Source organism: Rhinoraja longicauda, chromosome 24 (assembly GCF_053455715.1).
Source record: "Rhinoraja longicauda isolate Sanriku21f chromosome 24, sRhiLon1.1, whole genome shotgun sequence".
NCBI lineage: Eukaryota > Metazoa > Chordata > Chondrichthyes > Rajiformes > Arhynchobatidae > Rhinoraja > Rhinoraja longicauda.
In genome coordinates this window covers 1,433,849-1,505,937 of record NC_135976.1, presented here as the reverse complement: position 1 = coordinate 1,505,937, position 72,089 = coordinate 1,433,849, and the positions used below count along the sequence as shown (strand labels likewise).

At 47.2% G+C, this 72,089-nt stretch overlaps 1 pseudogene; it reads left to right on the top strand.

Annotated features, from left to right (window-relative positions):
- Positions 1-36,441: 36,441 nt before the first annotated feature.
- On the top strand, positions 36,442-63,984 carry LOC144605530 (uncharacterized; annotated as a pseudogene).
- The last annotated feature ends 8,105 nt before the right edge of the window (positions 63,985-72,089 follow it).

Sequence of the window (72,089 nt, the reverse complement as noted above, 5' to 3'; positions counted from 1 at the left end):
ATCGAGGACCCTTGTGAATCGGTCACACTTACTATACAGCACAGGGTTTTTTTATGAGGGTAAATATGTGAATATTGTTTCAGCTATTGGTGTGGTGGTTTAGCACATGTGCTGAAGAGATCCTAGCAGGAACAGAGAATATTGATCAGAGTAATCAGATGCTGGAACAAGAGTAAGTATGTAGACTAGAGAATCCAAATAACTTCTCATTTTTCTGTTTATCTGACGGTTGGGGATGATTTAAGTGTCTTCAGCATTTTTCTTTCTAACTGTAATCTCCAGAAGCAATGTACCAAGTGAAGATTTAGAAAAGAAACACAGGTTAAAAACAGGTTTCACCCACCAGTCCTCCCTGCAGAGATATGACATGTCAGTGGTCTGATGCCTGATCTATAATGCACAATGTAGGGAGCATTGACGAGCTGTTTTCCAGAAGTTTCTCTTTGATGCCTGTGTTCAGTGGAGAACAGAGTTTTTTTTTTCAGATGTTTGAGAAACTTCTGAGGATTCCCACATCTGTCACTCAGGAGCATCTAAGCTGAGAGCCAGCCTGGAATAAATTTAGCATTAAACACCGAAAGTGAATCTCTATCAGCACACTGGGCAGAAACTTTGTCCAATTAAATCTTTTTCTTCATTCACCTTGTTAACTTCCCGATCCTTAAAATTATCATTTGTTCTGGGGTGCAGACCCTCAAGGTGTGACTCTACCTGGGGTGCAGTACCTGAAGGTGTGACTCTACCTGGGGTGCAGTACCTCAAGGTGTGAGTCTACCTGGGGTACAGTACCTGAAGGTGTGACTCTACCTGGGGTGCAGTACCTGAAGGTGTGACTCTACCTGGGGTACAGTCCCTGAAGGTGTGACTCTACCTGGGGTACAGTACCTCAAGGTGTGACTCTACCTGGGGGTACAGTCCCTGAAGGTACAGACACTATCTGGGGTACAGTCCCTGAAGGTGTAACTTTACATGGGGTACAGTCCCTGAAGGTACAGACACTACCTGGGGTACAGTACCTCAAGGTGTGATTCTACCTGGGGTGCAGTCCCTGAAGGTGTGACTCTATCTGGGGTGCAGTACCTGAAAGTGTGACTCTACCTGGGGTGCAGTACCTGAAGGTGTGACTCTACCTGGGGTGAAGTCCCTGAACGATGTCTTTCCCGCATCGTTGGTAGTCCCTTGGAACTGAGGATGACTTGTCTGTGCTGGAGATGGAGGTAACTAATGGACCCGTGGCTGGGTGGTTAATGTGGTGCTAAACTCCTTCCACCGCTTTACCAGGCTTGGCTTGTACATCCAACACATACCGTTCATAGAAACATAGAAACATAGAAAATAGGAGGTAGACACAAAATGCTGGAGTAACTCAGCGGGTCAGGCAGCATCTGTGGAGAGAAGGAATGGGTGACGTTTCAGGTTGAAACCCTTCATCAATCTGAAGAAGGGTCTCGATCCGAAACGTCAGCATTTTGTGTCTGCCTTTGATTTAAACTAGCCTCTGCAGTTTTCTTTCCTACATAGAAAATAGGCCATTCGACCCTTCGGCCATGCACCGTCATTCAATATGATCGTGGCTGATCATCCAAATTCAATTCCCCCTGTTTCGGCTTTATCCCCATGTCCCTTGATTCCCTTAGCCCTAAGAGCTAAATCTAACGCTTGCTTGAAAATATCCAGGGAATTGGCTTCCTGTGGCAGAAAATTCCACAGATTCACAACTCTCTGGGTGAAAACGTTTTTCTTCATCTCAATCCTAAATGGCATGCCCCTTATTCTTAAACTGTGACCCCTGGTTCTGGACTTCCCCAACATCGGAAATATTTTTCCTGCATCTAACCTGTTTCCAAGTACCAATCTGAACCTCAGTACCAATCAGTGCCAACCTAGACCTTAGTGCCAATCAGTACCAATCTGAACCTCAGTATCAATCAGTATCAATCTGGTACCAACTCAGTCCAAAGAAGGATCCTGACCGGAATTGTCACCTATCCATGTCCTCCATGGATGCTGCCTGACCAGCTGAGCTCTCCATCACTTTGTGTTTTTCTCAAGATTCCAGCATCTAGTGTCTCCATGTCTCCACTCTGAATGGACGTGGAGTGGATGTGGAGTGTACGTGGAATGTACGTGTGATGTACGTGGAGTGTGGAGTGTACGTGGAGTGTGGAGTGTACGTGGAGTGTGGAGTGTACGTGGAGTGTACGTGGAGTGTATGTGGAGTGTGGAGTGTACGTGGAGCGTACGTGGTGTGTACGTGGAGTGTACGTGGAGTGTACGTGGAGTGTGGAGTGTACGTGGAGTGTACGTGGTGTGTACGTGGAGTGTACGTGGAGTGTACGTGGAGTGTACGTGGAGTGTGGAGTGTACGTGGAGTGTACGTGGTGTGTACGTGGAGTGTGGAGTGTACGTGGAGTGTGGAGTGTACGTGGAGTGTGGAGTGTACGTGGAGTGTGGAGTGTACGTGGAGTGTACGTGGAGTGTACGTGGAGTGTGGAGTGTACGTGGAGTGTACGTGGTGTGTACGTGGAGTGTACGTGGAGTGTACGTGGAGTGTACGTGGAGTGTGGAGTGTACGTGGAGTGTACGTGGTGTGTACGTGGAGTGTACGTGGAGTGTACGTGGAGTGTACGTGGAGTGTGGAGTGTACGTGGAGTGTACGTGGTGTGTACGTGGAGTGTGGAGTGTACGTGGAGTGTACGTGGAGTGTACGTGGAGTGTGGAGTGTACGTGGAGTGTACGTGGAGTGTACGTGGAGTGTACGTGGAGTGTACGTGGAGTGTGGAGTGTACGTGGAGTGTACGTGGTGTGTACGTGGAGTGTACGTGGTGTGTACGTGGAGTGTACGTGGAGTGTACGAGGAGTGTGGGTGGAGTGTACGTGGAGTGTGGAGTGTACGTGGAGTGTACGTGGTGTGTACGTGGTGTGTACGTGGAGTGTACGTGGAGTGTGGAGTGTACGTGGAGTGTACGTGGAGTGTACGTGGAGTGTATATGGAGTGTATATGGAGTGTACGTGGAGTGTACGTGGAGTGTACGTGGAGTGTACGTGGAGTGTATATGGAGTGTGGAGTGTACGTGGAGTGTACGTGGACATTGCCAATGAAGATGCTGCAATATTTGGCCGTGTTTTTACAACATTGAATCTTGTCTTGTGACTAGCTGGTTATCGCCTACCATGGTACAACTAGAAGTGTAGTGTGTGCCTCACGAGTCTGGCACGGGGAAGTGAGGCAGGGTCAGCCAACGGTCTAAACGCAGGTGAGTAACACCTCAATGTTGGGGACGTTGGTGTACGAGCGGCTGCTGTTGTTATGTGGCTTCACTCAGACACAGGGTTATGGTGGAAGGGAGTTATTCCGGCTGGAGGTTGCTGAACTGTGATCTGGGATGAATTTCCTGTCAGCCTATTCATCAGCATCCTTCGAAAGGGACACGTATTTATTATAAGAAAGGAAACAATCGCTGGCCAGAGAGCTGCAAATGTTCTTTCAAAGTCAGCATTGAACTGAAGAGCCACAGGTCCTCCTCCTGACCAGGTTGGTGTTGTAGCACATTATCAATGTGTGTGATCAGCCTTGGCTCAGAGCAGCACTCTGGCCTTTGGGTCAGGAGGGCATCGGTCCCCAGAAACCCGCGCTGGCTGGTTGTCCAACAAGCTCGTGCTACGTGGCAGATCTGCTGAAGTGTAGAGTAGCCGTCGTTTGGACAAGATGCCAAGTCCAAGCCTTGTCACTGTCAGAGCAACATGACCAATCTCACAGCAAGGTGCCGAGGAACAATTGAAGACTGCTCCTCACATCTCACTTGGTGTCATCAATAAACCAATGATCAAGTTAACGTTGTGTACAGCAGATTGCTGTGCAGAAACCAGCAGCATTTTTTCCTATGCTACAACAGTGACCACTGTAGTGTGCCTGAGACTGTGATAGGTGCTACCAATGAAAATGTATTCTTTTCTTCTACCCAGTCTGAAGAAGGGTCTCGACCTGAAACATCACCCATTCCTTCTATCCAGAGATGCTGCCTGTTCCATTGAGTTAGTCCAGCATTTTGTGTCCATCTTCAGTTTAAAGCAGCATCTGCAGTTCCTTCCTACACATTTTATCTGCTCCACTACAAAACCTGCTGAGGCATGCCTACTGTGAAGAAGTTCTCTTCCTCTCTCTGACAAGAGTTCTGCAGCATCCTCTCTCGCTGCTCCCCCTCTGTGATTCCTCCTGCTATCCCACTCTACCACCACGTTTTAACTGCCACGTGTGTTGTCTTGGTGTTTGCCTGCACCTCCAACTTCTACCTCAAGAAACCTGTTTTATATCCTGCAGAACTTTCCAGAGGTGATCAGCACCACTAAATGTTCATTCCAGGCCTTGCATTGTTAGGCCTCGTTGCTTCAGGTGCCTGCCCTCATATCACAGTTCCTTGGATCATCCCTCAGCTTCTATCTCATTGAGTGTTCTTCTCATCCCTAAGGGTGCAGAGCTGGATACAATTATGACACTCGAACAGATACTCGGATAGGGAGGGTTTCCAATAATGAAACAGCTGAAACTTAGTGTGAAGAAGCTCCTGACCCAAATGTTGCCTGTCCATTTCCTTCACAGATGCTGCCTGGCCCACTGGGTTACTCCAGCATTTTGTGTTTAACTGAAACGTAAAGATTGGCCAATGTTGAGATTGCAGTGAATGGCTTCTATTCCCTTGTCAGCCCTGTCCAGTTCTGATCTGGCAGATGTCCTGCAGGATGTTACATAGCTGACTCAACAGATTGTTAAAATGACTCAATACATCAGCAAAAAGCATCTGGAAAAGGTCCAGCTAAGATCCAAATTTTTCACTGTATCACAAGAACTTTAAGAAACAAACAGCAAATGTTATTGTTCCTTTCAATCAGGTACCTGACGGGGAATACAGGGTGATATTAATGGCTGAGGACCAGGCTCCTGATTGTTATTTAATGAGGTTCTCAGATATCTTCTGGTTCTTATTGAAACCACATTGTGGCCAAGTGATAGACTTATGTCTATAAACAGCTCCTCGTTGTCTCTGTGAAACACTCTGATGAACTACTCTGAAATGTAATAGTTGTTGCCGTGTAGATAAGCGGCCAACTCTTGTGCAGGGAGCGAGCTCCCACAACACCAGAGATGAATGATCAGTTAAATGTGTTTGGTGGTGTTGGTTGATGATGGAATGTTGGCCAGAATGCCGGGAGTGTGCCTTATACTACATACTCTGCACACACAGAGTGCTCCACGTCTGGAAAACATTTCCACATCGAGGAGCAGAGGCAACGACTCTGGAATCGTTTAAGAAACAATTTAATGTTACAATAGTCGAGAGGTGGGGGGGGGGGGGGAGTGTTAGGATTAAGTAAGTTGGGCCAGATGACCCAATTGTCTGGTGTTCACCATGCCAAGGGACCTTCACAGCCTGCCTGCAATATCAACAGAGGTACATGGAGCAAAGTTTCATCCAAACAACAACATAAAACTCCCTGAGCACCACACTGGGACAGGCAGATTTGGGAGTTTGTCTTGTGAAGTAATGCACAGTCATCTGGCCTAGAGCGGTAAGGGCCTGGAGTTGAGACAAGCCCATGGAAAGTAAATGTTTTTTTAGGAATGGATTGGGGATAATTAATTGTTGTGATCCAGAGTAACTGAGCTTGGATAGCATCTTGACCCTGTGAAGAAATCTCCAGGAGATTCTCCTTACCTCTGGCTCATTCTGTTCCAAATGTCAGTCTGATTCCAATTGCAGGGCCAGATGGAATAACAGCTTACAATAACCTTAATCCATCACCAGGAACTCAGGGACAACTGGCAGCTACTGTTGAGAATGGTAACAGCTTCTGCCGAAAGAGTGAATGGTGTATTGCCAGATTCATGCCTGTGGCTGGGCTGAGGTGCAGTAACAAGCATTTCCTGGAGGGACCGTGATGCTCAGGAAATTGGGGGCATGGAACTTGCTGCTGGGAATTTCATCTGGTGACCCTGAGCAAGGTTGTGCAGAGTTCGTGGACGGCCTTGTTCTGGGATCACCCATCACAGCACACTCATAAGGCAGCAGTCATACTGGCAGAACATTGGACGAGAGAGGTGCTTGGTGAGTCTACTCTCGCTGTGTACCCTTGTGTGCCACATCTCACACTCATTCCCCCAGTCTCCAGCCCAACCCCTGATTGCAACCCCAGCCACACAACCCTCCGGACCGCTATGGTAGTCAGCATCAGGGTGTCAGGGGTAAAGGGGAGAAGGCGGGAGAATGGGGTTGAGAGGGAAAAGTAGATCAGCCATGATTGAGCATAGGCATGGAACGGCAGAGTGGTCTTGATTGACCGAATGGCGTAATTCTGCTCCTAGAACTTACGAACATGAACTTTACTGGCACCGATGCTTACAAGATGTATACGGCATGTTGGTGAAGCCACACCTGGAGAATCTTGGGCACCCTTCTATAGGAAAGTTGCTGGAAAGACTGCAGGGAAAGTTTACGAGGATGTGCCAGAACTTGGGGCTTGATCTGTAAAGAGGGGTTGAATAGGCTAGAACATGACCATCTGAAGCATAATAGGCTGAGGGAGATCTTATAGAGGTGCATAAAATGAGGAGAATGGATAGGGTAAATGTGCAGAGTCGTTTACCCATGCAACCAGGAACCAGTTTATCAGGAACCAGAGGACACAGATCTCAGGTGAGAAGAGAAGGATTTTCTCAGAACCTGAGGAGAAATATTTCCTCAGAGGGTGTTGGATGTACCTCTTGAGGAGGTAATTGAGGCAGGTATTATAAAGCAGTTCAAGGACACGGGTAGGCACATGGGTGGGAAAGGTTTAGAGGGGTATGGACCAATCATGGGTAAAACGGAACTAGCTCAGATGGAGCATCTTGCTCAGGATTGACGAGTTGGGCTGAAGGACCTGATTCCATGCAATCTTGCTGTCCGGCTGCAGGGATGGGGGTCTCAGTGAGCAGATGTCTAGTGCCCTACAATCACTGACCCCCACTTCCTCACTGAACTGCTGATGCCCAGCTGTAACTTGTCTATTCACCAGCCGCCCATTGAGCCCGGATATCTAGGCAGGGTCATCATTGAATATCCCAAACCTGGGATCATTAATGGTGGATGAGATCTGCCCATTGCAAAGCCAGCTGTACAAATTGCCTGACCATTATAACTCTTTATCACCTGAATAGCCAAAGCCAACAATGGACCGTTGTGAGCTCCACCTTTCCTTGATCATCATTGTATTTTGCATATCTTTCACTCATTTGTTCTGTCGTGAACTCCCAAAGTACAGACTTCATGTTACCTGCCCCACCAGAGGGGAGAGGACACTTGATCACTGCTACTCTTCAATACTGAACGCATATCGCTCTGTTTCTCGGGGGGCTCTGGGTCTCTCCGATCATTGTTCAGTTCACCTTATTCCGACCTACAGGCAGACACTAAAATCTGCTAAACCTGTGGTCAGAACAACGAAAAGGTGGACAAGTGAGGGCATTGAAAAACTACAGTCCTGCTTTGACTGCACTGATTGGAATGTGTTCAGGGAAGCAACCACAAGCCTCGATGAGTATACACACACTGTGACAACCTATGTCAGCTTTTGTGAGGACAGTTGCATTCCCACTACGACCCGGATCTGGTTCAACAACAACAAGCCCTGGTTCACAGCAGATCACAGACAGCCCTGCCAGTCTAAAGATGAGGCCTACAGGAGCGGGGATACAGACCTCTACAGGCAGGCCAAGTACAAGCTGAGAAGAGGAATCAGAGCTGCCAAGGAAAGGTACTCTGGGAAGCTGACTCTTCTTCAGTTTGGAAGGGCTTGCAAGAAATCACCAGCTACCAGCTCCTTGGACAATCGTCAGCTGACCAACGAGCTGAACGAGTTTTACTGCACGTTCGAGAAACAGAAACATAATCCTGGGACCCCTTGCCCCCCTCCCCAAGCAGCAATTCACACCCACTCACAGACTGACTCCAGTTTGCAAAGACTGGACCCTTCCCCACCCATTCCTCCCCAAGGAGCAATTTACACCCACTCACAGACTGACTCCAGTTTGCAAAGACTGGACCCTTCCCCACCCATTCCTCCCCAAGCAGCAATTCACACCCATTCACAGACTTACTACAGTTTGCAAAGACTGGCCCCTTCCCTCCCCACCCCTCTGCAATCACCAATTTGCACATACTCACAGCCTCGTTCACTGCCCAACATCAGTCTGGCCACTTGTCCATCTCCAACAATAGAAATTGTGGAGGTGGAGACGCTATTCATGAAACAGAAAAGCCGGAAATCTCCAGGACCGGACAATGTTTCCCCCTCTACCCTCAAGCTCTGTGCCGAACAACTGGCACCGATCTCCACAGACATTTTCAACCAGTCCCTGCAAACCTGCACCGTCCCTGCCTGCTTCAAGGTCTCCACTATTCAAGGTGCCATCGCAACAACCTGGAGCTCAATGCTCTCAAGACAGTGGAACTAATTGTAGACTTTCAAAGAGACCTCCCTCCCCTCCCCCCACTCACCATCAACAACACCACAGTCACATCTGTGGAGTCATTTAAGTTCCTTGGAACCATCATCTCCAGGGACCTTAAATGGGGGGCCACCATCGACTCCACAGTCAAAAAGGCCCAACAGAGGATGTACTTCCTGCGGCAACTGAAGAAACACAATCTGCCACAGGCAATGATGGTCCAATTCTATACTGCGATCATTGAGTCCGTCCTCACCTTCCCCATCATGGTCTGGTTTGGCTCAGCCACCAAGCACGACATCCGGAGGCTGCAACGGATTGTTCGATCAGCTGACAAGGTTGTTGGCTGCAACCTTCCCCCCATCAACGAACTGTACACTGCAAGGGCCAGGAAGCGAGCGGGCAAGATCATCTCTGACCCCTGGCCACAGAATCTTTGAAGCACTTCCGTCTGGAAGGCGACTTTGGGCTGTTAAAGCAGCCACAGCCAGACATAAAAGCAACTTTTTTTCCATGAGTAGTAGTTCTACTCAATAACCAAAGTCTGTAGTCTCTTTTTTGCTCTGGTTTATTTTCACCCACTTGTTTAGACCGTAATGTTGTATCCTTATTGTTTTGATGTAGTTATGCTTTATTCTTAATTGTTAACTGTATGTTTGTGTTGCCATTTGTGAGCGGAGCACCAAGGCACATACTTGACCAATAAACTTATTCATTCATTCATTCATTCATTCATTCATTCATTCATGTACCATCTATAATCACACGTTTCCTTTTCCCCTGACTCTCAGTCTGAAGAAGGGTCTCGATTCAAAACATCACCTATTCCTTTTCTCTGGAGATGCTGTCTGACCCACTGAGTTACCCCAGCTTTTTGTGTCTATCTTCTGTGTAAACCAGTATCTGCAGTTCCTTCCTACCCATTCCATACCCTGCTGGCAGGTCTTTCATCCCCCCTGAGAAAGAACAGTTGCTTTAATTTCCTTGAATCTAGGTCACTTCTGTAAAAACACAACCCATTAAACAACAGCAGGTTACAAATGTATCATAAAATAAAAGACTAATTTCTTCTGATTTCTTTAACTTAAAAGAATCACTGGTCTCGATTAAAAGAAAATCAAAGAAAATGGTAATTGGAAAAGAAAGAGTATTCTACAGGGGTATGGTAGTGTGATGGTTATGTGCCAGACTAGTAATTGGGAATGTGCAAATTCAAATCCCAACACAACATTTTGGGAATTTGAATCCAGATTTAAATATCTGAAAATAAGAAGCTACTTTGGTTTGAAGTGACCATGAAACTGCTGGATTGTCGTAAAAATTCCAATGGTTTATTAACTGACACGGACTGGAAAGATAAAGGTAGCAAAATTACCCCAAGCTAGAAATAATTAATACAATTGATGAGGGGCAATTGACTAACATTCTGCTGTCAGATGTACGATTGTGGCAATGCAGAGGCTTTTACAGGCTTTTGGATAGGCACTTGCAGGGGATGGAGGGATCACGTGCAGGCAGAGGAGATTAACAGCATTATGTGCAGCACAGACAATGTGGGCCCAAGTAATGACATATTACTTTTATTGGCCTTCTTGAGTTTAGTTTAGAGATACAGCAACAGGGAACAGGCCCTTCGGCCCACCGAGTCCACACCGTTCATCGATCACCCGTTCACACTACTTCCAACTTTCCACTCCCTCCACACATAGAGAATTTACAGAAGCCAATTAACCTTCAAACCGACGCGTCTTTTGGATGTGACAGGAAACTGGAGCACCTGGAGGAAACCCATGCAGTCACAGGGAGAACGGACAAACTCCACACAGACAGCACCTGAGGTCAAGAGTGTACTAGAGTCATAGAGTCATAGAGTGATACTGTGTGGAAACAGGCCATTCGGCCAAACTTGCCCACACCGGCCAGCAATGTTCCAGCTACACTAGTCCCACTTGGCTGTGCTTGGTCCATATCCCTCCAAACCTGTCCTATCCATGTACCTGTCTAACTGTTTCTTAAACAATGGGATAGTCCCTGCCTCAACTTCCTCCTCTGCCAGCTTGTTCCATACACCCACCAACCTTTACCCCTCGGATTCCTATTAAATCTTTTCCTCTTCACCTTGAACCAACAGTATGTCCTTTTTGACCACCTTATCTTCCTGCGACTCGACCTTCAAGGAACCATGCACCTGTACTCCTAGATCCCTCTGCTCTACAACACTACCCAGAGGCCTACCATTCACTGTATACTTCCTGCCCTTGTTCAATGTCCCAAAATGCAACACCTCACACTTCTCTGTATTAAATTCCATCAACCATTCCTCTGCCCACCTGGCCAATCGATCCTGATTCTGCTGCAATCGTTCACAACCATCTTCACTTTCTGCAAAACCATCCACTTTTGTATCATCCGCAAACTTGCTAATCTTGCCCTGTCTGTTCTCATCCAAATCATTGATGTAGATGACAAACAGTAACGGGCCCAGCACCGAACCCTGAGGCACACCACTAGTCACGGGCCTCCAGTCCGAGAAGCAACCTTCAACCATCACCCTCTGCTTCCTTCCATGGAGCCAATTTGTTATCCATTCAGCTGTCTCTCCCCATGCAATCTAACCTTCCACAGCAGCCTACCATGTGGAACCTTGTCAAATGCCTTACTGAAATCAATGAACAAAACATCTACAGCTCTGCCCTCATCGACCTTTTTGGTCACGTCTTCAAAAAAATCAATCAGATTTGTGAGACACGACCTCCCACATACAAAATCATGCTGACTTTACCAGCTGTGCCAATGTCATGAGGGGCACCGATAAAGTGAAGGCTCACAGTGGATACAATCATAACTTTCAAAAGACATTTGCATTAATTTATGGATAGGATGGGCAATGGGCCAAATGTAGGCAAATGGGACTAGCCCTATATGCCAACTTGGTCAGTATGGACAAGTTGAGCAGAAGGGCCTGCATCAGTCTGACTGTCCCTGATTACATTTTATCTCTGTTTGCTTTGTTGTTCCCTTCTCCTAGCTAACAATGATCTATTTTACATTTTCCTTGATCTCCACCACCTTTGATGTCTTGTTCTCACACCTCACGTGTGGCTGCGCCTAACGGCTGCGGCTCTCTGGCAGTCTGTTTGTCTTTTTTTCCTTTTTTTTTTGTTTGTGTCGGTGTTGGGATGGTTTTTGTTTCTGTTTTTGGCTCTGTATGTGTGGGGGGTGGGGCGGGGGAACCTTCTTTTATTAGGTCTCTTCCCCGGGGCGCAGCTCGGCCGCGGGGCCTTCCATCGCCCGCGGGGCCTTCCATCGCCCGGCTCGGCCGCTGGACTTAACATCGCCGGCGCGGCTCGGCCGCGGGACCTAACAGTGCCCGGCGCGGCTTGGCCGCGGGGCCTTCCATCGCCTGGTACGGCTGCGGGACGGTTCAGGGCTCGGTGCGGCTCGGCCACGGGGCCTTCCAGCGCCCGGTGCGGCTCGGCCGCGGAACGGTTCAGCGCCCGGCGCGGCGCCTTTCATCGCCCGGCGCGGCTCGGCTGCGGGACTTAACATCGCCGGCGCGTCTCGGCCGCGGGACGTTTCAGTGCCCGGTGCGGCTCGGCCGCGGGACTTAGCAGCGGCCGTGGGGCCTTCCATCGCCCGGCGCTGCTCGGCTGCTGGACTTAACATCGCCGGCGCGGCTCGGCCGCGGGACGTTTCGGTGCCCGGTGCGGCTCGGCCGCGGGGGCTGTGCGTGTCGGTCGCCTCGGTAGAGGTCGAGCTGCCTGTCCGTGGGCGCGGGGGGAAGAGAGTGGAAGTTTTGTTGCCTTCCATCACAATGAGGAGGTGTTTGGAGTCACTGTGATGGATGTTTGTGTTGGGGTCGTGTGTCCTGTGTTCTTTTCTTTTTTGCTGTGACTTGTGACTGCTGAAATTTCGTTCGGTATTTATACCGAATGACAATAAAGTTCTGTTATACTGTTATACTCTTCCTTATCTCTGTATCTCTCCCTCCTCCTGCCCGGCTCTCAGTCTGAAGAAGGGTCTCGACCCAAAACATCACCCATTCCTTCCATCCAGAGATGCTGCCTGTCCCGCTGAGTTACTCCAGCTTTCTGTGTCTATCCTCGGTTTAAACCAGCGTCTATAGTTCCTGCCTCCACCTATCACTTGCCAGCTGCGACCTATCCCACCTCTTTTCCAGCTTTCTACCCACCACTCTGAACAAGGGACCCGAACTGAACTGCCATCTGCTCATTCCCTTCACAGATGCTGCCTGACGTGCTGTGTTCTTCCAGCACCTTGTGCTTTTGAACAAAAAAGGGGTTACTTGATGCCAAGTTTTGATGTCAGTTGGGTTACAAATAAGGAAAGGAAGGGGAGTTGGCGAGTTTACATTTGGCGTGTTCAGTAATTATCAGTGGTGATTCAGGTACAGCTCTGTCATGTCGAATGAAACCACACTGGAATTCAGCTCAGACTCGGCCCATCCACGCCAACAGACCAGTGCTGTGCTGAGGGAAGGCTGCTCTGTCTGAAGTGCTCTTGTTTGATATTTGACACACTAATTGGATGATTGGAGAAAGATGCTTGTATTTAGCAGCCAGAAGTTTGGTGCCCTGTTATTTCAGTGTTGTACTTCACAGAATCACTCAGTATTCAGCTGTGTAAAACCGTCAGTGGCCTGTCATCAGTAGCAAAGTAAACAGAGAGTTTACAGCTCGATTCCTTCCTTCTCTGCCACCATCTGGTTTCCATTGGGGAAAGTTGCACGTTAAATTATCTGTGAGTCACACTGAAGGTCACCGACCACCTGGGTAAATATGGATTGATCAGCTGGACACTGTGCAGTCTGCCTCAGATTCCCACAGCAACCAAGTCTCCATTGTACACTCCGCTCTGAGGGGCAGTGAGGAGGACAGGAATCTCCTCAGGCTAGCACTTCCTGTAGCAGATACAACACGTAGTTGTGGATCAATGGATTTATTTTACTGCCAGAATGCTGGTTGCAGAATGTTGCTGTGTGGAGCATAGTGTTTCTGCACTAAAGTGCCAGCCCATTCCTGTATGTGGGCGTGCATGCACAATTGTGTGTATGTGTGAGTGTGAGTGTGAGTGTGCATGTGCATGTTTGTGTGTGCTTGTATGTGTACACAGCATGCACATGTGCATATATATGTAGGAAAGAAAACTGCAGATGCTGGTTTAAATCCAAGGTAGACACAAAATACTGGAGTATATATATGTGCATATATGTATGCATGTGTGTAAGTGCCTGTGTCTGTATGCACGTGGGTGTAATGTGTGTGCACATGTGTATGCATGTGCCTGTGTGCACGTGTGTGTGTGCATGCATGTATGTATGTGTGCATGTGCTTGTGTGCACGTGTGTATGTGTGTGTGCATGCATGTGTGTGTGTGCATGCATGTATGTGTGTGTGCATGTGCCTGTGTGCATGTGTGTGTGCACGTGTGTGTGTGTGCATGCATGTATGTGTGTGTGCATGTGCCTGTGTGCACGTGTGTGTGTGTGTGCATGCATGTATGTTTGTGTGCTTGTGCCTGTGTGTACATGTGTGTGTGCACGTGTGTGTTCTTTTGTGCCTGTCTGACTGGTGCCCTGACTGGGAACAGTGTGAGACTCTCTCCACCGTGGACATGAGGAGACATGTAGGTCACGTGTCAGTGTGCTCACAAAATGGGAGAGGCTAGTGTAAGTTCAAGAAAGAATCTCCACACCTGTGCTGGTTAAACAACCCATTATAACTCGTTTTAGGCACAGACCTGATCTATTGTCAATTCCCAATTACCCGTGAAGAGGTGGTGATGAGCTGTCATATCCGCCCTCATAACAAGGGTGCTCCTGGTTGGAGCAGTGAAGAGTTGTGGCCCAATAACATTTAAAGAATTCAATTTTATTCGCTATCAGGATAGTATGTGCCTTGCAACAGAAGTTACAGGTTTGGCATTCACCTGCTCTTTCCGTCCTGAATAATTGAGATCACTGTCTTGGTGGGTTGTGCCAGGGCACCTGTAGAATATCATCACTATTGTCATGTCATTGAAGGTTTAGAGATGTGGATTACGTCATTTTCTATCAGAAAGGAACCATTCACTGGGGCATGCTATTAAACTCTATAATGAAAGCAGTATTTAGTAAACCGAGGGGTCTCTCATATTTCAGTTCATAACTCATTAGTGCTCAGCTGAGAATTTTTATGTCAAGGTGCTGTAGTGTAGATTTTAATACAATCGGGTGTTTTTCCAATGGCATTAGAGTCACACACCACACCACACCAAAGGACACAAACTGAATGCAGTTACTCAACAAGCAAATGGGAAAAGAGGTGTGTAGGAAGGAACTGCAGATGCTGCTTTAAACCGTAGATAGACACAAATAGCTGGAGTAACTTAGCAGGACAGGCAGCTTCTCTGGAGAGAAGGAATGGGTGGCGTTTTGTGTTGAGACCCTTCTTCAGACTCAATGGGTGACGTTTTGAGTCGAGACCCTTCTCTCCAAAGATGCTGCCTTTCCCGTTGAGTTACTCCAGATTTTTGTGTCTATCTTCGGGGAAATTGGGAGAATGTTTTCTATATATTCAGCTGCTATGATCTGGAATGCATTCCAACAAGGTGGTGAAAAAGAGTTGCTGCCTTACAGCGCCAGAGACTAGGGTACAATCCTGCCTATGGTTGCTGTCTGTGTAGCGTTTGTACGTTCTCCCTGTGATCGTGTGGTTTTATCCGGGTGCTCCGGTTTCCTCCCACTTTCCAGAGATGTGCGGGTTTGTACATTAATTGCCCTCTGTAAATTGTACCTTGTGTGTAGGATAGAACTAGTGTATGGGTGATCGCTGGTGGGCACGGACTCGGTGGGCTGAAGGGCCTGTTTCTGCACTGTATCTCGAAAGTAAAGTCTCCTGGACTATTCAGGAGTAGAAATACGTTATTTTTATTTCACTCGCGTTGCACATACCAATCAATCAGTGGAGAGCTCGACTTAGAAATAGATTTTTGCTTGCTTGAGCTAAATTTACATCTATAGTCACTGCTGAATTCCATGGGATTGAATTTCAGAATACACCGCATAGCTGCAGCACTTAAGAGTTAAAAGCAAAGTAGTGAATGGCTTGTTGTCTGCTGAAGATTGCAGCATCTGTAGTCACCTGTGTCTTCATTCACTATGTAAGGGTGATTCGCACAAGTGATTGAGAACAAATCTCTGCAGTACAATTCTCCTGGTAAAATTAAACTTGTGCTCACCACAAATCACCTTATGTCTCAGGTTTCTGCGGACTGAGGTCCTCGTGCCTGGTGCTTGGTTTATTAATGACTGAGGACTGTAAAGGAACATCAAAGCTTTCATGGCCAGACCTGCCTCTGCGCTAACCTCACCTGGGAACATTTGGCTCTGCCACCGAACAACACATACGGACAGCTGACCCATTTCTTCCCAATTAAGGATCAATGTACCCAGGCTTTACAAAAATATGCAGCTGAGCGTTAAAACTGAAGTACATTAGATATTAGAAAGGTTCCAATTGTGTTGATTTACGGTAAGTAAATAAAAATTAGCATCATGACTTTTCCATCCCTTTCAGAACATCATAAAACAGAAAAAAGACACAAAGTGCCAGAGTAGCTGAGCGGGTCAGGCAGCATTTCTGGAGCACATGGACAGGCGATGTTTCCAGTCGGGACCCTTCTTTGGACAGATTGCATTTGGGCCTGACCCACTCAGTTACTCCAGCACTTTGTGTCTTTTTTGGTAAACCAACATCTGCAGTTCCTTGTGTCTCGATTACAAAACACAAGGTGGATAATGAGTTGTCTCTTCCTCACTGTAGGAGGTGCAGCAGGACGATGAGTACAGCATGGAGCTACAAATATGATGATCGGGTAAAAGGACACAAAGTGCTGGAGTAACTCAACGGCTCAGGCAGCATCTCTGGAGAACATGGATAGTTGACATTTCAGGTTGCGGCCCTTCTTCAGACTGATCAGGTAATGTTCACTGAGGAGTAAATCTTGGCAAATGGCGCGTCGCTTTAAACCAATTGCTTTTTTCACCTTTTCTCTGTTTCTTGTGATTGTTCCCTGCATCACGGCTCCCACTGAAGGTCTGATTCCTTTCACCGTAAACATCCACAACTATGCTGGAGGGCAAATCCCAGATTCTCAGAGCCCCATTTAAGATCCCCAGGAGATGTTGATCTGTGGGGTGAGAGTGCTGAGTGGGCTGGCAGCAATTGGAAATGGAACAGAAAGCTCTTGGAACTCAGAGAACAGATTAAGGTTAACAGGAGGACAACACTTTAGAAGGTGCATGATATTGGGTGCTGATTTTTTTCTCCACGCTAAAATTGTAGCAAATTGTTGATTTGTAACAATAATGAAATGCAGATGCTGGTTTATTTGACCAAGACATTGACACAAAATGCTGGAGCAACTCAGGGGGTCAGTCGGAAGAAGGGTCCCATGCAGAAACGTCACCAACACTATTGTTAGCTTTACCCAACCTGGACAACTATTTGCAAAAGAATGTAAGTATAAAACTGAATGCTGTTCCATATGTGATCAGTTTCCCATCTAATGACAGTAATAGGTCGTTTATTGTTTCAATTTAATCTCCACTTCCTTTGAACCTCTATGCAACCAATCTTCTCGCTGGACTCTGGAAGTGTTGAAACACGAATCTCCTGCAGAATCTCACCCACTTCACATCTTCAATTCCTCAAATCTCAATGTGGGCTGAGGGGATTTTCCAGTCTCCACAGCTCCATTGCTCTATCCTCCTGCAATCTATCTTTCAATATTCATTTGCAGCATTAGCCTCGTGTATGGTCAGCCCTAGTTGTCCTTGCGAACCCAACTGAGAGTGACCTTTTTGAACTACTTAGTCATTGAGTCCTGCAGTGTCGAAACAGTCCCTTTGGCCCAGATTGCCCATGCCGACCAGCATGCCCCATCTACATTAGTCCCACCTGCCCATGCCTGGCCCATAGCCCACTAAACCTGACCTATCCATGTACCCATCCAAATATCTCTTAAATGTTATGATAGTACCTACCTCAAATACCTCCTTCAGCAGCCTGTTCCACATACCCAGTACTCTTTGTGTAAAAAAGTTATCCCTTAGGTTCCTATTAAATATTTCCCCCCTCACCTTAACCCCACGTCCTCTGGTCCTCGATTCTCCTACTCTGGGTAAAACTACTCTGTGCATTCATCTGATCTATTCCTCTCATGATCTTGTACAGTCGCCCCTCATCCTCCTGCGCTCCATGGAATAGATTCAAAGCCTGCTCAACCTCCCCCTATACTCAGCCCCTCGAGTCCTGAGAACATCCTCTTAAATCTTCTCTGCACCATTTTCAGCTTGACAACATCTTTCCTAAAACATAATGATCAAAACTGAACAGAATACTCTAAATGTGGCCTCACCAACGTCTTATACAACTGTAACATGACCTCTCAACGTCTATACTCAATACTCTGACTAATGAAGGCCAATTTGCCAAAAGCCTTTGTGACCACCCTATCTACCTATGATGCCAATTTCAAGGAACTATATACCTGTATTCCTAGATCCCTCTGATCGACACCACTCCCCAAAGCCTTACGATTCGCTGTGTAGGTCCTGCCCTTGTTAGACTTCCCAAAATGTAACATCTCACATTTCTCCGTATTAAATTCCATCAACCATTCCTCAGCCCACCTGGCCAACTGATCAAGATCCTGCTGAATTTTTTGACAACCATCTTCACTATCTTCAATGCTACCCACATTTGTGCCATCTGCAAACTTACTAATCATAAACTAAACCAGAACTAAAAATCCTTGTAGGTTCTCATCCAAATCTTCTGGGTGAGGAGTTCCGAGATTTAGACCCAGTAAAGATGGGGGATTGGCGATGTTCTTCCTGGTCAGGATGCTGTGTTAGTTGGAGGGAAGCCTGCAAGTGGTGCTGTTTCTATGTATCTGCTGCCCTTCGGTGGCAGATGCAAGTTTGCAAGTTTGCAAGGTGTTGCTGGAGTAGACTTAGTGAGTGATTGCATTGTATCTTGTTGATGGTATACAGGGCAATCTTGGTGAATTAGTGGTGAATGGAGTAAAATATTAGGATGACAAATTTGACGCCAGATTTCTAATAGCCTTGAGCTTTCCTAGTGTTGCTGGAAATACCCCTATTCACGTAAGTGGAGTGTGGTCCATCATACACTGAGCTTTGTACTCAGTAGAAAGCCTTTGGGGAGTCAGGATGTGAATCATTTCCCCGGGACTACGGCCCTTTGGGCTACTTTTAGTCGCCACACTATTCCTGTTGCTGCTGCTGAAACATGGTGCCCTGATCATCCCCTCTGCATTACGCCATGCTCAGGCTCTCAGCTATTCCCATGAACTTTGTTGTAAAAACAAAAGAAATCTCTTGAGAAAACTCTGTCCTTGGTCTGTTTTAAAAGCAAGTCTACTTTTGTATGCACTGTTGGGAAGGTTTAGAAGACTGTCAAGGGGTGTAAATGTTTGGAGATACAAGAAATTACAGATGCTGGAATTTTGAACAAAGCACTGTAAACAAAATACTGGAGGAACTCAGCGGGTCAGGCAGCGTCTGTGAATGGAATGGTTAGACCATGTTTCAGGTCGGGACCTTCTTCAGACTTAGCCGAAACATAGTCTGTCCACAGATGTTGCCTGACCCACTGAGTTCCTCCAGCACCTGTATTTAAACTTTTCATTGGTTACTTCTGCATTCCAGTTTCTCTGCCATTAGCTACCAGAGATAAAATTTGATTTTAATGACCAGAAAGATCATGGTGATGTGTGGCAGGATTTATCAGGTGGTGACAGGACTCATCAGATGGCAATAGCTGGGATAGTCCCTGCCTCAACTACCTCTGCTGGCAGCTTGTTCCATACACCTACCACCCTTTGTGTGAAAAAGTTACCCCCCAGATTCCTATGAAATCTTTTCCTCTTCACCTTGAACCAACAGTATGTTCTTTGGTTCTCGATTCCCCTAATCTGGGCAAGAGATTCTGTACATTTACCCGATCTATTCCTCTCATGATTTTGTACACCTCTATAAGATCTCCCCTCATCCTCCTGCGCTCCATGGAATAGAGACCCAGCCTACTCAACCTCTCCCTATAGCTCACACCCTCTGGTCCTAGCGACATCCTCGTAAATCTTTTCTGAACTCTTTCAATCTTGACAATATCTTTCCTATAACATGGTGCCCAGAACTGAACACAATATTCTAAATGCAGTCTCACCAACGTCTTGTACAACAGCAACTTCTATACTCAGTACTCTGACCGATGAAGGCCAATGTGCCAAAAGCCTTTTGGACCACCTTAGCTACCTGCATCTCGACCTTCAAGGAACCATGAACCTGCACTCCTGGATCCTCTGTCTACTCCTGACAGAGAAAGTCTCCAATAGAGGTTTTTGATTGAAAGATACAGGGTGGAAACAGGCCCTTCATCTCACTGAGTCCACGCCGACCATCAATCACCTGTTCACACTAGTTCTATGTTATTTCACTTTCGCATCCACTCGCTAAAAACTGGGGGCAATTTACAAAGGGCCAATTAACCTACAAACCTGCATGGCTTTGGGATGTGAAGGTTAGATCGCATGGGTTCCAAGAAGAGATAGCTGAATGGATAACAAATTGGCTTCATCCCTCTGCTCTACAACACTCCCCAGAGACCTACCATTCACTGTGTACATCCTGCCCTTGTTAGATGTCCCAAAATGCAACACCGCACACTTCTCTGTTTTTAATTCCATCAACCATCCCTCCACCCACCTGGCCAATCGATCCAGATCCTGCTGCAATCTTTCACTATCTGCAAAACCACCCACTTTTGTATCATTAGCAAGCTTGCTAATCTTCCCCTGAATGTTCTTATCCAAGTCATTAATGTAGATGACAAACAGTAACGGGCCCAGCACTGAACCCTGAGGCACACCACTAGCCACATGCCTCCAGTCCGAGAAGCAACCTTCCACCATCACCCTCTGCTTCCTTCCATGAAGCCTATTTGTTAGCAATGGCCTGTTTCCTTTATAATCATTACATTTTTGCATACCTTTCATTCATTGTTCTTTATCTCTCCACATCACCGTCTATGTCTCTCCATTCCCTTATCCCTAACCTGTCTGAAGAAGGATCTCGACCCGAAACGTCACCCATTCCTTCCCAGAGATGCTACCTGTCCCCGCTGAGTTACTCCAGCTTTTTGTGTCTATCTTCGGTTTAAACCAGCATTTGCAATTTATCTTACACAAATGTTACATCATGTTCAGTACTTGTTCTATCCCACAGTGTCCAACCCTGAACGTTCGGGTCTTCCCACCACTAAACTGAATCCTTTGCTCTACGTTTAACAAGCAGATCTCCTGTTGGCTTTGACCTGGTCCCTATAATCTCTCACTTGACCACAAAACCTTTCATATTCTCTGCCGGATTATGGGAAAAATTGAGGGAGGTGGAGTTAATTGCAATTTCCAATGTAGTGGACTGAACGACATGCCAAAAGCCTTGAAGGCTGCTTCTAAAAATCCCTGGTCAAACCACCTTGTAAATCAACACTAGACCATTACACTTCAGTTCTAATTAATCCCAACATGTTTCACGATCTCATCCCTTATCTATTATCATTATTTTCTCCATTGCTGCATAAAATGACCAGGCCTACTAATGCTTGAGTTATTTTTAAAGTGCTGTTGTTGCTGGAAAATAGATAAATAGACTCCCTTACGTAAAATTAAGGAAGTTAGTAAGAGAGTCTGAAGAAGGGTCTCGACCCGAAACGCCACCCATCCCCCTCTCCAGACCACTTCTTCAGACTGATGGCATAGGGGGGAGAATGCTGGAATAGAGAGGTGGGAGCAGTGATAGGTGGATACAGGGTAGGGGAGAGGGGGGATTGGCAGATGGTGGGGTCAGCTTGACCAGATCACTACTTGTTCTGATTATAACAAGGTTTAGAGTAGCCAAGATTTCTGGTCAGCTGTAAATGATCACTATGGTAAAGAATACTTCAGATAGGTACTCAGGGACTAAATGTCTCTGGAATCAAATGCCATGTCTACTGGCAACATCCCAGATGAAGGAAAGTTACGTTGCGGAACGGAGTCCCAGGTGGGTAGCAGGTGCAGGGCAGGTGGCACCTGGTCAGGGTAGATGGCACCTGGTGCAGGACAACTGGCACCTGGTCAGCACATTTAGCACCTGGTCAGGGCAGTTGGCACCTGGTCAGACCTACAGGCACCTGGTCTAGGCAGGTCACATCTGGTCTAGGCAGTTAGCACCTGGTTAGGTTAGTTGCACCTGGTCAGGGCAGGTGGCATCTGGTCGGGGCAGTTGACACCTGGCCAGACCTACAGGTACCTGGTCAGGATAGTTGGCACCTGGTCAGGGATTTGGCACCTGTTCAGGGCATTTGGCATCTGGTGCAGGGCAGTTGACACCTGGTCAGGGCATTTGGCAGCTGGCCAGGACGGTTGGCACCTAGTCAGGGCAGGTGGCACCTGGTGCAGGACAGTTGACTCCTGGTCTGACCAACTGACACCTGGTCGGAATTTGGCATCTGGTCAGGGCATTTGACACCTGCTGCAGGGCAGTTGGCACCTGGTCAGACCAACTAGCACCTGGTCAGACCAACTATCACCTGGTCAGACCAACTAGCACCTGGTGCAGGACAACTAGCACATGGTCAGACCAACTAGCACCTGGTCAGACCAACTAGCACCTGGTCAGACCAACTAGCACCTGGTCAGACCAACTAGCACCTGGTCAGACCAACTAGCACGTGGTCAGACCAACTAGCACCTGGTCCAGGCCTCTCTGTATGGGCTCAACATGTCCTCGAAATTATTGGAACAAATTGAGGATTCTTGCAGGATTCTGTCGAAAAATAGGAATCACAATGCTTTCTTTTATTTTGCGCCTCTAACATCAGTGTAGAAATCCCCCCAAAATATCAAAATCAGAAGGGGTGGGAGCAAGAATATTTAAAGAAAAAACAAGGCAATATTTCCATCTGAAATTATCCACATTCATATTCTGTGGAGTGTGTCACAGAACAGTGAAGATGGACATACAATTATGCTCACTTGTTGTATATTAATATAGATTCTTGACATCTTTCATAGACCCCAGGCTGTCATCTTTTTGTCTGCCTTAATTGAAAATTAATGGTTAGTGTGTTGCCATGGTAATAAAGTCATTGGTCGCAAATAGTGCTCACATTTCATGAAGGCACCAGTGGCATTGTTTGTCCTGCCTGACCTTGGAAGTCCAGCGAAATTGAAGGAGAAATGGGGGTTGAATATTGCCAATCCAAGCAAGACATGAAAAAAAACTTATTGCGTGTTGTGTATAGAAAAATAAAATGAATGTGTCAAGGCAGAGAGAAGGAGAATTATACTTGAGTACAAAGCAGAAAAGTTTCATCTTTTCATTTGATTCTGTCTGTAGAGTCTGAGAGATTGGAGTTATGATGTTGCATTAGTGTGTATTATACCTCCATAATACAAACGGCAACACAAGGAACAAGTGTTGCACAACAGATGATAGGAGCTGATTGCTGCTTTGTCCCAGTGAAAGAGTTATCTGAACTAGGGCATCAATTTGGGTCGGACAAAAGGGACAAGGATTTAAAAATACAACAGTGAGATGTGGCCGAACAAAAGCATCAGAGAGTTAAGAAAATAAGAATGAGAGCCGGAGAACCGGTTTGCTGAAGGGAGGTGGGAGGAAAGGGCTGTCAGTGAGTAAAATGTGTGTGCCACACACACTCTCATACACACACGCACACACACGCACACACACACACATGCACACACACACGCACACACACACACATGCACACACACACACACACACACGCACATGCATGCACACACACACGCATGCACACACCCAGACATGTACACATGCACATGCACAAGCACACACACACACACACACACATGCACACATGCACACTCACACACACACGTGCATGCACACACACACATGCATGCACACTCCCAGACACGCACACACGCATACACACACGCACACTCGCACCCACACACACATGGACACATGCACACAGACGCACACTCACACACATATGCACACGTACACACACATGTGCATGCACACATACACGTACGCACACTCCCAGACATGCACACACACACACACACACACACACACACGCACGCACACACGCACGCACACACGCACACACACGCGCACACACACACACACACACACACACATATGCACACTCACACACATATGCACACGCACACACACATGTACGTGCACATACACACACATGGACACACACCCAGACATCCACGCACCCACACACACACACACATGCGCTCACACATACACTCACACACACACACACTCACACATAAATGCACATATGCAGACACGCATAAATACACACATTTATGTATGCACACACATGTACGCAAACAGATACACGCCCGCATACACACACGTTTACAGTTTAGCATAAAAACACACATGCAGATATATGCACAGGGGCAGGTCAGTAACCCCGTGACAAAGACAATGAGTCCACACACGTGCACACACAGAGACAATGCACTGCCACACACTCCAGCCACACGCATGCACACAGCTCTGACTGACCAGTGAACTGAAGCAGACTGCAAGTATCACCACTTCAGACTGACATTTTTACTTATTTCATAAATGCACAAACGCAGCAAACTCAAGATCTCCCCGGACTTGGACTGAATATTTTTGTGAGTCCATCAGAAAAATCAATGCTTGGTTGATTTTAGATTTAGTGTAAATTAACTGACAAAGAGGGATTCATCTGGAGACAGAGGGCTGAAGTTACAACACTTAGCTGAGAGATTTGGGTCTGAGTGCAAAGGGAGGGAAGGGGAGGCAGGAATTGGACAAAGAAAATGCCTGAGCATTGGGGCCGAGGACTGGAGGATTCCGTCAGCACAAAGCCAGGAGTCGGCCTCCTGTGGATCGCAGTGGTTATGTGTTGCTTGTTATGCTGCGGACAGCAGAAGGAATTAAAACCACCAAACATCAGCGTGATTGGGGATCAACAGCAGGGGATGTGGCACTAAGCTGTGCTAATAACCCGTGTTACCTCTCCCCAAACATCCGGGCGTAGCTGTTCAAATACAAATCCTCCTGTTTCATTTCAGGGGCTACCCTGCAAGACACCCCTTAACCCTAGTGTTTGGTCATCCTCTTTACAGCCCAGAAACACAACGAGCGTCTGGCCATTGCCACGCACCTTTTCCTATTGGTTTTTCATCCATAAGGTGGCAATTCTAACTAGGTTAACAATGGATGTAGTGAGTCGGACTTGGGATTGCTGGCAGGATCTTCCTCTATGAATCACCACATTGACAGGGTGTTCTTCCCAAGCCACTGATCTTTCATGGGGCAGTGAACTTATGGAAGCAGAAGCTGAATCCTATTTGTTGGGGAATAATGAACTAAAACCATTAGAGGCAGGAGTAAGTAATTTGGATCCTCAGCCTGCTTCATCAATCAATAAAGTCACTGTGTTCTGATCTTGGTCCTGAAAATTCTCAATAATCTTTGGCTCTTCCAAAGACTAAAGATTTATTTATATATATATATATTATCTATATACTAAAACTCTCGTTTATTTGTTTGTTTGTTCCTGAACTACAGCCAAAACGGTACACGATAGCGCGACAATTTTAGGCCCACCTTACTCACCGTCGTCCCATTGGTGCTAATGGAAGAAGTTTCATTGAAATTGGCGTTATATTTTAAAAGTTATTCACATTTTAAAGTTTAAATCTATCTAGGGAGGGAGGGGGTGGAGGGGGGTTGAGGGGGATGGAGTGGGAGGGGGAGAGGAAAGGGGGAAGGGGTAGGAGAGAGTGCTGCACCAATGCAGGAGAGGTTTGGGCCCAATGGGTCCATGTGGTCTACTATATTACTAAAACTCTCATCTTCTATGTTTGTTTGTTTGTGAATATATTTATTCCCGAAATACAGCCAAAACGTTACACGATAGCGCAACAATTTTAGGCCCACCTTACTCACCATTGGCCTGCGCTTCAAATGGTTGTTATATTTTAAAAGTTCTTCACTTTTTAAACTTTAATAAATTGCTCCCGCTGCCTGCGCAGTAATACCTCCGTATTCGACGTCACAACGGGAGCTCAACGGGTCCGCGCCTGCGCAGTTGTGGCCCGTTGATCTATGTAGTTACGTGTTCATCTTGTGTCACAACAATAAGATGGACGCCGGATCCACGCATGTGCAGTTGGAGGGTTGCCATTTTGAGATCGCCATTTGATTTCTCTCTACCACCTCCCCCCACATGGGGTCCTGATTGGTTCCAGCCGCTCCCCCCCCACAAGGGTCGATTGATTGGCTCCGACCTCCCGCTCGACGCCCGATTGGTCGCTGTTCCGGGTCACATGTGGGGGGAGCACCTTCGCCGCTCTGATTGGTCGCTGGCTCTTCCCGCTCAAAGCGCGCTGGTTGTCCGCCAGGGCTTCTTCCCGCTCGAAGCAACGGCCGTCACCATCGAGCCGCTGCTGCTGCTGCTGTTGAATGAGGGACAGTCGCCATAGAGCCGCCATCGCCTCAAGGGCGGTTATGGGGGGATCGAGTGCGTGAGTGGGTGATTGGAGGGGAAGGGGGGAGGGGGAGTGGGGGAGGGGAGGGTGCTATACCAATGCAGGAGAGGTTTGGGGAATTTTAAGGGGGTTGAGGGGGGATGGAGAGGGTGAGTGGGTGGGGTAAGGGGGAGGGGAAGGGTGTAGTGGGGGAGGGGAGGGTGCTACACCAATGTAGGAGAGGTTTGGACCTCTATAAACTCAAGATACACTATACACAAGAAGCTGGAGAAACTCAGTGGGGCAGGCAGCATCTCTGGAGAGAAGGAATGGGTGACATTTCGGGTTGAGACCATTCTTCAGTCTGGAGAAAGGTCTCGAGCCGAAACATCACCCATTCATCTCTCTAGAGATGTTGCCTGTCCCGCTGAGTTACTCCAGCCTTTTGTGTCTATCTTTGATTTAAACCAGCATCTGCAGTTGCTTCCTACACATATATATATAAATTCCTTCACAATTGACTAAGTTTAGACTTTAGACTTTAGACTTTAGAGATACAGCGCAGAAACCAAGTGCGGTCAACCAGCAATCACCCTGTGCACTAGCCCTAGCCCTAGCCCACACACTAGGGACAATTTACAATTAACAGAAGCCATTTAACCAAGAAACCTGCACATCTTTGGAGTGTGGGAAGAAACCAGACGATCCCACAGAAAACCCACGTGGTCACAGGGAGAACGTATAAGCTCTGTACGGTTCGCACCCGTAGTCAGGATCAAACCCAGATTTCTGGCAGCACCTTACACCTTATGTGTCACTGTTACCACCGGATGACCACATCTGACCTGCTCCAAGAGCCACAGTAATTAGATGGCCCATTCAATAAAGTGTCGTGTGGGCAGTGACTCCCAGCATCTCAGACTCAGCAATGATACTGCCACTGAAGATCAAGAGTAGGTGGTGAGTCTCAGAGGCAACTGGCATGCAAGGCCCGATCCGATAAACCCGACAGTTTAATTAATTTGATGTAACTTTCCTTTATGTCAGCGTCCACTTCTTGTGTGAAGCTGATCCTCCCTCTGTGCATATTGATTGCTGCTATCCTGCAAGGTTCTGAGACTGGCTTCACCACAGCTACGGTACTGAACCTGCCAACTTGCAAAGACATGCATCACCATGGGTGAGTGGAGATCAGGACATCCCCTGCAGTGACAATTAATGGCTCCGTACAGAGGAGTGAAGAGATAATAATGAGACCCGAGGGACTCTGTGAAGTGAGCAAGAGCCATTACTAGCATGCTGATGTCTCACTTCCAGAACCTGGAGAAGTCCGCCCTGCCTCAACACTGTGCCTGGGTTATTGCGTCTAAAGTGCCTTGCCTTGACTCTCAATGTGACAAGGAAGATTAACCCACAACTGAAGAGTAGACAATAATGTAGAGGATGGTGGCATTTCCATCCTGGCTTCAAAGGCAAAAAGGTCCTTCAGCTGCCCAACATGCACCTTGCAAGAACCTGCTTCACACGGGGAGCTGTGCCATGTAATTGTGTTCTATTGTTGTTCACTCATGACATGTGGACATCAGTGGCAAGGCTAGTATTTATTATCTAACAGGCCCTTGCCCATTAACTGGTTATTAAAGAACAACAACATTAGAACAGAGGGAGCCTGTAGATAGTTGTAGGTCAGTTGTAGGTCAGAAAGATTTGTTTTATGCCATCATTGTCACCATTACATTTCATTTTCTATCGGCTGTATGAATCCTATCAGATATGAATTTATGTGACCTATCAATCGTTTAGATCTTGACATATTTGTCCAGTAGCGTAACCACTGTGTTACAACTGGAATGTGAGGAATATTTAACAGTATAACAGTATTTAACTTTTTGCACTAATAATTTCCAAAGATTCAAATATTTTAAAAATTACTTTTTTTCCATACTATGTATCAAAAAGGTTATTGCTGATGCTGGATATCTGAATCAGTGTGTTCTGGTGGGAGATTATTGGGGTGAAACATTATTATTTTTAATGGTTTAGCATATGATGGTTAATGTGGGCAGTGCACTGAAGGGCCTAATTCCATGTTGTATAACACAAACCTTAACAATATACATATATATTTCTCTCTCTCCATCTCTCTCCATCTCTCTCCATCTCTCTCCATCTCTCTATCTATCTATCTATCTATCTATCTATCTATCTATCTATCTATCTATCTATCTATCTATCTATCTATCTATCTATCTATCTATCTATCTATCTATCTATCTATCTATCTATCTATCTATCTATCTATCTATCTATCTATCTATCTATCTATCTATCTATCTATCTATCTATCTATCTATCTATCTTTCAATCTCTCAATGCTACTATGATGATTGAGTATTTCCCTCATCGTTGTCAATTCTTTATTTGCTGAAGTTCCTAGGGACAAGCTGAGCTTTCTGAATGAGGTCTGGTTGCCAGGGAGAATGGTTGAGAACTTTCCTGTGCAACCTCCAAGGTCTTGGTAGCCTCCCATCTTTGCAAGGTGAAGTTGCAGAATCTCCCTGAAATCTGGCTCACAACAGAAAGGAGGAAATCAGGTGCCTTTAATGAGCCTGGTTCTATATTTTACTTGGAGGTTGGCTCTTCAATTCTCTTTGAATTTGTCTTGGAATACATTCCACTGAATCATGATATCTAGCAGCAAGATGGATGGACAAAGGCTGTAGATCCTTGGGAACACCATCAACTACAAGTTTCTTTCCATGTTGAACTAAGCTGACGGGAGCTTTAATCCTTGTCACTGGCTCGAACAATAGTTCCAATAGTTCCAATAGCTCCAATAGAAACATAGAAACATAGAAAATAGGTGCAGGAGTAGGCCATTCGGCCCTTCGAGCCTGCACTGCCATTCAATATGACCATGGCTGATCATCCAACTCAGTATCCCGTACCTGCCTTCTCTCCATGCCCCCTGATCCCTTTAGCCACAAGGGCCACATCTAACTCCCTCTTAAATATAGCCAATGAACTGGCCTCAACTACCTTCTGTGGCAGAGAATTCCACAGATTCACCACTCTCTGTGTGAAAAAAAACTTTCTCATCTCGGTCCTAAAAGACTTCCCCCTTATTCTTAAACTGTGACCCCTTGTTCTGGACCTCCCCAACATCGAGAACAATCTTCCTGCATCTAGCCTGTCCAACCCCTTAAGAATTTTGTAAGTTTCTATAAGATCCCCCCTCAATCTTCTAAATTCCAGCGAGTACAAACCGAGTCTATCCAGTCTTTCTTCATATGAAAGTTCTGCCATCCCAGGAATCAATCTGGTGAACCTTCTCTGTACTCCCTCTATGGCAAGAATGTCTTTCCTCAGATTAGGAGACCAAAACTGTACGCAATACTCCAGGTGTGGTCTCATCAATGCCCTGTACAACTGCAGCAGAACCTCCCTGCTCCTAAACACAAATCCCCTCGCTATGAATGCCAACATACCATTCGCTTTCTTCACTGCAGAGATTCTTCAGGGCACCTCTCTGTCTCGGCAGCACATTCACAAAGGCAGTTGGAAACAGACAACAAGCACTATATTTGTCAAGGGCAACTGCATAAAGGACATTGAATTTAAAAAGTGAAGAATGAAGATAGGTCCCAACATGAAACATCGTTTGCCACTACCCCTCACAGATGCTGCCTGACCCCCTGGGTTCCTCCAGCACTTTGTGTTTCAATTAAAAAGTTAAATTGAATCAAAGCTCAGATACAAGGGTGGGAACTACAGTATTACCAGTGATCCCTACATTTTTAACAGAGAGAGTATCGTGTGACCCTACAAAAAGTCCAGACTTGTTGGACTAATTGGCCTTTGATCCTGAAGACTCATCCCTTCTGCTTCACATGAGATTAATTCCATGCCTCCAATCTCACCTATTCAACACACCTTTATGGTTTTCTCTGCATAAATTATGTAAACAGGGATCCAGTTCCCTTTCCAACTGCAATTGAGCCTGCCTAGCATCTACAATCGTTAAAACAAAATGAAAGAAAATAAAATTACAAATATATAATGATGGGTTTAAAAGGTTGGAAAAAATAGCTGGAATTAAAATGTGATAATTTAATGATTTGGGGAATAAATGGTTTCCAATATAATCCTGCACAGCTCATTGGAGCAGGGTCTGGCCCAGCATTGTTGAGTGTAATTACCACTTTAACTGAAACTCCATTTGACAGTCAGTCACAATACTGACCTAACAGTCTGATACCTGACAGATAAATTACAGCTCTCATATTGAAAAGCAAGTGCGGCTCTTGATTTTACTGTTAAAAAAACAGTTTCTCCCTGTCAGAAACATAAATGGAATAATTTGCATTTGGATATAAAAAGGAGACAATCTTAGGTGCATATTTTCTCCTCTCGGGTGGCTTGCCACTAGATTTGCATAAAACCAGAGATTAATGACAATAAATCGCCCAGTGCCCAGGATGTGTCAGTGCGACAATCGCACATCATCTTACCCTGCTCCAGCACACAGCCGTGATCATGGCCACTGGGCTTTGGTCACGGAGAGTGTTGGTTCATCCATACCTGCCCAGCTGATGGACAATGCTCACCCAGCAGAGATTTAAAGACAGCTCCTGTTTCCCAGGTTGGAAATGTCAAAGACTAAAGGGCACAGCTTGAAGGTGAGAGGAGCAAGGTTTAAAGGACATGTGCTGAGCAAGGTTTATTTTTTTTAAATGCTTATCTTATATGTATCTAAGTGCTTATTTATAGTGATACTTGTATTTAACCTATTTACAAAATTAACTTCACTGTGTCTCGGTACAAGTGACAAATAAAGTCCCATTGAAAGTACCATAGAATCAAGTTCAATGTTAATGCGCAATGTGATATTAATCCCAGAGTCAACACCATTTTGCAAGTCAGCACTTTCTGGAGTTGGGTTTACAAGGGGGTGTCAGATCGAACATTAGTTAAAGTTATTCGATGAACCACATTAGGGAAGTGTATATAGAAACAAGGAACAGCAGATGCTGGTTTACAAAAAAAGACACAAGGTGCTGGAGTAACTCAGTGAGTCAGGCAGCATCCCTGGAGAACATGCATAAGAGAACATGGATAAGTCCGTCTTAACCTACCTGATCTACAAACCACCAGGTGGCGCCACACAATGGCTGCCACGCCTACAGTCTGTCTGCCCTTTTCAAATTATTTTTGTTATTTTTTGTAAGTTTTAAATGTTTGTATTAATGTTTTCTGGTTTGTTTTATGTGGGGGTCGGGGGAGGGGTAACTTTTTTTCAATCTCTTACCTTGCCGGCGATGTGATTGTTTTCCGGATTGTATCTCCGGTCGCTCTGCGGCCTAATATCGTGGAGCTGACGGCCTTGCCCGGGGACTGACTTTGAGCCCCCGCGGGGCCGTGGACTTACCATCTGAGCATACGATTCCTTGCCTGGGTCGATGCTCCAAATGCGGCCTGCGAACTTAACATCAAGGAGCTCGTAGTTTCAAGTTGAGACCGGTAGATCGCCCGGCGCGGGGGGAGGGGGGGGGGGGCTGAGATCCCCCCCGATGCAGCTTGATCGCCCCGACGAGGAAGGCTCGCCGCCGGCTACGGGAGTCATGATCGTCCCGTCAATGGAAGGTTAGATGCCCTCGACCGCTGGAGGACAAAGAAGGGAGAGATTGAACTTTTTTTCGCCTTCCATCACACTGAGGAATGTGGAGGAGTCACTGTGGTGGATGTTCATGTTAAAATGTATGTTGTGTGTCCTGTTGCTTTTTATTGTTATGACTGTATGACAAATGAAGTTCCTCGTATGTTGCAAAACATACTTGGCTAATAAAGTATGATTGTGATTGTGATCTCCCAGTGGCTCAGTACTTCAACTCCCCCTCCCATTCCCAATCTGACCTTTCTGCCCTGGGCCTCCTCCATTGTCAGAGTGAGGCCCAGTGCAAATTGGAGGAACAGCACCTCATATTTCGCTTGGGTAGCTTACAAGCTCTAACTTCAAATAGCCCTTGCTTTCCCTCTCTCTCCATCCCCTCCCCTTCCCAGTTCTCCCACTAGTCTTACTGACTCCGACTACATTCTATCTTTGTCCTGTCCCCTCCCCTGACATCAGTCTGAAGAAGGGTCTCGACCCAAAATGTCACCCATTCCTTCTCTCCAGAGATGCTGCCTGACCCACTGAGTTACTCCAGCATTTTGTGTCTACCTTCGATTTAAACCAGCATCTGCAGTTCTTTCCTACACATGGATAAGTGGTGTTTCAGGTCGGGACCCTTCTTCAGTCAGTGTATTCACCTCTAACCCAGACATCATGTGAGTAATTTTCACAGAGACATTTAATTGGGCATTCTACTGATCTCCAAGAATTGCAGAATGCATACAGCTCTGGCGGGAGACCACCATATCACTGTCTGGAAGTACGACAGACGTGGCCTCTTATCACTGTCTGGAAGTACGACAGATGTGGCCCCTGTCCCACCACATGTGGAAAGTTGTAGGAAAAGCCATGGAGGAATGAACAAGATAGAATTTGGTCCCATCACCACGGTGGGAAGTCAAGGCACACATGAGATGGTGTCACAGTTGCACATTGCTGCCCCATTATCCAATACTGTTATATTGCTGAAAGCAGGAGGTGAAACCTGGAGAAAATGTGGTTTCGTATTTTGCTTGTCAGTCTGCAATCTGTGCAGTTGACCACTTATCATCAAGTCAATGCAACAGAACATTTATAAGCACTTTGAAGGAGAGTTATTTAAAGAGGTCTCATCCAATTCTGACTACAGAACAGGAAGAACCTCAGGCACAATCCCACCTCCCCAATTTCTTGTAAAATCATCAGCTGTCCATTACTATCTAGACTTCCTTGATCCCAAGATTGAACAATTGTGACCCACGCCTCTGCAATTTGTACTCACTTTCTTCAGTAAACTGAGAATGCATCCAATCCAAACGACAAGACAGTCTTATAGCTTTTAAGTTACATTTTATATCATAAGGTCACAGTCATAAGTGATAGGAGCAGAATTAGGCCATTCAGCTCATCAAGTGGCACGGTGGCGCAGCGGTAAAGTTGCTGCCTTACAGCGCTTGCAGCATTGGAAACCCGGGTTCGATCCTGACTACGGGTGCTGTCTGTACGGAGTCTGTACGTTTTCCCCGTGACCTGCGTGGGTTTTCTCTGAGATCTTCAGTTTCCTCCCACACTCTAAAGACGTGCAGGTATGTAGGTAAATTGGTTTGGTACAAGTGTAAAATTGTCCCTAGTGTAGGATAGTGTTAATGTGCAGGGATCGCTGGTCGGTGCGGACTCGGTGGGCCGAAGGGCCTGCTTCTGTGCTGTATCTCTAAACTACACTAAACTAAACTAAACTAAACTAAACTAAAGTCGACTCGGCATTTCAATCATGGCTGAGCTATCTCTCACCCTCCTAACCCCATTCTCCTGCCTTCTCCCCATAACCCCTGACACCCCTGATATCTTCGACCACTTTCAACAAGTTCAACACCCTGAAGATGCAGGAACGTTGAAATAAAACCAGAACATTTTGGAAGCACCTTTCAAGCCAGAGAGCGTGAGTGGGAAGAGAAACAACTAGTCCAGGTCCGGCACCATTGATCTCAACAAGAGGCAGACACTTGCAATTTTGCAATTAAAGTGCATGGCACCAAGAGGAAGTTGGCTGAGGAAATGTTTTAAATGACACAAGTATTCAATGACCTTCGAATGTACTTTGAAAGTTACTGTGAGGTTTATTGGTTGTTAGACTGTGCACACAAGGTGTAATTAAATTAGTTAACAATAAAACATAAACACACATAAGAGTGAGTTGCCAACATCAGTAAATCAGCATTCTGTCAATAGCCCATGGGACATAGAGGAACAAATATGTAGGCAGATCTTGGAAAGATGGAAAAGCAACAGGGTTGTTAGACTAGGTCACTTCTATCTCCCTGAAGATAGAACCAAAATGCTGGAGTAACTTTCTCCAAGATCTTTGGTTTCCACCCACACTCCAAAGACATACAGGTAGGAAGGAACTGCTGATGCTGGTTTGAACCAAAGATAGACATAAAATGCTGGAGTAACTCAGCAGGACAGGCAGCATCTCTGGAGAGAAGGAATGGGTGATGTTTCGGGTCGAGACCTTTCTTCAGACTGAAGGTAAATTGGCTTGATATATGTGTAAATTGGCCCTAGTGTGTGTAGGATAGTGTTAGTGTGCTGGGATCGCTGGTCGGTGCACACTCGGTGGGCCGAAGGGCCTGTTTCCATGCTGTATCTGTAAAAAATAAAATAAAATAAAAATACTCAGCGGGATAGGCAGCATCTCTGGAGAGAGGGAATAGGCGACGTTTCGGGTCGAGACCCCTCTTCAGGCAATCAGACAACTGCTTTATCTTCACAATATTGATTAGTCCATCTGTTGTGCCAATAAGGGTGACAGCATGTCAATAGTCAAACCAGCAAAGAGGCCACATTGGGAGATGAGGTTGGACAGATGATTGGAATTTCAGTGGGGGACTAATTTGGGAATAATGATCATTCTCTGAATGTTTTCAGATAATCATGGATGAGGATAAGATTGGAAAAGTGCCAAATTGACAACAGTGCTAGCATGAAGCTGGGGAGTGTAAATCGGGAGCAGTTGTTCTTGATATGTGGGTGTCATTTAAAGGACAATTGGTCAGAATTCAAAACCAACAAGTTTCTGTCAGGAAGTATGATACAAATGGCAAGATTTGGAAACCTTAGATGATGAAAAATCTCATAAATTTAGTCAAAAAGGAAGGGGAAGTATACGAAGCTGAAATCCAACAAGCGTCTGGAATGTAAAGAAAGCAGGGAATTGTGAACAAACAGGGAATAAGGAGGGATGAGAGGGACTGTGTGGGATCTTTGGCGAGTAGGATTAAGGGAAATCCACAGGGATTTTACACATGCATTAAAAACCAGAGAGCAGCTCGAGGGCAAGGAGGGGAGGGGAAGGGGGAGGGGACATTAACATTCATCACATGGAAGGTACCTGGGGGTGACTGAGGGTGGTCTACTGATACGTTGACATCAAGATGGAGGAGGTGTTGGGTCATTTGAAGAACATTGAGATGGATGGGTCTTCAGCGCCTGGTGGGATCTACCTCAGGTTACTGAGAGGGGCAGGAAGTCCACATGGCCATTCCTGGCCAGCTGTGGTTTGGATGGACAACCCTGGCCCATCAAACATTGCTGGGGTAGTGGACCCAACACTCATCTGTGAGGGAAAATATGGAATGGGTTGGATGCAGAGTCAAGCTCTGTAAACTGGCCAAGCCTCCTTAGAGAGCACCTTCCAAACTCACCATCTCTACCAGCTACAATGGCAAGGGCAGCAGAGGGTAGAAGGACATAGGAACACCACTATCTGGAGGTTTCCCTTTACAGCACACACCACTGCACACATAGAAGATGTAGAATCCTTGTGGGTAGAGCTAAGAAACTGCAAGGCTAAAAAAACCCTGATGGGAGTTATATACAGGACGGCACAGTGGCTCGGCAGTAGAGTTGCTGTTGTACAGCACCAGAGACCTGGGTTCAATCCTGACTAGGGGTGCTTGTCTATATGGAGATGGTAGATTTTCCCTGTGACCTGCTTGGGTTTTCTCCGGGATCTCCGGTTTCCTTCCACACTCAAAAGACCTTCAGGTTTGTAGGCTAATTGGCTTGGTATAATTATAAATTGTCCCTAGTGTGTAGGCTAGTGTACATGGTCAGCACGGACTCGGTGCTCTGAAATGCCTGTCTCCGAGCTGTATCTCGACACTAACTAAACTAAACCGCCCTGACTTGGAAATATATTGCTGCTCCTTCAACGTTGCTGGGTCAAAATCCTGGAAGTCCCTCCGTGATGCCATCGTGAATGCACCCACGCCTCAGGACTGCGGCGTTTCAAGGCTCACCACCACCTTCTCAAGGGATGGCTCAGCCCACATCCCTCGGACAAGAAAAACAAACGCTCCCTTCAAAACCGGTCCCTCAGCAGAAACAGTGCACAGAAGAACCCAAGGATAATTCCCTCTGCTCTGTCCCTTTCAATACTCCCAGAACTGTATGGTTGGTTTGATGCCTGAACAACATACCTCAGTCACAATATGGGACGAGTGCACTCTGCCAACACCAGGGGCCTGTTTGTTCATGTGCGCTGGTGTCCGTGAGTGAGCACGACAAGGTTGACTCCTGAGAACATTGTAGATCCAGCCAACAATGCTGCCCCTCCCAACAGTCTCAGGTAGACCAAGGCCCCTCTGAATACCCTTGCCTTGTCTCGTCACACCCTCCCTGCAGTCTGAACTCACAAAGTGTCAGGAACAACACAGGAATGTCAACCTTTGAAGTGCCTCCGCTGACATTGGTGTTCAAAGAGCCAGAAATTAAGACAGACGAAAAGAATGTAAGCAATCTCTCAGAGATGGACTGTCACATTCTGGAAACTTCTATGAGAGACGACCTCCTATCAATCAAAGTATGTCTTTTCAAACATAGGGATGAGAAATTATTTGGTGACCTTTTTCAAAGGAAAATTTGAATATTTCAGATATTTTGATGGATTGATGACTACAAAGGCAGGGGAATCAAACTAAGACAATGAAACTGAGGAAACATCATCAAAGGACAAAGAGTTGTTCAATAATTTCTATTTGTTGCATTTTAACTTTTAGTTTCTTCCCTATCTTCCCCTGACACACCCGTTGTACAGACCCTGAAGGTGTGACTCCCTGGAGTACAGTCCCTGAAGGTGTGACTCCCTGGAGTACAGTCCCTGAAGGTGTGACTCCCTGGAGTACAGTCCCTGAAGGTGTGACTCCCTGGAGTACAGTCCCTGAAGGTGTGACTCTACCTGGGGTACAGTCCCTGAAGGTGTGACTCTACCTGGGGTACAGTCCCTGAAGGTGTGACTCTACCTGGGGTACAGTCCCTGAAGGTATAGACACAAATAAGATAGACACAAATTGCTGGAGTAACTCAGCGGGACAGGCAGCATCTCTGGAGAGAAGGAATGGGTGACGTTTCTGGTCGAGACCCTTCTTCAGTCAGGGGAGAGGGAGACACAGAGGTAGTGTGAAGAATAAGGTCTTCCTCTCCCCTGGCTCAGTCTGAAGAAGGGTCTGGACCCGAAACGTCACCCATTCCTGCTAACCAGAAATGTTACCCATCCCGCAGAGTTACTCCAGCATTTCGTGTCCACTGTATTTTCGGTGTAAACCAACAACTGCAGTTTCTTCCTACACAGGTTCAGACTCTCCCAGGTTACAGTCGCTGAAGGTGTGACTCAACCCAGGGTACAGTTCCTGATGGTGTGACTCTCCCAAGCAAACCACGGTGACTGATTGGACAAGCATTTCCAACTATAAAGACAATGATTTCTATAATTTTTTAATCATAATAAAATATCCTGAGTGATTTCAGAGATTCATTACTGATTAGGATTGAGCAGTAGTATGCAAAGTCAGATGGAAAACAAAGAGAAATTTCAAAGTTGTGTGCACAGGAAATGCCATCTTAATTTTTGAAATTGTTCGGTTAGAGGAGTAATTTTATGGAGCATTTTTTGAAGACAAGAAAGGAGCCGAGAGGCAGAGATATGCAGGAGGGAATTGCCGAGCGAAGGCTGCAGGCTGCTGGAAGTATAATTGATGATGAAGCAATTAAATGTGGGGATGATGAAATGCCCAGAGTAGGGAATGCGAAGATCACAGCCCATCTCAGAGCAGATTATCGAGATAAAGCGCAGTCAGGAATTGGCCTGATGGGCAAAGATGTGGTCCACATGGTGACTTGGGAACGGGCCCGGTGAATTAACAAGTGGGCAGCAGTCACTGCACGGTTTCAAATTTACAAACTAATTACATGCACAAATGCGTGGAGAAAAAAAAAATGCTTCCCAATACACACCGCTGATTTTAGTTTTATTCGTTTATGCGTTTGTTGCAAAAGCAAAACATTTTACTGCTCTTCAACCTGTAGTGAAATCTTTAATCTCAAAGTTTGGAGAATGTTTATTCCGTCATTAAACTGATGGAGAACGTCAATGCAAACACTATTCCAGTGAGCTTCTTATGACCAATGTAATCCTGAAGGTGTTGCAGGGAAAGGAGAGTTTGAGCAGCACGAGGGCTGTTGTTGTAGAGGTGTATAAGATCATGGGAGGAAGAGATCGGGAAGATGCACAGAGTCTCTTGCCGGAGTAGGTGAACCGATAACCAGAGGATGTAGGTTCAAGGTGAAGAGGAAAAGATTTAATAGGAATCTGAGGGGTGACTTATTCACACACAGGGTAGTGGGTGTATGGAACAAGTTGCCAGAGGAGGTTGTTGAGGCTGGGACTATCCCAACATTTAAGAAGCAGTTAGACAGGTACATGGATAAGACAGGTTTGGAGGGATATGGGCCAAACGCAAGCAGGACTAGTGTAGCTTGGACATGTTGGTCTGTGTGGGCAAGTTGGGCCGAAGCCCAAAGGGCCTGTTTCCACACGGTATCACTCTATGACTATGAAAGGAATGATAAATCATGAACTTTGAGAAGATCACACAACCTCCCCAATAATCGTTGGAGGGAAGTTCAGAATGCAAAGAGGATTTTAGTTAATTATCCTCTCCAAGCAAGAAGCTGAAACACTGGTGCTCTTCTCAAAGGTTAAATCTGTGCCTTATCTCTCAGCTTAGATCTCGGCTGATCTTGAGACAGGCAGGGAGCAGCCGTGGCAAGTGTCAGCTCGGATCCGACAGCCCTCTGTCCTGGCCCATGTGCTCTGGGTTGTAATCCTTTGGTCTCGGTGAGACAGACAGCAAACTAGCAATAAAATAAAGACCGATTAATGCAATATCTTTCTAACATTCCAAAATATTAACAGCTAAACAAATACTTCAACACACTGGCACTGTGATTCCAGCAGTAAATAACAAAGTGCTGGAGTAACAGTGGGTCAGGCAGCCTCTCTGGAGAACACAAATAGAGGACGTTTCACAGAGTGCTGGAGAAACTCAGCAGGTCGGGCAGCATCTCTGGAGAACATGGACAGGTGACATTTCACAGAGTGCTGGAGTAATTCAGCGGGTCAGGCAGCATCTGTGGAGAACATGGATAGGTGACGTTTCACAGAATGCTGGAGTAATTCAGCGGGTCAGGCAGCATCTCTGGACAACATGGATCGGTAAGATTTCGGGTCGGCACACTTCTTCAGACTCTGTAGACCTATAATCGTAGAAGGGTGCAACACAGAAAGAGGCCATTCACCCCATTGTATCCATGCAGGCACTTTGGAGATCCCCACTGCCATTTGCAATAGTTTTCGTGAGCTGCTTGGAATTCAGTTGATGACTGGCAAAAACTTGAATGAAATAGGAAGCAGAATGTAGAACCAAGGAACTGCAGATGCTGGTTTACACAAACACGTACAAAGTGCTGGAGTGACTCAGCGGGTCAGGCGGCATCTCTGGAGAACATGGATAGGAGATGTTTTGTGTTGTGACCCTTCTTCAGAGTAATCCTGAGACAAATGGTGTCTCCAAGATTCTCAAAACGTGACTCCATGTCATATGTAGTTACTCCAGCAGTTGGTGTCTCTTTGAAAAAGGAAGCCAGTTTTGTAGAGGATCACTCTAATTCTTTACCTCATGACTTTATCTGATGATAGATCTTTCAAATGATTTCATAATGTCCATAAGTGTTTTATTTTAATCTGGAGTTTGCATCTGACCTCCACAACAGGTCAGAGAAAAAAAAGAAGAAAGAGGCAGTGTCCAATATTCTCCAATGAGTTGTGATGCTTTCTTCAAGTTGTCCATGTTCCCTGACAAAAACTGAAGGGCAGAGACCACTGTGCAAGGCTGGACAAAGCATCACCAGCATTGTGTTACTGTATCGACTCTGTGATCTTTTGTCCCTGAGTGATCACAAGGTTCATGAACCTCAACAGCCCAGGAGAAGTCCATGTTACATCTCCAATCTGTGCACAGTTCCACTCGTGACAAAGGGAGGGACATTACAGTTGACCTCATTGCAGTTTGATCTGGGTGACTTGAAATTAACCAATGGCACAGCGGTAGAGTTGCTGCCTTACAGCACTTACAGCGCCAAAGACTCGGGTTCGATCCAGACTACGGGTGCTGACACCCGGGGACTACGGGTGTTCTCCCCGTGACCTGTGTGGGTTTTTTCTGAGATCTTCTGTTTCCTCCCACACTCCAAAGACGTACTGGTTTGTAAGTTAAAGTGGATCTGGTTTGTAAGTTAATTGGCTTGGTATAAATATAAAAATTGGCCCTGGTGTGTGTAGGATAGTGTTAATGTGCAGGGATCGCTGGTCGGTGTAGACTCGGTGGGCCCAAGGGTCTGTTTCCGCGCTGTATCTATAAACTAAAGCAAACCACATTTTTACTTCCATAATAACTGTTTAGAAATTGGCACCAATGTTGGTTAATAGGATAAAGATTAGTTTGAGTGAATCAGGTTGGCATTGAAATAAGAATCATAATAAGTACAGCATGGAAACAGGCCATTCAGGCAAACTCCCTCATGCCAACCAAGATGCCCGATCTAAGCTAGTCCCATTGTCTGCATTTGACCTGTATCACTCTAAACCTTTCCAATCCATGTACCTGTCCAAATGACTGTTAAACCTTGTTATACATAGTACCTGTGTAACTACTTCCTCTGACAGCTCGTTCCATAAACCCACCACCCTCTGTGTGAATAAAAATAGATTCATGGGTTAACCATCAGATTAACATCACCAGTTGTGAGTTGACAGTGTTAAAGGTCGTGGGTTAGTTATTAATTTAAAATCGACCAGTAGGGTTGGAACAGGCACAAGGTAATGGGTCAACCATTGTTTTAAATGGAGCTAATTGTGAGTTGACAATAGCCCAGGTTAACTGGGTGAACAATAGGTTAAATGGACCTGATTGAAAGTTATCATTGGTACAGGTTAATTGGTTAACCATTAGTTTAAATTAACCCGGTTGGGAAGTGACACTGATATGGCAGAGTGGTTGAATGGAATCGGTGGTGTTGGAATTTTGATGAGGCACAACTCTGAGAAATATTCAGAGCATTGAAAGTAATTCATTTGCAGCTTGAAGTTTTCTTCTAATCACCTGACCCAGCTTCAAAAATGTCTGGCCGTTAAATATTTAGAAAATCTTCTTTGTAATTGCATTTTAAAAATTTATAATGCAGATAAATTATGCTATTTTAACTATATGACCTTTGAAACCGTGATGTCATTGTACGACTGCCTATAGAGAAGTAAAGGACTGAGACAATCAAATGTTTCATAATGTAATGGCATTTATTAATGTAACAGCCGTGCTTATTAAATATGAAAATGCAGTTTGATTTCATCTTTTTCTGTTTGAACTGTCTCAATATGGTATTAAATATATTACTAACCTCCTCTCCATTGATTCATATTTCAAGCCAGAAAGATTTTTTAAGAAAGTAATGGGAAGGATTAGATAACTGACTACAGTATAATATTATTTTTCTTTTCACGGGTAAAGTAGGTAAGCATCGACATGCAGACAGCAGCATGGAGCCACATATTGGCAGTGAGAGAGTAGATGAATGAACACGAGGCAAGGTTAGCAGGCAGCTAGTGAGTGTTATATGGAGCTGGGTCTGGAGGGAAATGTCGACTGCAGGTTCTGGAGAGGAGATGATGAAGAGGGAGGAGGAGGAGAGAAAAGGGTTAATGTAATGAGGCAAGGAGGCAAGAAAGGAAAGTAGGGAAAGTCAGACCAGATGGTGAAAAGGCAAAGCATTAAAAAAAAAGAAAGCAAGTTGTATTTATATATAACCTCCTGATATTGTTTTCTGTGCATTTCCGGCGCGGTATTGTGAAAGGCCAGTAACCAATGTAAGTCAGGAAGCACTGTAGTCAATGTACATACAGTCAGCTCCCAGCAACAGTATCTGCTTGTGAATTTTATTTCAGAAATATTGATCAAAGGATAAGTGTAGGCTAGCGTCTTTGTGAAAGCCCCCCCACCCCCCCCCCCCCCTTCTTCAAATGGTGTGAGGCTGTACCCCTCCCGAGGGGACAAATGGAACGTGTGCAATATTTCTGCATTGTATTTCTGTGCCAGGCTGGCAGTGTGGGTTTGGGTGCCAAAGTCAGAGGAGGGTCCTGGGTCAGATACCTGGTGCGATCAAAACAGCAACAGCTGAGAGGGGGTGAGGAGAGGAAGAGAGGAGCAAAGAGGAGCAGTTTGAACTGCCCCACGTAGCAGTTTGAACTGAAAAGGAGAGATTACTAAACAAAGGACCAACTCCCAGCTTTCAATGTGGTCATTGGGAAGAAAGAAAATGTATTTGAATCTTGATGATCATTAGACGCTTAATAAAAATAGGCAAACGTGGTGTCCTTTATCCATGGTGTGAGACAGACCCACAGGATTCATTTGCCGAAGATTCCCAGAGATTCCTCTATGGGACTTCTGAGCGCAATGGGAAGTCTAAGGTTACCCTGTTTTGACTGCTGTTTTGACTCCAAAGACGTACAAGTATGTAGGTTAATTGGCTGGGTAAATGTAAAAATTGTCCCTAGTGGGTGTAGGATAGTGTTAATGTACGGGGATCACTGGGCGGCACGGACTTGGAGGGCCGAAAAGGCCTGTTTCCGGCTGTATATATATGATATGATGATATGATATGATATGAAGGCTTTTTATGACATTACTTGTCATTGGCACAACAACTGAGGAGTTGAGGCCGGCATCAAACAGCCACGATCACATTGACCGAGGCACCAAGTGGCTGCTTCCTGCTTCTATCTTTCTTGGTCCTCAGGTCCTCAGTCTGAATAGAAATGGATACGAACTTGGCAAAGGACCGCGAACCAGGTACCAATGGGATGGGTTGGAGTCGAGGAGAAGACACAAGAGACTGCACACGCTGGAAATCTGAGCAAAACAGGGAGTTGGAGGAAACCAGTGGGTCAGGCAGCATCTAGGGAGGGAATGAACAGACAACATATTGGATCGGGACCCTTCTTCACACTGAGGAAGACACACTTGGGGTTGGAGTCAAGTAATACCTAGGGGTCAGTGTTGGGGTCCGACGTACTTTTAAATTTACCGGTGACATGAATTCTGAGACTGTGAGAAATGTCAAAATTCAAAGATGATGCCAAACTAGAAGGAAGCACAAGATTAAATTCCAGTTGGTGTTTTGGGACCATTCTTCAGGCAGATTGTGGTGAGGAGGAAGAAGGCTAGAAGAGAGGAGTGGCAGGACAAAACCAGGCAAGCGATAGCTGGATACAGGTGAGGTTCTTCTCTTCCAATCTTCTTCCCTCATCCCCACCACGATCAATCCTAAGAAGGGTCCCCACGCGAAACCAACCTATCCATGTTCTCAATAGATGCTGCCTGACCCGCTGAGTTACTCCAGCACTTTGTGTCTGGGTTTGAATGGGAATTCTGTTTCTCTTTCCGCAGGTGCTGCCCGAAATGCCGAGTTCCCACCACAATTTTGTTTTTATTCCTCTGCGCTGACGTTAGACTCCACCTGGAGCTTTGGGTTCAGATTTGGCACTTTGAACCTGCATCAGGGTCTGGTCAGACGCTTGTCCTTTGTGGCCTGAACGCTTGCCCATTTACATTTTTTTTATTTTTTAAAGATACAGCGCGGAAACAGGCCCTTCGGCCCACCGGGTCCGTGCCGCCCAGCGATCCCCGCACACTAACACTATCCTACACCCACTAGGGACAATTTAAAAAAAACATTTGCCCAGCCAATTAACCTACATACCTGTACGTCTTTGGAGTGTGGGAGGAAACCGAAGACCTCGGAGGAAACCCACGCAGGTCACGGGGAGAACGTACAAACTCCGTACAGACAGCACCCGTAGTCAGGATCGAACCTGAGTCTCTGGCGCTGCATTCGCTGTAAGGTAGCAACTCTACCGCTGTGCCACCGTGCCACCCTTACAACATGTACAACATTTCCAGTACATCATGTCCTCTCCACCCAAAGCCACGCTGACTATCCCCTATGTCCATGCTTTTCCAAATGGGAGTAGATCTTATCTCTAAGAGTCTTCTCCAATAACTTCTATACCACCGTTGTAATTCTCAGCACCTTATAATCTGCAGAATGGTTCCTGTAGCCTTCTTCAACAAAGGAGCAACATTAACCACTATCTGGTCCTATGGTTGTGAAGCTGTAGAGGATACAAAGATCTTCATCAGTTTAGTTTAATAGTATCACGTGTACCGAGGTACAGTGACAGCTTTTGTTTGTGTGCTCTGCAGTCAGTGGAAAGACTGTACATGTTTACAATCAAGCTGTCCACGGTGTACAGGTACAGGGTAAAGGGAATGGCGTTTAGTGCGAGATAAAGTCCGGTAAAGTCTGATTAAAGATAGTTTGAGAGTCTCCAATGAAGTAGATAGTAGCCCAGGACCACTCTAGTTGGTGAGAGGACGGTTCAGTTGCCTGATCACAGCTGGGAAGAAACTGTCCCTGAATCTGGAGCTGTGCGTTTTCACACTTCTGTACCTCTTGCCTGATGGGAGAGGGGAGAAGAGGGAGTGATCGGGGGTGAGACTGGTCCTTGATTATGCTGCTGGCCTTGCCGAGGCAGCATGAAGTGTCGATGGTCCCAGCAATAATCAATAACTCTTCCCAGATTCTTGGATCATTTCCCATGAGATGAGATGAATAACGTCTCTAATCTCCAATTATATGGGGATTTCAGGAGAAACAAGAGGCTAAAGTTCAATGAGGATAGTTTCAACAACACAAAATAAGATCAAAGTGTGATGGAGAAAGATTGGAGTCTGGAGGCAAATTGCCCAGCAGACCGTGAATATGTTAAAAACATTTTGTAACTTTGCAGGAATACCTCTCCCAAATAGCAGCATAGTTCCATGGTTCATTCCATGGTGTTTTATTGTCACATGTACCTACAGTAGCTCCAGTGAAATCCCGTTTTTGTATGTAGTTCAGTAAAAATCTTACCTTGTATAAGGACAATCATACTTAAGTTCAAGAGTGTAAGAATAATACATTAATAATAGAGGCAGCACACAAGTCGCCACATTTCCGGCGCCATCTTGCATCTTTCAAGGTTCAAAGTTCTTAAAAATATAGAGTTTGTACGACCTGCATGGATATTCTCTGAGATCTTCGGTTTCCTCCCACACTCCAAAGACGAAGAGGAATGTAGGTTAATTGACTTGGTAAATGTAAAAATTGTTCCTAGTGTGTGTAGGATAGTGTTAATGTGTGGGGATCACTGGTCGGCGTGGACCCGGTGGGCCGAAGGGCCTGTTTCCGCGCTGTATCTCTAAACTCTAAACCCCAACATAAAGCTGTTTAAGTAAGATTTGTGAAAAGGATTCAGTGGTGGAAGGGCCTAAATCCATGCTAAATCTCTGTATTAATTTATTAATCGTGGATAATTTATGATGGGATTGGATGAAGAATAATAATAATAATAATAATAATACATTTTATTTATATAGCGCTTTTCATATACTCAAAGACGCTTTACAGAGATTTTGAGAACATAGGGAAATTAATAAATAGATAAATAAGTAAATAAATAAATGAACAGAGAAAGGAGACAGTAGGTGAGGTGACCTTCAGTGGTTGAAGGCAGTACTGAACAGGTGAGACTTCAGCGATGTTTTGAATGTGGTGAGTGTGGGGGAGTCTCTAACGGTTTGGGGTAGTGAGTTCCATAGGGTGGGAGCAGCAATGGAGAAAGCCCTGTCCCCCCAGGATCTGAGTTTAGTCCGGATGTGGGGGGATAGGAGATTGGCAGCGGCAGAGCGGAGGGTGCAGGTGGGAGTGTGCCTGTGGAGGAGGTCGGTCAGGTAGGATGGGGCCAGGTTATGGAGGGCTTTGTAGGTTATGAGGAGGATTTTGTACTGGATTCTCTGGGGGATGGGGAGCCAGTGGAGTTTATAAAGGACGGGGGTGATATGGTCACGGATCGAGGTGTGTGTGAGTAGACGGGCAGCGGAGAATGGTGAGAATAACCTTGGGCAGAGCATAACATCAGTTAGACCGTCTGGACTGAATGGCATATCATTATGTTTACTCATCTAATGTTATTCTGGGGAATGCAACTTTTAAGAAACATTTGGACAGGTACATGGATAGGACAGGTTTAGAAGGATATGGGCCAAACGCAGGCAGGTGGGTCTAGTGTAAATGGGACATGTGGGCAAGTTGGCCTGAAGGGCCGGTTTCCACGATCTATGACTCTATGACTCTAATGAGATGGCAGAACGACATCTGTCAATTCCCTCCGCAGATGCTGCCAGTCCCGCTGAGTTCTTCCAGCAGTTTGTGTTTTTCTCGGGATTGCAGTTTCTTGTGTGACAAACTGATGAACTGGGAAGTGAGGGGTTTCTTTAGGGATCTGTAAATCTGACATCCACTGTAATATCCAGACCAGCGGGAAACAGAGGAAACCAGCAAATGAGCATCACTGGTGCAGTGATAGGTACAAAGTGCTGGAGTAGCTCAGAAGGTCAGGCAGCATTAGTTAATGTGGTGATCTACACTGGTGCAGCATTGGGGGTGTTGATGTCGGTGAGGATGTGGGCATTAGTGTGGTCATCTACACATGAGTTACTTAGGGCATCATTGGTGGGACCTCTTCTGACCTCTGAAATCCCATCAAAATGTTGTGCAGGTTTTGCATGACTGAGGAGCGTGTGAAGGCAAAGGGTGGGTGGGATACCAGCCTGTATCCCGAGACCCACCTGATGCACAGTTCTACCATGGGCGGCCATTGATCAGCTGCGCATCAGATTTACAGTTGTGTATAAAATCATGAGAGAAATAGATCGGATAGATGCACAGAGTCTCTTGCCCAGAGTAGGGAAATCGAGGACCAGAGGACATAGGTTTAAGGTGAAGGGGAATAGATTTAATAGGAATCTGAGGGGTGACTTTTTCACACAAAGGGAGGTGGGTGTACGAATCAAGCTGCCAGAGGAGGTAGTTGAGGCTGGGACTACCCCAACATTTAATAAACAGTTAGACAGTTACATGGATAGGGCAGGTTTGGAGGGATATGGACCAAAAGCGGGCAGGTGGGACTAGTGTAGCTGGGACAAGTTTGGCTGAAGGGCCTGTCCACACTGTATGACTCTATGACTCTCTGACTCTCTCTAAGCTCTTTGGGAAGGAGACGTCATGGTAAATGTCAGGCGGTGTTTGTGTTGTGTGTGCACAGATATTCATAAGTCAATTGAATGCCTGCACTCACTTATGAAATTTAAGTTCTATGTAAACAAAATTGCAAGGCACAGCAAGGTAACTTCAGATCTCTCTGGCACCCAACTGCAGAGCCTGCTGTTATTCTAGTCTCCAGGGGTTATCCCTCTGACGCCATTATCTGTCTCACAAACTCTATAGAGCTTGCTCTGACATTTGCACCTTCACATAGCCCCATTGTGCCTCCCCAGCCAGAATGCTGGGGGCATTCAGACGGCATCAATCACAGATACCTGTCTGGCAGACTTCCCAGGGCTTATTGTTTTCTACTGCGTGGAGAAACTAGTGTGTAAAATGAGAACAGTGAAAGTTCTATCAATGTCTAAACTCATGGGGAGACTATAATTAGTTGATTAATTAGCCATTAATTAATCATAAGTTATCTACCTTGCGTGCAGGGGCAGTCAGATAGCATCGTGGAAAGGCAGCCACTTCATATCTCCCTCATTGAGGCAAAGGGACCTCGGTAATGGGGACAGATCACAGCTTCAAGCTGTTTCATTTCTGGAAAATAGAGCATTCTTTTGTATATTTGGAACTACAAGATCAACTTTAACTTTCCAGAGAATAGGAAAGCTTGGTATCCCTGAACACAACACTGCAAACTTTCCCCGGTTAGAAGGGGAAAGTAAAAGATAGTGGAGATGTGGGCAGCCTCTTCTTGCATAGCTTCAGGATGAAACCAGATCTCTGGACACCAGGGAATGGGGAGATGTGCATGCTGGGTGGGAACACGGAGCTGAGGCAAGTGAGATATCAACGGTGAAGCAGGCTTGAAGGACCTTATTGTCCATCCAGAATCAGTAGAAGCAGGAGCAGGCCATTCAGCCCATCTCATCAGCGCCACCATTCTACAAAATCGTTGTTGGTCTATTACCATGCCACCACTTTATGCATTAATACCCAAGCCCCTGACTCTCTTCATATTCAAACAACTAGCAATCTCTTGGTTGAACAAGTTGAGTGACTCTGCCACAGCAAGTGGTTTGAGTTGAGGATTGGTGTGAAATCATTTCCCTGCTCTCATTTCTTATGTTAGAAGAATGCAAGGACTTGAACCAGCTTGCCCAGTGATCACCAGCTTCACATCCATCATGATGTCCATTGTTTGCTGCAGTGCATCTTTCTTTTCTTGCTTCGCCTCCTAGACTACAAGGCTGCTCAGAATAGAGGTGTTCCCCCATTCACAGACAACACTGCCCGTACATGTGCAACAAAGTGCCACTGAGAAGGATGAGAGGGGATCTTATAGAAACATATACAATTCTTAAAGGATTGGACAGGCTAGATGCAGAAACAAAGTTCCGATGTTGGGGGAATCCAGAACCAGGGGTCACAGTTTAAGAATAAAGGATAGGCCATTTAGGATGGAGATGAGGAAAAACCTTTTCACCCAGAGAATCGTGAATATGTGGAATTCTCTGCCACAGAAGGCAGTTAGAGGCCAATTCATGGGAAGTTTTCAAGAGAGTTAGATTTAGCTCTTTGGGCCAAAGGAATCAAGGGATATGGGGAAAAAGCAGGAACGGAGTACTGATTTTAGATGATCAGCCATAATCATATTGAATGGCGACGCTGGCTCAAAGGGCCGAATGGCCTCCTCCTGCACCTATTCTTGTTTGTGTTTCTACTGGGTAAATAGGGAAATCCAGGGGGAGGATTTGCTCTCCGACTCAAACTGCTTGTTGTCCAGTCCTGCCTTCCTGCTCCCCGTTCCCTGTGGGAGGTATTCTGTTGACATTTTATGTTCCTCAGTAGATCCTCCACCCAGACATTGCAGCCCAGCTTCACCGCCTCATTGGTGGCTAACATTGACGTAATGACACCAGACAATGGGACAATGCCATTGGTCCCTTCAACTACATCTAGTTCATGATAAAGGCAAGGTTGGTATCACTGTGAACCAATGGCCCCTTGAAACTGGTTAACTGGAACTTGCACCTTAACCAGGTCCCAGTGAACAATGGGATCAGGAGAAGATGGGAAGGAAATGGATGGGGAATCTTTGCACCATTTCCCCTTCCACAAAACCAAGAAGCTATACTGTCATTAGGTGAATCTACTGCCTAGCTTTATCTAGTTGATTTGGTTTAGTTTTGTTTATTGTCACAAGGTACTGTGAAAAGCTTTTGTTGCGTGCTAACCAGTCAGGAAAGACTATACACGATTGTAGTCGAGCCATTCGCAGTGCACAGATACATGATAAAGGAACAGAATTAAAAGTGTGGGGCGATTGTAATGTGTGATTGCGCAGCCGTTTCTGTGACTCACACACAAATAGTCACCTGGGTTGGGCGCCATCTTGGAAGCATTTTCCTCTTGATTTGGTTCCTGCAATGACCAAACAATTTAATGACAGGAAAAATGCCCCTAACAACATGAATGTGTTGGGGTCTGCTTGCACGGATCTCTGATACACCACACTGGAGGTGCATTGAGACATCCATGGGTCACTGCCATAAACACCCAGAGAGAAGTCCGGATAAATCCCCAGCATAACTATTCACAGATGGATGGGTCTCAGCTGAGGTGAGATGTCAGTGCCAGTGCAAACCGTCCAGAACAAGAGTTAGTGGCTCAGCAAGAGTTTGTGATGGAGGGGAGGGGTGGTGAGGCTAGGTCAGTGGGAAGGAAGAGTGGAATTTGTGATGTGTTTGGCAGATCACAATCAGCGCTCTGATGCTTCAGGATGTCAGTGCAGGGTGATGGAACAGTGTTTCTGAAAGAGTAGAATAGGGGAAGCAAGGGTCAGACAATGAAAGTGCTGATTTTCTCAGCCTCCTGTTTAGTGTAAGATGATGATATCATCTAGGGGCCGGACACACCTAGTGTGGGCAGTGTGAGACAGCTCGCAAGTCGAATCAAATCTGTTGCTTGGATTTCGGGCACATATTTGTTTGGACATGTGAGCTGTGTACACGAGCAGGCTGGCCAGGTGTCAGTGATGCCAGATGGGCACAAGGTCTTTGACTCACACCTATCACGTTCTGCCAGGCTCAGTGCAGAGCTGGCATGGGCTGCTGATGGTTTATTCAATGCTAATGCAAATTTATTGAAGATTTTTAATAATCTCCATAATCAAATTCATCTGGAGTGCATTGCCTGAAAGGATGGGGAAAGTAGGTTCATAATGGAATTGGATAAATACTTCAAGGAGGCATAATGGAGGTAGATTAATTGGATAGCTGTCTGAAAGGGAATGGGTTGAGGGCATCGATCATAATCTTTTCATTTGATGATCGCATGTGGAAAGAAATTAAGAGTATTTACTTTAGACTTTAGAGATCCAGGGTGGAAACAGGCCCTTCGGCCCACAGAGCCCACGCTGACCAGCGATCATTCCTACACGACCACTATCCTACACACTAGGGACAATTTACAATTTTACTGAAGCCAATTAACTCCAAAACCTGTAGGTCTTTTGAGTGTGGGAGGAAACTGGAGAACCTGGAGAAAACCCATGCAGTCATGGAGAGAACGTACAAACTCCATACAGACAACACACGTAATCAGGATCGAACCTGGATCTCTGGCGTTGTAAGCTGCTGTGTCCCCGTGCCACCCCACAGTTTGTGATCGGTACCAAAACATACATCTCCCTGGGCTCAATTCTCCTCGGTAACCTCTGCCCATAAAACCAAAACCATTTCCCACACTTCCAACCCCCATAATGGAGTGATATGGATCACGTGCTGGCAGAGGAGATTACTTTAACAGCATTATGTTCGGCACGGACATTGTGAGCTGAAAGCTGTGTTCATGTTCTGTACTGTTCTATAACACTCAAATACAAATTCCCTCCTCCCAACCTCACTGTCTCAGTGAATCGGGTTTTGAATATCAATCTTCCTTGTTTCAGCTACGGACATTCACAAAGTGGTGATGTACCCCACGCACCAAACTCTCCAACAATGATGGACGGCATGTGAGATAATAGGGTGATGACCATGCACTCTCTCTCCCCACCTCACATGTAGTAAAGTACATCTGCATGTGGCTGTCCAAGAGAAGCTGATGTCTGTGTCAGGACTGGGTGTTTGGTCAATGTTGTCATCACCATCCTTGCATGATGACCCCTCCATCCAGGCAGCTTCAGAGGGTAGAAGCTCAAACAGGCAGCCAGCATTATCAAAGACCCACGCCACCCTGGCCACGCTCTCATCTCACTGCTACCATCAGCAAGGAGGTACAGGAGCCTGGAAACCGTGAACTACAAGTTCAAGAACAGCTTCTTCCCAGTGACCATCAGGTTCTTGAACACTGCAACTATGACCTTCTACGAACTGTGTCTTTGGTTACACGACGGTCATCGGTTTTACACCATTCAGGTTGATGGGCAACAAGGGAAGAACACAGCGACACTACCAATCAGATTCCTGAACTCAACTGTCCCACCTATGAGGAGGAATTCCTTTAGCCAGAGGGTGGTGAATCTGTGGAATTCATAGCCACAAATAGCTGTGGAGGCTATCATTGGTAATTTTAAGGCAGAGATAGATAGATTCTTGATTAGTAAGGGTGTCAAGGGTTATGGGGAGAAGGCAGGAGAATGGGGTTAGGAGGGAGAGATAGATCAGCCATGATTGAATGGTGGAGTAGCCTTGATGGACCGAATGGCCTAATTCTGCTCCTATAACGTATGAACCTATGAAATTATGAACCTTCTTTCTGATCAAGAGTCAAGAGTGTTTAATTGTCATATGTACTGACAAAGGATCAATGGAATTCTTACATGCAGCTGCTTAACAGGATCATTAATGCATTAACACACAGATAAATACATAATAATAATACAATAAATTAATAACTATAATACTAGGTAATAATACTGGGTGGATTTACATCCACTCCACATTCATTCACTGCACAAAGTAACCCAGAAGGGAAGCTATCAGAATTCTGATAATAGCTTATAAATTACAATTACTGCAATATTTAATAATACATATATATGTAGCAAAGTGCTTCTTCTTATTTTTCAAGGGTTCAAATGTGAAATTCTCTTTTCTACTTCTAATTGTAAAGATGCGTATTTTGTGCAAGACTACTTTCTGCAGATTGTGCAATCATAAAAACCGTGCTTGATTTACAGGCTTCATATATAGAGCCTAATAGTAGTCTAATTTTAGTATCTGAAAGGGGGCCAGGGCAGAGGGTGGAAGAGAGAATATGTTGAAAAAAATAAACGCTGGAAATGGGGAATCTGGAGAAATAGGACAAAGTGTGCAGAGAGTGTGTGTTATAAACTGGAATTGAAAGGACATGGCCATCAAAGCTAGAATTCTGCAGCGGTGGCCACAAAGGGATTACTTGTCCCATTGCTCCATCAAATGAATTTAATTCTGATAAAGAAAAATATCAATGGCTTGGGAAGTATCAGCAACCAGCCCCCCATCCATCGCCTTTGCTCAGGGTGTTGGTCTGCAAACCTGAGCAAATAATGTGTTGCATTCGGGGAACCTGTGACCCACCGCTCTGGGAGAGGTGCTGCACTACTGTGGGCTGAGGGAAGTGAGGGAAAGGGAGGGAGCAGGCCACTCAGCCCCTCCCCCTCTGTGCTAGCCTACGAGATGTGTGATGTATGATGAGCGTTTGACAGCTCTGGGCCTGTGCTCGCTTGGAGATTAGAAGGATGAGGGGGGATCTCACTGATACGTTAGTTTCATTTTTAGTTTAGAGATACAGCATGGAAACAGTGATCCCCACACATTAACCTACCTTACACACACGAGGGACAATTTATACATACACCGAGCCAATTAACCTACAAACTTGTACGTCTTTGGAGTGTGGGAGGAACCCGAAGATCTCGGAGAAAACCCACAGGGTCACAGGGAGAACGTATAAACTCCGTGCAGACAGCACCTGTAGTCGGGATAATAATAATAATAATAATAAACATTTATTTTTTATAGCGCTTTTCCAAATGCTCAAAGACGCTTTACAAAAACAGTCAAGACATAAAAACAAACAGACAAACTATCCTGACGGAGAAGCAGCGAACAAATAGCGCCAGCGTCCTCTCACGTCAGGGTCCGGCAGTAGACAATAAAGAACACAAGACACACAATTACAATTTTTAGCACAAACAGCCATCACAGTGATTGCTCTAGGCACACCCTCACTGTGATGGAAGGCAAAGAAAAGTCTTATCTCCTCCTCATTCTTCTCCCGTGGTGCCACGAGGTGATCGAGGCTCCCGACTTTTGAACCCCCGCCGGGCGATGGAAAGTCCCAGGGCCGAGCCAAGCAGGCCGATGAAGGTCCTGAGCCCCCACCGGGCGATGGAAAGTCCCAGGGCCGAGCCGAGCCGAGCAGGCCGATGAAGGTCCTGAGCCTCCACCGGGCGATGGAAAGTGCCGCGGCCGAGCCACGCAGGGCGATGAAGGGCCTGCGAGCGGGTCAATCAAACCTCGCGCTTCGGGGCGGTCGAAGCTGCTACGGCTGGAGCTCCCGAAAGCCGGTCGCCAGCCAGGGACCTGCGAACTCCCGATGTTGCGGTCTGCAGGGCCCACGGCTGAAGCCTCCGAGATGGTAAGTCCAGGCCCTGCGACCGGAGTCTTCAAGGTCGATCCCAGCTGGAGGCCGCCAACTCCACGGTGTTAGGCCGTAGCACGAACGGAGACAGGACACGGTAAAGGTCGCATCTCCGTTAAGGAGGAGATTGGAAAAAAAGGTTTCCCCCACCCCCCACCACCCCCCACATATACAGAGTTAAAAATAAATGAAAAGAAACATTTAAACGATAACAAAGACAAAAACAAAAAAAAGACAGAGAGACTGCCGGTGAGCCACAGCAGCAGAACGCAGCCACGCCCCCTCCTCAAACCCGGGTCTCGGCTCTCTACGCGCTGTAAGGCAATAACTCTACTCCTGCGCCACCGTGCCAAAACGTAGCGAATAATGAAAGGCCTGGTTAGAGTAGATGTGGAGAGGATATTCCCTCTAGTGGGAGAGTCTAGGACCAGAGGACACAGCCTCAGGATGAAAGGACGTACCTTTAGAAAGGAGATGAGGAGGAATTTCTCGTTGCTAATAGGATGCTCCAGGTGCCTGATGAGAGCTGGGAAGACACTGTCCCTGAATCTGGAGCTTTGTGCAGCCGAGGGCTGTGATACTGGTTGTGTGGTGTTAACCTGTTGTCTGACTGCATCCTCCAGCTACTGAGTGAGCAGGAAGGAGAGAACTTTGTGTGCCTAAGGCAAGGTGGAGCGATCAGCACACTGCTGGTACAGGAAAGATCGAGACTGAATTGACATACATGGCCAGGGACTCTGCTATTCACAGAGCTGCTCACTCTGCAAGCCCAAAGGACAATCTTTGTTTTCCGTAAATGATATGTTACAAGCAGTGAACCATTATTTTGAACAGCAGATGCGTCACTGTTACTGAATACTTTGTAGTCAGGTTCATCCATTCTACGACCACATCTTGACCCAGACTCGCTCATGGGCCTCCTCCAGTGCCATAGTGAGGCCCGCCGGAAATTGGAGGAGCAGCACCTCATATTTCGCCTGGGCAGTTTGCGGCCCGGTGGTATGAACGTCGACTTCTCCAACTTCAGATAGCTCCTCTGTCCCTCCCTTCCCCTCCTCCTTCCCAGATCTCCCTCTATCTTCCTGTCTCCACCTATATCCTTCCTTTGTCCCACCCCCGACATCAGTCTGAAGAAGGGTCTCGACCCGAAACGTCACCCATTCCTTCTCTCCCGAGATGCTGCCTGACCTGCTGAGTTACTCCAGCATTTTGTGAATAAATCATCCATTCTAAATGTCTGTCAGGGTGAGTTATCCTTCAGTGCAGCTGAACTACAGTTTCTGCTGCCTTGCCAGGTACGTTAGCATTACACAATGTAAAGCAAGATAAATATACAAACATAAAAAATAGGTGCAGGACTAGGCCACTCGGCCCTTTGAGCCAGCACCGCCATTCAATGTGATCATGGCTGATCATCTAAAATCAGTAACCCGTTCCTGCTTTTTCCCCATATTCCTTGATTCCTTTAGCCCTAAGAGCTATATCTAACTCTCTCTTGAATACATCCCTTGAATTGGCTTATCGTCGGATGTCTGAAGAAGAGTCTCGACCCAAAACATCACCCATTCCTTCTCTCCAGAGATGAGTTACTTCAGCATTTTGTGTCTACCAGTGAATTGGTCTCTATTGCCTTCTGTGGCAGAGAATTCTACAGATTCACAACTCTCTGGGTGAAAAGCGTTTTCCTCATCTCAGTCCTAAATGGCTGACCCATTATTCTTAAACTGTGACCCCTAGTTCTGGACTCCCCCAACATCAGGAACATTTTTCCTGCATCTAGCCTGTCCAATCCCTTAAGAATTTTATATGTTTCTATAGGATTCCCTCTCATCCTTCTAAATTCCAGTGAACCCAGTCAACCCATTCTTTCATGATATGTCAGTCCCGCCATCCTGGGAATTAACCTGGTGAACCTACTCTGCACTCCCACAATAGCAAGAATGTCTTCCTCAAATTAGGAGGCCGTACAAAGTGCTGGAATAAGTTAGTGGGTCAGGCAGCATCTCTGGAGGACATGGCTTGGTGACGTTTCAAGTCGGAACCCTTCTTCTGACAATGATATCCCTGAGAAAACTAATTCTACCGAGGTTAAAGTTAGATGTATGGATGTACAGTCTGAAGAAGGGTCAAAACGTGACCTATCCATGTTCTCCAGAGATGCTGCCTGACCCACTGAGTTACTCCAGCATTTTATTTTGTCTTTTTTAACAACAGGCACAGCAAGGTGAAGCTCCAAGTGGCCAGGCTGATCTCCAAAGTTCTGGAGTCTCAGCGAGTTAGGCAGCATCTGTACAGGACATGGATAGGTGACGTTTCAGGTTGGGGCCCTTGTCAGACTGTACATTCATACATCTACTATAACCTCGGTAGAATTATTTTTCTCAGGGTTATCATTGCCACCACTTGTTGCCCCCCTGATTTACTCAGTCTGTGAGATCTTCTCCATGACCAACAGGAACGTTGGAAGCTCCAAGGGTTGTACAAGGGTAAGCTTCTCTGTTCACTAACGGCGCTCCGGGCAGCTCTCCCTCTGGAAACTGTTGGCGTTTCAGAAGCCGCTGCACTTAACTCGACCTCTGGAAGATCAGATTGGCATTCAAGATACAAGGGACTGCAGATTCTAGAATCTCGAGCAATGCTGAAAGTGCTGGAGAAACTCAGCGGGTCAGGCAGCATCTATGGAGGGAATAGACAGACTACGTTTCAGGTCGGGACCCTTCTTCACACTGATTGGAGTAGAGGGAACCAAGTTGAAAAAGAGCTAGGAAATAACTCAGGACATTAATTGCCCACGATTTAATAAACTCTTCAAGGTAAACGGCAAGCTCGAGTGAAGACTTGTGTTAACGAGGCTCCAGTCAATGATGGTGAACTGTTACAGTTCCCCACATTGGTATGTATGCCTAGTTAATGAAAGTCATTTGCCTTGCAGCCATGCATTGGTCATTGATCAAAAGACAACAATATTTTGCAGATGCTGGAATTTTGAGATAGTTTAGTTTAGTTTAGTCAATTATCATGTGTACCGAGGTTTTTGTTGCATGGAGTTAGTGGAAAGTGCATGATTACAATCAAACTGTCCACAGTGTACAGATAGAAGAAAAGGAAATAAGTTTAGTGCAAGATAAAGTCTAGTAACCATTAACAACTTCTCCTTCGACTCCTCCCACTTCCTCAAAATCTAAGGTGTAGCTATGGGCACCCGCATGGGCCCCAGCTATGGGCACCCGCATGGGCCCCAGCTATGGGCACCCCCATGGGCCCCAGCTATGGGCACCTGCATGGGCCCCAGCTATGGGCACCCGCATGGGCCCCAGCTATGGGCACCCGCATGGGCCCCAGCTATGGGCACCCGCATGGGCCCCAGCTATGGGCACCCGCATGGGCCCCAGCTATGGGCACCCGCATGGGCCCCAGCTATGGGCACCCGCATGGGCCCCAGCTATGCCTGCCTCTTTGTAGGGTACGTCAAACAATCCCTGTTCCATGCATACACTAGCCCTATCCCTGAACTCTACTTCATCTACATTGACAACTGCATTGGTGCTACCTCCTGCACCCATGCAGAACTCACTGACTTCATCAACATCACCATTACTTTCCATCCTGCACTCAAATTCACTTGGGCCATCTCCGACATCTCCCTACCATTTCTAGATCTTATCGTCTCCATCACAGGAGACAGACTATCGACTGACATCTGTTGCAAACCCACTGACTCCCAAAGCTATCTAGACTACACTTCTTCCCACCCTGCTTCATGTAAAGACTCTGTCCCCTACTCCCAATTCCTCCATCTACGCCTTATCTGCGCCCAGGATGAGGTGTTCCATACCAGGTCATCGGAGATGTCCTCATCCTTTAGGAAACGGGGGTTCTCCTCTTCCATTATAGATGAGGCTCTCACTAGGGTCTCCTTGATATCCCGCATCTCTGCTCTTGCTCCCCCTCCCCCATTCGTAACAAGGTCAGAGTCCCCCTTGTCCTCACCTTCCATCCCATCAGCCGTCGCATACATAGAAACATAGAAACATAGAAACATAGAAACATAGAAACATAGAAACTTAGAAAAGGAGTACAGGAGTAGGCCAGGAGTGCAGGAGTAGGCCATTCAGCCCTTCAATATGATCATGGCTGGTCATCCAAAATCAGTACCCTGCTCCGTTTTTTCCCCCATATCCCTTGATTCCCTTAGCCCTAAGAGCTAAATCTAACTCCAGTCTTGAAAACATCCAATGAATTGGCCTCCACTGCCTTCTGTGGCAGAGCATTCCACAGATTCACAACTCTCTGGGTGAAAAGGCTTTTCCTCATCTCAGTCCTAAATGGCCCACCCCTTATTCTTAAACTGTGACCCCTGGTTCTGGACTCCCCCAACATCAGGAACATTTTTCCTGCATCTAGCCTGTCCAATCCCTTAAGAATTTTGTATGTTTCTATAGGATCCCCTCTCATCCTTCTAAATTCCAGTGAATACAAGCCCAGTCGACCCATTCTTTCATCATTTGTCAGTCCCGCCATCCCGGGAATTAACCTGGTGAACCTACGCTGCACTCCCTCAATAGCAATAATGTCCTTCCTCAAATTAGGAGACCAAAATTGCACACAATACTCCAGGCGCGGTCTCACCAGGACCCTGAACAACTGCAATAAGACCTCCTTGCTCCTAAACTCAAATCCTCTCGCAATGAAGGCCAACATGCCATTGGCTTTCTTCACTGCCTGCGGTACCTGCATGCTTACTTTCAGTGACTGATGTACAAGCACACCCAGGTCTCATTGCACCTCACATTTCTCCACATTATACTGCATCTGCCATGCATCTGCCCACTTACCCAACCTATCCAAGTCACCCTGCATCCTCATAGCATCCTCCTCGTACCTCACACTGCCACCCAGCTTTGTGTCATCTGCAAACTTAGAGATGTTACATTTAATTCCCTCATCTAAATAGTTAATATATATTGTTAACAACTGGGGTCCTAGCACCGAGCCTTGTGGCACCCCATTAGTCACCGCCTGCCATTCTGAAAAAGACCCGTTAATTCATATACTTTGCTTCCTATCTGCCAACCAGTTCTCTATCCATGTCAATACCCTACCCCCAATACCATGTGCTCAATATTTTGCACATTAATCTATTGTGTGGGACCTTGTCAAAGGCTTTTTGAAAGTCCAGATACACCACATCCACTGGCTCTCCTTTATCCATTCGACTTGTTACATCCTCAAAAGATTCCAAAAGATTAGTCAAGCATGATTTCCCCTTCATAAACCCATGCTGACTTTGACTGATCCTGTCACTGCTTTCCAAATGCGCTGTTATAAACATCTTTAATAATCGACTTCAGCATCCTCCCCACTACCGATGTAACTGGTCTATAATTCCCCGTTTTCTCTCTCCCTCCTTTCTTAAAAAGTAGGGTTACATTGGCTATCCTCCAGTCCTAAGGAACTGATGCAGAGACGAGAGAACATTTAAAAAATGATCACCAATGCGTTCACGATTTCTAGGGTCACCTCCTTGAATACTCTGGGATGCAGACCATTAGGCCCTGGGGATTTATCTGCCTCCAGTCCCAACAGTTTACCTAACACCATTTTCTGACTAATGTGGATTTCCTTCAGTTCCTCCCTCCCACTAGATCCTCGGTCCGCTAGTATTTCTGGGAAATTGTTTGTGTCTTCCTCAGTGAAGACGGAACCAAAGTAGTCGGTTAACTGTTCTGCCATTTCCTTACCATTATAAATTCACTCGTCTCTGATTGTAGGGGACCTACATTCGACCATTAATCTTTTCCTTTTTACATAAAACTTTTACAGTCAGTTTTTATATTCCCTGCAATCTTTCTTTCATTCTCTTTCCCCCTCTTAATTAACCCCTTTGTCCTCCTCTGTTGAGTTCTAAATTCCCCCCAGTCCTCTGGTTTGCCAATTCTTCTGGCCAATGTATATGCCTCTTCCTTGGATTTAACACTATCCTTGACTTCCCTCGTCAGCCACGGTTGAGCTGCCTTCCCAGTTTTATTTTTTCGCCAGACAGGGATGAACAATTTCTGGAGTTCATCCATGCGGTCTTTAAATCTTTGCCATTGCATCTCCACTGTCAACCCTTTATGTATAATTTTCCAGTCTATCCTAGCCAATTCCCATCTCATACCTTCAAAGTCTCCTTTATTCAAGTTCAGGACCCCAGTCTCTGAGTTAACCCTGTCACACACCATCCTAATGCAGAGTTCCACCATATTATGGTCACTGTTGCCCAAGGGGCTTTGCACAACAAGATCGCTAACTAATCCTTCCTCATTACACAATACCCAGTCTAGGATGGCCTGCCCTCTACATACCAGGATGGCCTGGTTCCTGTACATATGGTTTAAAAACTCATCCCATATATATTCCAAGAAATCCTCCTCCTCAGCACTGTTACCAATGTGGTTGGCCCAATCTATATGTAGATTAAAGTCACCCATGATAACTGCTGTACCTTTGCTACACACATCCCTAATTTCCTGCTTGGTGCTATCCCCAACCTCCCAACTGCAGTTTGGTGGTCTGTATACAACTCCAACAAGCGTTTTCTGCCATTGGCTATTTCACAGTTCTACCCATACCAATTCTACAGCATCCAAGCTAATGTCTCTCCTTGCTATTGCATTCATCTCCTCTTTAACCAGCAATGCCACCCCACCTCCTCTTCATTTCTGTCTAACCCTCCTGAATATCGAATCCCCCTGCATGTTGAGCTCCCAGCCTTGGTCACCATGGAGCCATGTCTCCGTAATTCCAACTATATCATGTTCCTTAACTACTAACTGCGCATTCAGTTCACCCACCTTATTTCGAATGTTCCTCGCATTAAGGCACAAAGCTTTCAGGTTAGCTTTTCTAATCACGCTTCTACCTTTGCTTCTGTCCTCCTTTTATGTCCCTCTGTCTCCTTGCATTGGATCCCATCCCCCTGCCCTGTTAGTTTAAACGTGCCTTTCCTAAACTCTCTCTCCCGTTAGCTGCATGCATACACGTCCACGTTGTTGACATTATACGGCACATAATCCTCCGACATTTTGGCCACCTCCGACGGGATCCCACTACTGGCCACCTCTTCCCATCTCCACCCCTTTCTGCTTTCCGCAGAGACCATTCCCTCCACAACTCCCTCCCTTCTCTGCCCCAGAAGGCAGTGAAGGCCAGTTCTCTGAATGCATTCAAGAGAGAGCTAGATAGAGCTCTTAAGGATAGCGGAGTCAGGGGGTATGGGGAGAAGGCAGGAACGGGGTACTGATTGAGAATGATCACATTGAATGATCACATTGAATGGCGGTGCTGGCTCGAATGGCCGAATGGCCTCCTCCTGCACCTATTGTCTATTGTCTATTGTCTATTGTCCCTGGTCAACTCGTCCATTCCCACCCAAACCACCCCCTCCCCAGGTACTTTCCCCTGCAACCGCAGGAGATACAACACCTGTCCCTTTACCTCCCCTCTCGACTCCATCCAAGGACCCCAACAGTCTTTCCAGGTGTGGTAGACGTTCACTTACACCTCCTTCAACCTCATCTACTGTATCCGCTGTTCCAGGTGTGGACTCCTCTCGATCGGCGAGACCAAGCGCAGGCTCGGCGATCATTGCGCTGAACACCTCCACTCATTCTACCTAAACCTACCTGATCTCCCGGTTGCTCAGCACTTCAAATTCCCCTCCCATTCCCACACTGATATTACTGTCCTGGGTCTCCTCCATTGTCAGAGTGAGGCCCAGCACAAATTGGAGGAACAGCACCTCATATTTCACTTGGGCAGTTTACACCCCAGCAGTATGAACATTGACTTCTCTAACTTCAAGTAACCCTTGCTTTCTCTCTCTCTCCATCCCCTCTCCCTTCCCAGTTCTTCCACCAGTCTTACTGTCTGCGACTACATTTTATCTTTGTCCCACCCAATCCCCTCACATCAATCTGAAGAAGGGTCTCGACCCTTCGAAATGTCACCCATTCCTTCTCTCCAGAGATGCTGTCTGTGTTACTCCAGCACTTTGTGTCTATCTTCGATTTAAACTGGCATCTGCAGTTCTTTCCTACACATAAGGTCTAGTAAAGTCCAATTATCAGTAGACCAAGGATCTCCAATGAGGTAGGTGGGAGGTCAGAACCGCTCTCTAGTTGTTGATAGGATGGTTCAGTTGCCTGATTACAGCTAGGAATAAACTAACCCTGAATCTTGAGGTGTGCGTTTTCATACTTCTGTACCTCTTGCCTGATGGGAGAGGGGAGAAGAGGAAGTGACTGGGGTGAGACTGGTCCTTGATGATGCTGCTGGCCTTGCCGAGGCAGCGTGAGGTATAAATGGAGTCAATGGAAGGGATGTTGGTTTGTGTGATGGTCTGGGCTGCGTCCACAATTCTCTGCAATTTATTACGGCCTTGGATGTAAGATAAGAAGTAGCTTGGATCTGTCAGTAGGTCAGGAATCATTCATGTACAGAGATTGGGAACGTTCAACTTTCATTCAAACTCTTGTAATTACGTCTGGCTTCTGATCGTTTTATTACATGAGCAGTTCATGGTCAGAGGAGTATGGATTATCTCATTCATAAAAATAAACACCACTGTTAATGATTCAGGACAGTGATTGTGTGAATTAAAGGCATCAAGTTTATCTCAGTCTGAAGAAGGGTCTCGACCCAAAACATCACCCATTCCTTCTCTCCAGAGATGCTGCCTGACCCACTGAGTCACTCCAGCATTTTGTGCCTATCCTCGATTTCAACCAGCATCTGCAATTCCTCCCTACACATTTGGTCTGCTTCATTGCGAAATCTCCTCAAGTTATGCCCACTTTGAAGAAGTTCCCCTCTCTCCAATAATGATTCTACCACACCCTCTCTCTCAGCTCCCCCTCTGTGACTCCTCCCGCTCTCCCACTCTAAACCGCGTGCAGTGCCTGATTGATATAATAGCAAAAGTAACATTTGCTACGGGCGCTGCACTTCCGAGGGCCCCGCGCTAAATGCTTGAAATCGGCCTCCCACTGGGGGGCGCTGTGTTGCGAGCGCCGCGCCCCAACCGCCGCGGTTTGAATGTGTTGGCGGGGCTGCGTGGACCAATGGGCAGCCGGCGCCTCACCGCCCGACCGCCAATGGGGTGGCCAACAGCCAACTGTCGGGACATCCCGTACTTTGGGCGAAATTGGCTTGACCCGTACGGGACCGCCCTTGTCCCGTATTAGACCCGGGGGAGGACGCTGTTGACCCGGACGCCGCCAAATGGAGGTTGCGTAGCAACCCGCCTCAGGGCCCAGGCGGCCGCCATTGATGGAGCGGGGGGGGGGGGGGGAGAGTCCTGTCCAGTCCCATCCTGGTGCGGGGATGTTCAGTGCGGGGGGTAGACGGCAGCGGCTCTCCCATTAATGGCCCTCGGGTCGATGCCGCTAGACTCTTCCCCCTCCCCCCCCCACCTCCTGGCCCGGATGGCTGCCGATGCCGCTGGACTCTGGGCGGTGTGGGAAAGGCGTTGAGCTGGCCAAGGAGAGGAGGGGGACGGGGGAGCCGAGGGCAGGCCCAGCGCCAGGTCCAGGCCTCCACCTCCACCAATGCCCGTCCTCACCGCTGCTGATGGTGCTGCCGCCTTTCCCCCTGGCCCACCTCAGGCTCGCGGTTACCCGGTCGTGTCCAGGCCCAGACCCAGGCCCAGGCCCAGGCTCAGGCCCAGGCCCAGGCCCAGGCCCAGGAACAGGCGCCGGCTGCTTCTCCCGGCACCAGGCCTGGCTCTCCCGCTGCTACGGAGCCAGCAAACTGGCCCCCAAGAGGCAGGCGGCCGAGCCCTGCCCGTACCCGAGGGCCACGGAGGACGGCGAGGGGAGTGCAGTGGCGGCCGGTGCCGGGGCTCCAGAGCTGTATGAAAATCCATGGACAATTCCAACCTCACTCTGCGTGGGAAGGATGGGCTTGTCACCAGACTGTTACCTAATAGCAGAATAATTCCACCCATGCCCTTGGTCTTTTTACCTTGGCGGGCACTACTGATCTATTGGACAGCTGCATTGCACAAAACTGGGCAAATAAGAAATTGATTATAATAATGTAGATATATATTGAATTTTATTCCTACAAAAGATACGAATTTAACAATAAAAGTTTAAAAATTTGAACAAAACAATTGGTGGAGCGGGAGCACGTGGCCACTGGCTGGGTGAGGTCACGTGGGGCGCGGGGCGGTGACGTCACCTTGTCCCGTATTTGGGAGTGAGATAGATGGCAATCCTAACGGCCAACCCCGAGACACAGACCCTCACCTCCCCCCCCCCCCCCCCCCCACACACCCAGAGGGACAGAGCCCGGCAACAAGACAGAGACAGGCAGTGGCAGCGGCACAGAGGTGAGAGACCAGGGGAGACTGTGGGGTGGGGGGAGGACCTTGGGTTGCCAACTGTCCCGTATTAGGCCCGTGGGCCGCTGTCGGCCCCGACACTGTAGGCCGGGACAGTGCAGGTTAACGGAGCTCGTTAACGTTAACCAGAGTTCGGGGAGTGGGCCGAGTGTGTTCGGGGGGCGGGGCCGAGTGTGTTCGGGGCCGAGTGTGTTCGGGGCCGAGTGTGTTCGGGGCCGAGTGTGTTCGGGGCCGAGTGTGTTCGGGGGGCGGGGCCGAGTGTGTTCGGGGCCGAGTGTGTTCGGGGCGAGTGTGTTCAGGGCCGAGTGTGTTCGGGGAGCGAGGCCGAGTGTGTTCGGGGCCAAGTGTGTTCGGGGCCGAGTGTGTTCGGGGCCGAGTGTGTTCGGGGCCGAGTGTGTGGGGAGTGGGGGGGCTGAGTATGTTCGGGGCCGAGTGTGTTCGGGGAGTGGGGCCGAGTGTGTTCGGGGCCGAGTGTGTTCGGGGCCGAGTGTGTTCGGGGAGTGGGGCCGAGTGTGTTCGGGGCCGAGTGTGTTCGGGGCCGAGTGTGTTCGGAGCCGAGTGTGTTCGGGGTCGTGTGTTCGGGGCCGAGTGTGTTCGGGGTCATGTGTTCGGGGCCGAGTGTGTTCGGGGAGCGGGGGGGCCGAGTGTGTTCGGGGAGCGGGGGGGCCGAGTGTGTTCGGGGTCGTGTGTTCGGGGCCGAGTGTGTTCGGGGAGCGGGGGGGCCGAGTGTGTTCGGGGCCGAGTGTGTTCGGAGCCGAGTGTGTTCGGGGTCGTGTGTTCGGGGCCGAGTGTGTTCGGGGTCATGTGTTCGGGGCCGAGTGTGTTCGGGGAGCGGGGGGGCCGAGTGTGTTCGGGGAGCGGGGGGGCCGAGTGTGTTCGGGGAGCGGGGGGGCCGAGTGTGTTCGGGGTCGTGTGTTCGGGGCCGAGTGTGTTCGGGGAGCGGGGGGGCCGAGTGTGTTCGGGGTCGAGTGTGTTCGGGGCCGAGTGTGTTCGGGGTCATGTGTGGGGAGCAGGGTCGAGTGTGTTCGGGGCTGAGTGTGTTCGCCTGACGGAGGTTGCTTAGCAACCCGCCTCCCGGCCCGGGCGGCCGTCATTGGTGGAGCGGGAGCACGTGGCCGCTGGCTGCGTGAGGTCACATGGTGCGCGGGCGGTGACATCACCATGTCCTGTATTTAAGGCTCCTTTATAACATATGCTATGGACCCCGGCCCTGGCCACGTGTGTTTTCTCGGTGCTTGCCTGCGCCTCCATCTTCCACCTCGGGGATTCCAGACCTCCCAGTTCGGACCCAACCCGGACTACAGTTACCGACAGTGGATCTGCCGCTCTTCACAACAGGTCTCCCTCGGTGCCCTACGTTCCACCCTGGCTGTGATGCACCGGCACCCAGCAGGCCCTCGCTCTGACTCTCCTGCAGCTCGGGGCCTCACTCACCCACACCTGCAACGGGCCCCTACCTGGACTCCACATTGGATCGCACGCTTGCCCACCTCCAGACCGCTCCCTCCATCGACACTCCTCGACTCGACTGCCCGCAGGCCGGGGCTCCACCGCTGGACCGTGCCGCCTGCCCGAACACCACGAGGCCGAGACCCACGACACCATCACCACCACGAGGAGCAGCACGTGATCCACCGCCGCTCCAATCCTCACCGCCTTCCCGTCCGATCCCAGGCCCAGATCACCAAAGCTGCCGCCGCCACCGACCCTCACCATCTCCCCGGGACCACCGACCCTCACCATCTCCCCGGGACCACCGCCACTGCCACCGACCTTCACCGCCTCCCCAGCCATCCGCTGATTGAGGCTACCGATGCTTTGTCCGCTGACCCGTATCTTTACTCCAGCCCCCCGCGAGCCTCCACCAGAGACTCCGCCGACCCTCGCCTCTCCACCGCCCACCTGCGGGCCGGAGCCGTCGCCTCACCTGAGTCCCAGGCTCAGCACCGGGCCCACAGCCTCCACATTACCTGAGTCCCAGGCTCAGCACCGGGCCCACTGCCTCCACATCACCTGAGTCCCAGGCTCAGCACCTCCACGATGCAGACTCCCACACCACGGGGCCTGGCACTGCTGGGACCTACTGCTCCCCCCCTCCTACAGGGAGCCTCAGTAATGATGGGTCTTCCCCTTCCCACTCTTTTAACCAGGTTACCCCGACCACTCCCCACCCATACAATAGACCTCACCCACCCCTCCTCTCTGAACACCCACCACCCCCCCCATCAGACCCCCCCTCGGCCTCTGTCGTGTCTTTACCATCCCCCCTGACCTCCCCCTTCATGATACGGAACAGTCTGCCCTCAGCAGAGGCCTCATCTTCGTTCCCCTCTGCCCCCACCTCAACAAGTTCCGGGTCCACCATGACGTAAAGCTTTTCTTCCGTCGCCTCCGAGCCTTTCTCTATGGGAAGGAGTCCTCACCACCCAGTGATGACCCCTTCTCCATCTCCACTGGTCCCCCTCCTCTTGGACCCCCCCCCCGAATGGCCTTCTACTCTCTCTGGGCCTTTTTATTTCTAACTGCCGCCGTGACATCAACCATCCCAGCCTTTCCCTTCCCCTTACCGACTCCAACCTCACCCCCTCTGAACGTACAGCCCTCCGCTCACTCTGCAGCAACCCCGACATTATCATCAAACCCGCTGACAAGGGAGGTGCCGTGGTAGTCTGGGGAGCTGACCTCGACCGGGCTGAGGCCAGGCGACAACTCTCAGACACCTCCTCCTACTTATCCTTGGACAATGATCCTACAGATGAGCACCAGGCCAAAATCTCACACACCATTACTGATGTTATCACTTCTGGCTGCCTGCCTTCCACAGCCTCCAACCTTATTCAATATGATCAAGGCTGTGTGTCTTGTTGCTTATTACCTGAATGGTGGCCAATTAGGAAAAGGGGAGATGCAACGTGACCTGGGTGTCATGGTGCACCAGTCATTGAAAGCAAGCATGCAGGTGCAGCAGGCAGTGAAGAAAGCGAATGGTATGTTAGCATTCATAGCAAGAGGATTTGAGTATAGGAGCAGGGAGGTTCTGCTGCAGTTGTACAGGGCCTTGGTGAGACCGCACCTGGAGTATTGTGTACAGTTTTGGTCTCCTAATCTGAGGAAAGACATTCTAGCCTTAGAGGGAGTACAGAGAAGGTTCACCAGATTGATCCCTGGGATGGCAGGACTTTCATATGAAGAAAGACTGGATAGACTAGGCTTGTACTCGCTGGAATTTAGAAGACTGAGGGGGGATCTTATAGAAACATATAAAATTCTTAAGGGGTTGGAGAGGCTAGATGCGGGAATATTGTTCCCGATGTTGGGGTAGTCCAGAACCAGGGGTCACAGCTTAAGGATAAGGGGGAAGTCTTTTAGGACCGAGATGAGAAAACATTTCTTCACGCAGAGAATGGTGAGTCTGTGGAATTCTCTGCCACAGAAGGTAGTTGAGGCCAGTTCATTGGCTATATTTAAGAGGGAGTTAGATGTGGCCCTTGTGGCTAAAGGGATCAGGGGGTATGGAGAGAAGGCAGGTACAGGTTACTGAGCTGGATGATCAGCCATGATCATATTGAATGGCGGTGCAGGCTCGAAGGGCTGAATGGCCTACTCCTGCACCTATTTTCTATGTTTCTATGTTTCTATGATCTCCCAAAATCAGTATCCTGTTGCTGCTTTCTCCCCATATCCCTTGATTCCCTTAGCGCTAAGAGTCTGCTGAACTTTAACATCACGGAGCTTGCGATCCCTTTGCCGGGGATTGAAGCTCCAACCGTGGGGCCTGTGGACATTAACATCATGAAGCCCGCGGTATCTGGGAAGAAGAGACCGACTCGAGAGCTCCATGCCGCGGAGAGAGTTTCAACCGCCCCGACAGGGGCTTCGATCGTCGGCTGCGGGCGACTGCGGATGGTTCAACTGCCCCGACCGCGGGAGAACAAGAGGAAGAAGATTGAACTTTATTGCCTTCCATCACAGTGAGGAATGTGGAATCCACTGTGGTGGATGTTTATGTTAACCTTTATGTGGCTGTGTGTCTTGTTGCTTTTCACTTAGTATGGCTGTATGGTAACTCAAATTTCACTGTACCTTAATTGGTGCATGTGACAAAACTGACCTTGAAACCTTGACCTTGAAACCTTAAATCTAACTCTCTCTTGAAAACATCCAGTGAATTGGCCTCCGCTGCCCTCTGTGGCAGAGAATTCCATAGATTCACAACTCTCTGGGTGAGAAGGGTTTTCCTCATCTCAGTCCTAAATGGCCTACCCCTTATTCTTAACTGTGGCCACTGGTTCTGGACTCACCCCAACATCGTGAACATTTTTCCTGCATCTAGCCTGTCCAATCCCTTTATATGAATTTTATATGTTTCTGTAAGATCCCCTCTCATCCTAAATTCCAGTGAATACAAGCCCAGTTGGCCCATTCTTTGTCTGTAGCAGGGAGAAGAAAGTGGATTGACAGAGTAGACCAGCAGGCTGATCACACTGATATGTGCTCTAATCACAATATTCTTTCCCGTGTTCATAAAGTTCTTCTCAATAAGCTGAATTAAACCGACTGATATTGGTTTAGTGTAGGAAGGAACTGCAGTTGGTGGTTTACACCAAAGATAGATGCAAAATGCTGGAGTAACTCAGCGGACAGGCAGCATCTCTGGATAGAAGGAATGGGTGACTTTTTGGGTCGAAACCCTTCTTCAGGCTGAGAGTCAGGGGAGAGGGAGACACGGAGATAAGGAAGGGTAAGGTGTGAAGACAAGACATCAAAGGAGATAAGGAAAATATAGAATAAATCATTGTTAGTGAGGAGACGTTGACAATGAAGTATACAGAGATAAAATGTGATCAGGGAAACAGTTAGACTGGTCGAAAAACTAGGATGGGGAGGGATGGAGAGAGCGGGAAAGCAAGGGTTAGTTGACGTTTGAGAAGTCAATGTTCATACTGCTGGGGTGTAAGCTGCCCGAGCAAAATATGAGGTGCTGATCCTCCAATTTGCGCTGGGCCTCACTCTGACCATGGAGGAGCCCCAGGATAGAAAGGTCAGTGTGGGAATGGGAGAGGGAGTTGTGCAACTGGGAGATCATGTAGGTTTAGGCAGACTGAGCGGTTTAGTGTTCCTTGGGCCAGGTAAAGCATTTTGTTAAGCTCTGATTAATGGTGGATGGGCTTGCTTGCTCCGCTTGCCTTTGGCCCTCATCATGATGATAATGTATGCTGCCCAAATGGTGTTAAGATGCAGTAGACTTGGCAGGAGTCCAGCAAACAGCAGGTAACATCGAGAACAACAGCTGAAACCCACTCACACTGTGGCCCACTGCTGGAGAATAATTACAATCATTTTTACGTTCATTTACAGGCATTGGATGTTATAAATTTTCATTTTCCTCCCACAATTGTCCTGGGAAACTATTCTTGCAGGTTTGGTGGGATTCGGTAGCCTCTCCCCATCAGACTCTTGAACGTGACAAAACATCCCAACTATGAACTGTGGACCAGCTTTGGTTACATTTGCGACACCAGCCTTCTCTACTCTAGAACTGGAGATTCAAATCTGAAGAAGGGTCTTGACCCGAAACATCACCCATTCCTTCTCTCCAGAGATGCTGCCTGTTCCGCTGAGTTACTCCAGCATTTTGTGTCTATCTTTGATGTAAACCAGCATCTGCAGGTCTCCACCATTATCAGAGTGAGGCGAGACACAAGTTGGAGGAACAGCTCACATTTCGCTTGGGCAGTTTACAGCCCAGTGGTATGAATCTTGATTTCTCTTGTTTGAAGTAACCTCGGCAATCCCTCTCTCTCCATCCCTCCCCCACCCAGGTCGCACCAGCTTCCTGTTCTCACCCAACATACAGCTAACAAATGCCTGTTTCCTTCATCATCGTTGCTTTTTTGCATATCTTACTTTCATTGTTCCTTATCTCTCTACATCATTATCTCTACCTCTCGTTTCCTTTTCCCCTGACTAGTCCAAAACATCACCCATACCTTCTCTCTAGAGATGCTGCCTGGCCCGCTGAGTTACTCCAGCGTTTTGTGTCGATCTTGGTTTATACCAACATCTGCAGTTTCTTCATACACGTTTTAATTTATTCTTTTTTTTTGTTTGTTATCTGTCATCTACGAGTAGTGCTACTGTTGAGTGTTAACAGTGAATATTGTTACTGTTATCTATGAGTACTGTTATCTGTTGTCCATTGTTACTGATAATTATGAGTACCATTATCCGTTATCTATGTGTATTATGTTTCAGGGCATGTTACACCGCTGCAGGTGAGAATGTCATTGTCCCATTGTCGGTACATATGACAATTAAACATTCTTTACTCGTGAATCTCAACTCTCTGGTGACACTTTTGTTTAAGTAGTTTGCTGAGTTTATCAAATAGGATGAAGCTCTATCCAGTGGGACTAGCGTAGGTGGGCACCTTGGTCGGCATGGACAAGATGGGCCGAAGAGCCCGTTTTCATGCTGTAGAACTATGGGTCTTCAAGGGCAGTTCAGAGAGGGCCACATTCCACTCAGCCAGCTGGGTTAGGAATGACAAGATTCCCTTTAGAACATGGAACAGGCCCTTCGGCCCACAATGTCTGTGCCGACACTTGTGAAGGCCACTAAAAGACAATTATGAACCAGTTTGTTTTTTAAGAACAGTCCAGTAATTTTATAGTGATTGTTACTGGTACAAACTATGTTGCAGATTTATTTGATTAGCTGAATTTAAATTCTTACGCTACCATGGTAAGATCTGAACTTATATCCATAAATATATCCGTTAAGACATGCCCCACTGAGTTCCTCCAGCATTTTGTGTCTATCTCCGTAGATTACTAGTGCAGGCTTCTGGGATTTATCCAACAAAGTGCCTGCCAGTTGACCACTGTTAACACACCTTCCTTTTACAATTCATCCCACTGGCCCTTCATCCACCTTCCTTCCCGATTGCACAGAAGCAGGCCCTTCAGCCCACCATGCCCATGCCAATCTTTATGCCCATCTACACCTCCCATTTGTGATTGAGCCTCTTCTTTCCTGGAAATCCTCTAATGTTCATGTGTGTTTGTCCTCTGTGTGTGGAGATGTATTTTGCTTTCCATCGCTTCCTCATGCGAGGGTCCACGAGAGCCCCCAGTAACCGTAGCAGACCATCCCAGACCAGGAACACTCATGGTGCTCGGCAGTAGACACATCTCTGATATAATACGCAAGGATAGCTTCAATTACCACCAGTTGACTTCAACTGTGCTGAGGATTCCTAATATTATTTCCCACAAACGTGCTCTAATGCACAAAATGTTGCCATGGGTTTAGTCTGCTCACTGTCTGATCTTTATAATGAGGTGCCTGCATGAATTTCAAGTGTGTGCCACACAAGGTCAATCTGTCTCATGATCAAATTTCTAAGCCGTTTCTGTTTAGAGTGGTGTATGGGGATGTTGGGATCACAAACTGTTTCCCATTAACTTGTGGCAGGTATCTAGTTTAAGGACAGACTATCTGCTCGATCTCTGCTCACCATAACAGGTTTATGAAGCACGTGAAATGTATTACAGAGTTCGAAAGTGCATGGTGGTGGGGAGGTTGACAGCATGATAACTGAAGGCCCGTCAGCCAAAGACGCCTTGAACAGGTTAGAGCGGGGGAGGAGGGAGATCACGCAATGAAAGTATTTGTGGAGAAACACTTACAGTGTTGAGATTGCAAGAAAAACGAGTTTGTAATTGAGAAAAGATGCAGCGCAGAGCGTACTGGGCATGGAGTGTGGCAGCACTCAACATGGGCCAGAGCGTACTGGGCAG